The sequence below is a fragment of the Ictidomys tridecemlineatus genome, chromosome 7, assembly GCF_052094955.1.
Source record: "Ictidomys tridecemlineatus isolate mIctTri1 chromosome 7, mIctTri1.hap1, whole genome shotgun sequence".
Lineage (NCBI taxonomy): Eukaryota > Metazoa > Chordata > Mammalia > Rodentia > Sciuridae > Ictidomys > Ictidomys tridecemlineatus.
In genome coordinates, this window is record NC_135483.1 from 73,700,802 (window position 1) to 73,772,890 (window position 72,089).

Sequence of the window (72,089 nt, forward strand, 5' to 3'; positions counted from 1 at the left end):
AAAAAAAAAATCCAAATGTGATGTAAATAGAGAATATAAAGATTGACTTTGTGTCAGAACACAGAACGCAGAACACATTGTTGCCTCCGTTGAGATGATAAAAGTGTTAGAATTGTCCTTAATGGAAAGCTCATTCTGAGGATAGAAGCATTTTCCATATTCTAACTGTTGTACAACGGACAACGGAACTCAGAGGCTGAAGCAGAGTTAAAGTGAGCATTGGTTCCTGAGCTGCACCCCAGAAGCTGGTCAAGTTGGCTGGGGTTCGCCCGACCCCTGCAAGGAAGAGCTTCGGAGGAGGATCACCGCGGGCCAACCGGCGTGGAATGCTGCTGCTGTTGCTGACTGTGATGAAGATAACGATGATGCAGCGACCATCTGGAAATCCCACCTGCAGCTAATGAAACCATGACGCCGTAGTACATGTCCTGGACTCTGGGGGGCGCCAGGAGGCCCAGCATTGCAGAATGCTTGGAGCTTGCAGTTGGAGATGTGCGCATTGCTGTAGCGGCCGGCTATCGTGCAGTCAGTCCTAGGGCAGCTGGACGGTGAAATGACCGGGTTCGTTTAATGCTGTCTGGCCCGGACAGTCGAGTGTGAGTAGCAGTATCGGTGGAGTGGGAGTGCCCTTAGTCCCGGGTGGTTGCAGGACTTGCACCTTCCAAGTGCAGTGGCCCCAGCGGCGGGCGGACAGGGAAGCCCTGCTCTGGGAAGTGAAGGCCCAGGAGATCCATGTGCAAGCGGCCACTAGAGACTGGGGAATGGGTCCTGGTCCTGCAGGACCCCCGCCGAGGGCTGCTTCCCATAGAAGGCAGCCCCTCTGCCCGCGCCCACCTGGCTTCCCAACCCACAGGGCACAGGCATCGCGTTTAAGCCGGCAGGAAGTCTCAAAGCGGCGCCCCTCACACTTACCATCCAAATGCAGGCACTAGAAGTTGATGTTAAGAACCAGGAAACCTGAACAGAGGTACCAGGCACCCTATCAGCCTGCCTTTATGTGGTAGGATCTTGTCACTCAACCGAATCAGATTCTAGGGACGCGACTTCTAGGGATATTAGAGTCCTGGAGTTGCCAACAAGGCATCCTGTAAAGCCAACACCTGTTGGCTTTTAAAACTCCCGTTCTGCAGGAGGTAGTAACGCTCCTGGGGTATTGGACACTGCTTGATTAAACGTACACCCAAGACCAATACAAAAAGAACCGGTCCTACAAAAAATTTGCACTTAGGGTGTGCATAATTTCCATCCCTTTTCGAATGAAAAGTGCTCCCCACCAAGTCCTCTATACTTAAAGTACAGGTAATCTCCGTTCTCCTGCAGGAAGTCCGGTTTTGCAAGTTTATGAGAGGGTCTTGGGGCTCTAGCTGAACATGAAAGGATTAAGTCACAAATAACCAATTTACATCTACGTAGGGTCCTAAGGAGTGTGGCTGACTTCGAGAAAGAGTGGAAAAGGCCACTAACCGGTAAGTAAGGTCCATCTTCTACAAGAACGCTGAATATATTATAGCTAAATGGGGAAAAAACAAAAACAAGTTTCTGTCTGGAAGGAAAATGAGATCCTAGTAGTGAAGAGAGAGTACCATAAGTATGTATGACTGTAAGTACAGAGACAATGTGTGCAAGGAACACGATAGATATGTTAATGAAGTAAGCATTGGGGCAGAGATGACTTTATTTTCTCTTATTATACTGTTTACATTTTTATGAAAAATGAATGTTTATGCAGAACATCAATTTTTTTACGTTGTTTTGATGAAATTAACCCTGGTCATTTTGTTCCTTTTGTAAAAGAAATAAAATTTAAAAATAAAAATAAATAAAACACACAAAAACCTCTCAAATTCAAAAGATTGTGGAAGCTCCAATAGTAGTGACCCTCTCGATTTTTATGAAACAAATTTCAAGAGAGAAAGGAAAAAAAGTCCAAGACTGCAGTCTGACTAGCTTGAAATTGTAAAGCTTTACGTGTTTTGAAAGGTGCTGTTGAATGCATTTCTGACATTAATGAGGAACAGTTTTATCCGTAGCAAATCAGTATCTCCCAATCTCTCAATTCCTCATCTGAAAAACAAAGAAATGCAGCTCTAAAAATAAAAATAAATTTTTGAAATAAAAAATTCAAGTTTTCTTTTTCAGACAAGGTTGACTGATTGGACGGTACCTCAAAACCTACCCCAGGTTCTCCAAATCCCTGGTTCTGTATCATATATACCTGGACTAGGGTTAACAAGTTGGTTTTGAACCTTTTTTAATTCACCTCCAGCCCTCAAAGACGTCTCTGCACCAGTCACTGTTTCCTCAAAATATTTACTATATATGAGAGGTGATGGAAATAGACCCACTAACACACTAGTGCATATTTTCCTGGATCCCGCAGTCTACCCTTGCAGAAGCCCACACTTTCCAAATCTTTAGCTCTTTGCGCCTCCGCCAGAGCTGGGTTCTGCTGGACATCCAACAAGGTTGGGATTCCGGGTTAGCGGCCAGCGCTTTGACCTTAGCCACACCTTGAAGCCTCAGAAACCTTGAAGGCGCCGGATGCGAGTTTCGCCCTTAGCTCTGCCCCCCGGCTGCAGCCAACTCCCAGTTGCTAGCCGGCGCCACGCCCTTCACCTTCAAGTCCCCAAGACCCCTCCGAGACTCAGCTCTGGGGCCGAGGACCAGTCCCACCGTGACTTCAGGTAGCACTCTCAGGGACTGGCTCTGGTCATCCCAGGCGCATCCAGCATCCGGGGTGCTCGGGATGCTCGTTTTGCCCCGCGCGGGCTAACCTTCGCGGAGCCCTCCTCCTCCCCCGGCCTGGGAGCTGGGGCTGGGCAATGAGGTAGCTAGCAAATGCCCAGAAGGCTGCAAGATCCCGAGGCCACCCAGCTGCTGGCGTTTCCGGCTAGCCCCAACCCACCAATCAGCCGGCGCCCAAGGCGACACTGCGGGACATCCTTGCGCGGTGGAGCCTCTTCTGCAACTACGTGGCGGGTGGAGAAGCTGCTCCTCCCGCCACCAGGCTCCACCTGCCTGGCAGAAAACGTCAGCGCAGAGCATCGGGACGCACAGCTACTCGCTCTCTGAAGGGCAGTTGACTGTTACAGGGTTTGGTTTTTCCGCTCAACAGAAACTAACCTGCTTAGACCCAGATCCCCTCCCCTCCTCCAAGGAAAGTCAGTCCCGGATGTCACGTTGGGAACTTCTGAACCTCAGCTCCGCGGGCTGGCCCCTGCAAGGATACACTGGGGGAGCCCTCTTCTAACGTTCGGATTCATTCTAATGCCGGGCGGGTACACCCTGGTGCAAAATTGAGGCTTGTCAAGACGCGGAGCAGGAGCAGATGTCGCGGTCTTTTCATTCCGGCTAAACTGGGTAGCCAGCTGCGCTGGCCCTGTTCTCCTAGACCCACACTCCCGGCCACAGCCCCTACCCCACCCCGTCCTCCATCAGAGCGATCACATTTTACCTTCTTAGTTAAAGTCAATCCAGAGTCTTGTTTAAAGAAAAAGAAAAAAATATATATTAACAGCAGCCAAAATGGGAATTCCCTGCGAGTGGAGTCCACCGCCTCCGGAGCCTCTGGTGCCTGACGGCCCGGCTGCCTGGGACGCTGAAAGTTGGGGGACCGGGCGGTGAAGGGAACTACAGCTGAGTTTAGGGTGGTTTTATTTTTTCACGTGATTTTATTTTTCCTTAGATAAGGCTCTGGGAAAACTCTCCAACTGGGTGTAAGAAGTGAGTGAATGTGAAGGAAATGCCGCGGAGATAAGAGGTCCTGATTTTCTGGGATTGATTGAAATGCTGAATTTTTTTATTTTTCATAAAATGCATGAATCTATATTCTATCTGTTGGTTCCTCCCCCGCCAAAAAAAAAAAAACAACAATAGATGAAAAAATACCCACCTTTTAAGAAGATGGGAGGAAGTACAGCTGGAGATCGGTGAGGGCAAGGACACCCTCACCTTTCCTGGTGGGGAATGGAGATTTCCGCCTTTGTGGTGCTTGTGTAATCCCAGTGCTTTGAAAGGCAGTGGCAATCCATAAAAAGAAATGGAAATAAAGATATGACCATATTTACAGGTCAGACGAGATAGGAAGTTACCATCGCAGAAAGTCAATATCTAAAATTGATAGATCTAGGATTTGTCATGCGGGTATATTAATTAATTAAATGCCAGAATTATTAATGTAGATGATGTCTAGAAGAGAAAAAAGAAATTTGTGCTGACTTGTGAACTGACTCGGGGGAAAGAGCCTTTCCACAACTAGTAGCTTATAGAACAAGCCCATCTATAATGTTGCGAGGTTTGTTTTTTTTTTGCAAGCACTTGCACAATTTAAATTAAGTTATTTTAAAGTGAATAAATAAAGTATATATTTTCCATATCCATAATCTCTTTATTGAAACTACAAATCTGATTTTTTTTCTATTAAAATATCTTATAAACCTAATATCTCAGTAGGTCTTTTCAATTGAATATTTTCCATATATGTGTATGCACCTGCAATCCCCACAATTGTATTCAAACATCCAGATAGATTCTTAATTTTTCTTAATTTTTAGAGAATAACTAAATTGTTTTTCATTTTTCCTGTATCTCTGAATTTTCTCTTCCCATCAGCCCATCCATTGTTACTCTGGGGAAATAATTTTGAGGACTGAATGATTTAGAAATTTATCAGATTTCAGCATTACTTAGAAGTGCTGGAAGCCAGAATCGGTTTCTTAACTTGCTGCCTTCTTTTATCTCACTCTGCTTATTTGCCCTCAAAAATTCTGACTATTCAGTCTTTAAAAAGCAAATGACCTGGAAATACCAGTCAGGACTTTAGAAATCATGACTAGTGGGAGAAGGAGCTGGGTAAGGTAAATGTTGGTATTTACCTTGTATTGCATTCAGTATGTCCCAATTAGCTGTTTGTTTTATAAACACCCTGAGATTTTCATGCAAAATGGGAATCCATAGGTATTGAAGTCTTTTACACAAGTTCTTCAAGTTACAATAATTTCTGTTCTCATTTTAGAATCAAAGAGGCTGAACTGTACAAAATTCAAGAGTAAAACAGATTATCTATGTCTCCAGCAATTATGAACAATCTTACAAGACTATAAAATTCTATTAGGGAAAACACCCAGGAGAGGCAAGTTGTTGGTTCTCTTCCCTAGTGGAAGGGCAAGATTAAGTTGTTTCAAGTCTCTGGAGTAGAGATACATGAAATCAAAAGAGAAAGAAGGGGGACAGAAAGAGATCACCATCCACAGCAAGGACAGGCTAACTTCAGCACGATCTCATTGGATTTGTGCAACAATCCAGTGAGGTTTTATCATTATCCAAAGAGCTTTTGTCATCTGTTTTGTTTTGTTTTGTTTTACAGATGAACAAACTAGCATTCACAAAAGGTTAGTGATTCCTCCAAACTCACAAACCTAAGTGACTAAACCAAGTGAACCTCTGAATCAAAATGCAGAGATTTTTTTTCTTCTATTAGAACACTGCCTCTCCTGGCTTTTATTCAGCTTCTTTGCTTCTTGCCCTTAATAGTTTATTTTCTTGTTAAAATTTTTATGTCCCAACACATTACTTGAAAGAAAGGAATTATAGCCACCGGGTGACTATTTTGAATAGACACATAAAGCAAGGAACCAGTCAATTCCCCCGGAAGCCCTAATGAAAAATATCAACAATCATGCAGGTTGATTAGATTTCTGAGCACTTACCAGGTGCCATGACAGAGATGTAAAACATAAATGCTACAGACCCTGCTGTGGGAGCTCTTCATGTAGCTAGAGGAATGCTCTAACTACTGCATGCATTTCACAGTTCTATTCCTTCCCTAATAAGTTGTCAGGATTATGGGAAAGCAATGATTCTCAGCAAGCCAAGCAAGTATGGGCATGCATACAGGTCTAGTGATCTTTATTCTGACTTGAATCTTCACACACACAGAGTGACTTCACAAAAATCATTTTTTAACATCATCAATTTCGAGAATATCAGTTGTGACATCGGCTTTAGCAAAATGTTTAAGACTTTGATTAAAGTAGAAGATCATCAAACCAAAATTTCTTCAGCAAGAATAATTGGGTTTAATTTTTTCCTTTTATTCAGCCAAATTATTTGAATCTAAGCCATAGGTGGGTTTTTATATTAAGGAACATAATTACTATCACAACAACTCATTTAGTTCCCAATATGTACCAAGTATTCCACTCATAAATTTTAATTTCCAGTGTCCTGAACAAAGTTGGGAGAAATGGCCCGTGGGAGCTCTGTTAGTGTGTTGGAGATGGTGTAAATTGAATTCTTTGGCTAGCTGGCTTGCTTCCCCTCCACACACACTTTTTTAATGATAGGGATCAAATCTAGGGCCTCACACACAATAGCCAACCACTCTACCACTGAACTGTAATGGAATTCTTTATTCTCATAAAGGTGCTTGATAATTCGGAAGAAGCACACAGCAAAACTTCTCATTAGAAGGGAGGTAGGAACAGATGGTACAGTGAAAAATTAAGCAGGAGATATGGCTTGATCCCAGACCAGCATACTTTACGACATACTCAGTTGGACACAGACTTATCATGTGGTGAGGGACTGGAACCGAATGAACATATTACATCCTACTCCAGATGAAGATAGGGTAAAGACTTTTTCATTTTTCTTCACATGAATATTCTGAGCCCAGAAGGAAGCACCTTGTAAGCAGGAAGAACAAAATCTGTGCTGAAATAATGGGTATAAAATCCTTTCTCTGTATACTATTGTCAAAACAAAGAGGAACAGGGGGAGGAAGAGAATATCGAGCATCTATTATGTGACAGGTACAGTTCTTAGTATTAAAAAACAAAACAAAATGAGTTGTGTAAAAATGTTAGACTGAGATGATATATTCTGGTTCATAACACCCACTCCATTTTCTCCCAATTCCTTTTTCCCTGGTATGTGCTCTTCCTAACATCAGTAAAAATTTAAAGAACATGCCAATGTTTTTCTCAGAGTGAATCTACCTAATGGTATAGTAATCTTCTGGGGTAAGAATAACACCTAAATAGTTTCATTGTGATATCATCTCTTAGCCACTTATAAAAGGAATTCACATATTTATCTGAAATTTATCAGACCTACCTGGTAACTTTAACAGCAATTAGTTGGTGTCTTCATGGAGGCAAAAAAAAAAAAAAGCCTTCTTCCTTATTCTCAAAATGCAAAGATTCTGTACTGGCCTCCAGTATGGAGAGCTTAGCCCACAATGGCTAGATGCTTATTTCCTGACACACTTTAGTTGTTGCTGTTACCAGGAATTGAACCTACAGGTGTTTTATGTATGTTTCCAAAATAAATCAAGACAAGTTATATATATATATATTTTTTTTCCAATATATATTATTATTTTTTTTTAAATTACTAACTAGGGTGTGGGGGGATGCAGCTCAGTAGGTAGAGTGCTTACCTAGAATGTTCTAGCTCAGGCTCTGGGTTTAGGGCATCACTAATAAGTACCTGTAAGTTTATTTACATTTGGTGATGTTCTTAAGTCCTCCAACCTGGGTCTAAGTTTACTTTGTCTCCTTTACTAATGATGATGTCTCTGATGGGCTCCAAAGCTTTTTCCTGATTTTGCCCCCAGGCCTATACTTAAAAATGAGAGAGGCTTAAGGATAACAACCATTTCTGTAATCTGTTGCTACATAACAATGTACTCCTAAACTTAGTGGTTTATAACAAGCTCCCTCCTCATTCATTCATTCATTCATTCATTCATTCTTTTAGTTATTTTAACTCTGCCACCTCTGAATTGCCTGGGCACTTCCGAGTTTTGTTGTCTTATGTTTTTTGGCAATCCTGGGGATTGAACCTAAGGCTTTCTACATGCTAGGCAAAGCACTCTACCAATGAGCTATATCCACAGCCCCTTTCTTCCATTTTTTTTGTTTGTTTGTTTGTTTGTTTTTTTTTAAATTCTGGTATCCCTTTAGTTCCAATAAGGTGCTGGAATGTGCTCAAAGAAAAGCCAGAAGTCTCAGGATTCTTCTCTCCATCCATCTCCATGTGGCCTTACCACCTTAGTAACTGGACTTTTCACAGGGTTGCTCAGAACAACAGCCCAAGAAACAAAATCTGCTAAGCCTTCCTGCAAGTTGGTCCAGGAGCTGGCATAGAATCACTTGATTGCCTTCTATTGGGTTAGAGTAGCAAATCCAACCCCAATTGAAATACAGAGAGAGTTATGCAAGGATATTAATACTCAATTATTGTTCAACGGGGTCATTCTTGAAGACTAGCTACCACTACCACAAGTGCACAAAGGAAAAGATCACACCTGCATTCTGACAGGACCTTGTGAGTTTCTTGAAGGACTGACATACTAGTCCCTCATGCTTCTTGAATCACATGTCACAAGAAAGGAGAACTCAATATAGGGAGGGTTCTTGATATGTCACTTGTGTTTTGTTTCAGCTCAAAAATGCCTTTTGGCTTTAATGCTCAGGGATGATACTTCCCAACCAAGCTTCATCATTAGTATTTTTAAATCTGAGGCCATTAGATTCCTACAATTCTTGAATGGTTAGAAGGGATTATGAATTGCCTGAAATTATATCTGATGTATTAAATGTAAACTTGTATGCATGTTCCTGGGGAGGGAATTCTTGTTTTCCTCAGATTACCATCTCCAGGAGAATTCAAATGTGCAAGACATCTAAGGGTGCTTAGAAACCAACCAAAAGGTACCCTGGATTCTTACCTCCTGATATAATCCTATGGTATCTCAGAAGTGTAGGATGAGGGAAGCAATGTATCCTCTATGTATTTGCTTCCTAAATAAGATAATAAAAAATTGAGAATATTAAGGAACAAAGCAATCACTATTGGTACTTGTGAATGCTTGAGAAAGAGAAAGGAACTGGCTTGATGCCCTTACCCCCCCCCCAAAAAAAAAAAAAAATCTGTGATTATGAATGATGCTCCATCCAGATAAACACATTGAAATTACCTTGACGATTTTAGTTGTTATTTTCCCACCAGTACTGGGTGAATAGTTAAGAATGTAACTTAAAAGGTCTTTGGATTCTTGCCCTATACAGTTTACCTCCTTTTCTCCCTTTCTTTTTCCCTATTCATCTTCTAGATTTTGCTAAGAAATAGCATTTGTGAATACAACTGCATCTTCATGGACAGTCACTAAAATACCAAGAATATTCTGAACTAGCCACATGCCCTTGAACTAGGGCAGGTGAAGCCCTGCTGCTCATTTTATCTACAGGCAACTCTTGGGACATCCTGGTAAAGGAACTCAGAATAACCACCTCTCTGAGGCCAGAGGAAGAACAGAACAAAAAAGTAGTAGAGCATTAGATTGAAATTAATTGGGTTAGATGAAAATCCCAGATTTAACTTTGTAATTTTTATATTACTGTTAGCTCTGTTATGTCTAACAAAACAAACATGATCTTTCCATCCCTCACATTCCTAGTATCCAGGAATCCCTTCTTAAAAACATATACTACAGAGAATCCCGTGAAGCATTTCAGCTCAGATCTCTCATATAAGCATTTGAAACTCTTCTCTATAACCCATACCAGAATGGAAAATTATATAGTTTCTCACCATTCAAATGTCAATTCTCCCAGTGCCCATAGATACACCCTGGGAAGAAGGAAAACAGTAAGCAAATGTTATGTAAGAACTGTGGTGGGACTGGAGCAGGGGCAGGGTGCAGGCAGCTCAGTGCACTAAAGCTTTTGCCTGGAATGCACAAGGCTCTGGTTTCATCCCAGCACAGTAAAACAAAATAAGGGATGAATATCAAGCTTGCGTGTATGGGGCACAAGACAGCTTAGTGTATTCTTTTGTTGCTTGCAAAGTGGGGGAAATCACACCTGAACCTGCAATTCAATTCTGCAATCAAATTCTGTGCAGAACAGCACTAAGGAAACATCTGGCACAGGAAATACCCAATACAAGTCATATGTTCTCATTTATGTCCAATCTGTAAAATGTTTGAAAAGTGCCACAGCTATCAGCACTGCAGATTGCAGGGGCTGATCTACTTACAACCCTGTAACTCAATTTCTTCCAATAGGGGTGTAATAGTGATGCACTAGGGCTGTGGTTTTAGTTCACACAAGTAAAGCCTGTGATGCACAAATCACCCATGGATTCACCCCAAAGTTTAGGAACCTCGGATGTCATTAGATGCTAAAGCTCACTGAAAATCACAATGCAAATTTAATTTTGTTTAGTTCCCACGACCCCTTCAAAGTATTAACCCAAAAACACCACTTCCCAAGGTATAAAAATGTGAGAATCGAAGGCAAGTTGTGTTGAAGGAGAGCACAAAATTCTTGGTGGAATATAGAATATACATCTATATCCAAAAAGCCTATTTAGGCAGGTTTCTTCAACAACTAGAAAACCAAAACTATTTGGACATCCCCTCTGGCTAAAGTGATCTACCGAAATTAGAAACATTTGCAATGTTAACAATAACCTTTCATAGATCAAGATCACTTGAAATATGTGAAGTAGGCTTATTCCATGAGGCTTTTTTCCCCTAGCAAGAACAATTACATACAACTTGCATATTCTAATATTCATTTTTAGGACTCCATGAAAGCATTATGGTCTGCTATTGTAGGAAAATGAGAAACTTATAGCGTTATATCTTAATACTTAACATTGATCTAAACAATTGGTTTCTGTTAAGACTATGTGACAGAGGCACTGCTAGAGTGAAATAGCAGATTTTATTTTTTAAAAGATTAAAAAAACACAACGGGCAAAATTTCTTCAATCAATAAACTTTCAAGAAACGGAGCAAATTGTTGTGGGACCCATTCTGGACAGGTTAAACTGAAATTGGAAAGGGGATTTTGACAATGCTATGGGGTGGGGGGGCGGGGGGAAGGCCCTGAATAAATTTTAAACAATACTTCACATACCCACAACTGGTCAAGTGGCAAAGAAAATAAATTACCATAAATTATATGCCAAGGCAACTTAAAAACAAAATAAAACGACATGAGGCTAAGGGATTTCCTTAGCTTTTTTCCAGGAAGAGTGTAACACTGTGCTTCTGCCCTGCAGGCTGGGGAGGATTCAGGACCTGTCAAACATCAGGATAGTTGCAGTAATATACCGCTGAGCTGGCATCGGACACCACGGAGGAAATGGCCCCGTGGCTGTCTGGGAGATTCACACTGGCCTCATGTCCCTGGTAGGGGAGACCCATTTCGGGTTTGCACACGAAGTGCAGATACTGTTCAAATTCCGTGCGGTCCACCTCCCCGAGGAGCTCGGTGGGCTGGTTGGGGTCCGTGCCATCCCGGCAGGACAGAGCCTCAGGAGGGGGTGAAGGTTGCCCGGGGCCCGGCGGGGGATGCTGCGGCGGCGGCGGCGGCGGCTGCTGCTGCTGCGGTGGCTGTAGGTGGAAACCGCGCGCGCCGCCCGCCGCGGGTGAGCCCATGGCGCCGTAGTACATATGAAGGGCGCTGGGGGGCGCCAGGAGGCCTGGCATTGCAGGGCCAGAGGGCTCTGGACCCAGTCGGGGATGCATGGGGCCAGCAGGAGGTTCTGGAGGCACCGTGTAGTCCGAGACTTGCGCGTAGCTGTAGGTGCCGGCAGCTGGGCAGTCCCCTGGCAGAGGTGCAGCGAAGAAGGCCGGGTCTGGCTCCACGCCATCCAGCGGGGACGTGTCGGGCGTGGGCAGCGGATAGCCGTCCAGCGATGGTGCACCCAGCCCTTGGCAGTCACGGTAGTGGCCACCCATGTGCGGGGGCAGCAGTGGCGGGCCAGCCGGGAAGCCCTGCTCTGCGAAGGGCAGGCCCAGGCCGTCCATGGCCACGCGACCGCCCTCGGAACCCAGAGCCGCAGCCTGCGGCTCCGCGAGGCCGTGCAGGAAGCCTCCCTCCACCCGCTTCAGCCGCTTCACCTGCTTGCGCCGCCGCGGCCGGTACTTGTAGTTGGGATGGTCTTGCATGTGCTGCACGCGCAGTCGCTCGGCCTCCTCCACGAAAGGCCTTTTCTCCGCTAGCGTCAGCGCCTTCCACGATTTGCCTGCAGGGAAATGGGAAGGTGGAGAGGGGCGCAGGACTTACCCCACGGCGTTCCCGCCCCCAGGCCTCACCTAGCCCTACCTCTCCCACCCCAATCTCAAATTGTAAAACCAGAGGAGAAACCAAGTCAAGTTGAAGAGGGAAGGTTTGGAACTCAAAAGTCCTCTAAGGGTACTCCTCACTTCTTTTGGGCTCCTAGAACTGACCTCTCCTCTCACCCATCTCCCGGTTTCAAAAAAACTTGAAATATTCCCCGAGCTGGGAAGGGGTTGAGTTCTGACACGACTGACCCAAGTAGAGGTAGGGGTGCCGTATCGCAGCTCGGAGGCACCGGGAAGCCACCTTCTCAGAACCACGGCCCTCGCGCCCTGGCCATGAGGACTAAAAAGACCGAAAGCCCGTTTGGAGAGAAGGGGAGCAGGAGGCGGGAAATGAACAGAGTGTCCTCAGGGATAGACGAGGCTACAACACACACCTGGTCTCGGAAGCAAAGCAAAACAAAATAAACAAAAAAAAAAAATCTCTTTGGGCTCAAGGAAGTGGCTCCGCGATTCGCACCGGAGATGGGTAGCCTGGCCCCGCAGCTTGGACTCACCTAGCATCTTGCTCAACTCAGCATTGTGAAGGTCGGGGTTCTGTTGCGCCAGCCGCTTGCGCTCGTCCTTAGCCCACACCATGAAGGCGTTCATCGGCCGCCGGATGCGAGACTCGCCCTTGGCTCGGCCGGCAGCCCCAGCCGGCGCTCCGGTACTGGCCGCCGCCTCGCCCTTCACCTTCATGTCCCCGAGGGGGCTCAGCGACTCGGCCCAGGGACAAGGGCCCAGCCCGGCCATCACCGCTGGCAGCGCGTTCCGGGGCTGGCTCTGGTCGTCACTGGCGTATCCCGCATCCGGACTGCTCATGGCGCTCCAGCCCTGCCCCGCGCCCCGCTACCCTCCGCAGGACACGCCACCTCCCCCGACCCGGGATTGGGGAGGACGGGGTGGAGAGGGAGGCAAGCGATACCTAGAGAGCTGCGAGAGCCTCCGGGCCCCTAGCCGCCACCTGCGTCCCCAGCCAGTCCCAGCACACTAACTAAAGTCCCCGGTCGGCCCAGTGACACTGCAAGCACCCCTGGCCGTGAGCCCTTTTCTGCACAGCTGTGGCCAATGGAGCGGCGGGGGCGGGCCGGGTCGGCGTTGTTAGGCCCACGCCCCGGCCTGTGGTCCGAGTCCCCAGTCCTAGTTAACCCCATGCCCGCCCCTTTCCCCTCCCCCGGTCCAGCGCCCTGGGCTACACCTGCCCCCCAGGAAAACTGGCTGGAGCCGGGTTCTGGCGCCACGTCCTGTCCTACCGGGGAAGGGAAGCAACTGAAGAACTTTCTCGGGGCGCTGACTACTGCAAGATAGAGGTACTTACCCAAAATAGTTCACATTAGCAGCTAAGCATCGGTTCTATTCTCTCTCAAATCACATCTTTATTATAGAAGGCAAGGATATTTCAGTGCTGGATGAACTTGCTTCCTTCCAAGGGATTGTATGGGTGCCTTCTGCAAATACATATTTTTTCTAAGGCAGAAGATAGTGTTGAAAATAAACGAATACAAACTCTCCCCAAGGACTCACCTTGCTTGCATAGTATTAAAAATGTTATGTCCAAGGTAAATTTTACTATTTAAAACAAGATTTAAATAAGGAATGACGTTCATTCTCCAATGGTCCATCACCCTGAAGAAATTTAAAGTTTTTATTCATGATAAATAAACCCTTGAAAAATTTCAAATTAAAATGTGTAAGATACATTTAACAAAACTGTTTCTCGTGCGTTTCATAAGTTAGATTTCTATAATGAAAAGACTTGCACGGGGCCCTAGGTTTGATTCCCTGTACCACAAAAAAAAAAATTAAATAAAGGTAAAATATAAAGACAACAACAATATTTGTCTTTAAGTGCTCAAATTTATTAAGGGAAAGAGAGCAATACTTTGAGCGGTAAAATAGCTAAATCTCTTAGTATCTAAGATGGCTACCCTGGCAGATAATTTTCCTTAAAAGGAAACGTGAATGATTATTAAACTTGTGTTTAGACCTGAAAAAGGTTTTCTTTGGGATTTTTAAACAAACCTTTATATAGCAATTATATATGACATTCAGTATTCTTATTGCCTCCAAACCTTATCGAACTAGTTTATCTTTCAATGAACTGTATTAGTTAGACACTTATAGCTTAACCAGAAGGGAAACTGAGGTGCAAGCAGGTCTTTTAAAAAGGTGCCTGGAGATCAGAGTGTTGGGATGGTGAAGTTTGCACCTGGCAGTTGACCTTCAGAGCAGGAGCCAAGATACCCCCTCCCACACTTGCCAGTTGTGTTTATGTATTTGTATTGTTTTCCACCAGTAACCAACAGGGCCACCTCTGCATACATTTGGGAAAAAGAAAAATCAATATATCAATCTCCAGAATAGATTTTCACAGTTTGCTATGAAGGGGTGATGAAAGTGGTACCAATTACATCCCGGATCTGAGAGGTAAAATGTTATAGCTTTCTGTGTGATATTTCAGTGACAAAGTCATTTATCATGTCTGGCTCATTAAAGGCATCCATAAAAACACAGGGCTTTTGCTAAATCCTGACCTTTAATTTCTCTGTCATTGCTTTGTATCCAAAAATAAAAACGATATACAACTGTTTAAAACCTTTACCACCGATGTGTGGACTTAATTCCCTTGGCTCACCTTTCCTTTAACACCCAGTCCTCCTATAGGGACTGTAAGACTCTAGTTCTAGTTTACAAGTAGCTATGGTTCAAAAAAGAAAAAATAAATTAATTAATAAATTTGCTCAAAGAAATCATAGTGGAATATTTTTAATTGATAGTTTAAAGCAGTTTATCTTAAATTTCATGGTGAGTTTCCCTTTAAAGTTTTATTTGTTCCAGAAGGAAAAAAATGGCTTGAAAATAAAGCAAAAATGCATTGCAAATGGTTATAAATAAGGAAACTATAGGAGTAGAAACAGCAATGTTAGCCTATATTCCCAGCTACTTAGGAGGCTGAGAAAATATGATGGAAAATTTGAAGACAGGGTCAGGAATTTAGGGAGACTCTTGACTCAAAACAAATAAACAAAAAAAGATCTGGAGTTGTACTCACTGGTGAAGCACCCCTGGGTTTGATCCCCAGTATCATAAATTTAAAAAAAAAAATTTAAAAAAAGAGGGACAGCAAAGTTACCAGTTAATCCCTTAGCACCTTGCTCCTTGCTGGTTTTTAAAACACATTGTCTAACTTTTTTTAGATTGTAATAAATATGTTTTCAAAAATCTCAAAGCAGAATTTTCTCTTAACTGCAAAAGCTTTTATGAACTAAGAGTTTTTTAGAATTGAGACTGAAAAATTAAACAAAAACCAATGCCTGTGCTAGACTCCATCTCTAGATTAATCTATTTGACTAATTTCTCCAAAGATAAATTAGAGTATAGAAAATATAATCCAGGTGTGGTTCCAGAAAAAGTACAAGAGCAGTTTTGTCCTTGTTCACCCTCGTGATCTTAACGTTGGGAAACTGATGGAAGAAGAAAATCTAAAGGTTTCCATCATTATTTGTACCCGATCCTGGAGAGCAACCAGTGATTTTTGACAGATAAGGTTACTGGGAAAGCAAGAGAACACATCCCTAAAATGGAGTTGGAGCTTCAGATTTGGGCGCTTTCTTTATTTCTTAACACACCCTCCTTGGGAGTCATAACATAGCAGTTTACTTAAATTTACCAAAAAAGAATTGTGGTGCCTTTCCAAGACCAGTCGCCTTTTACATACTAGTTACCTAGGTTTGATTTCTTTTCATCATTCTCTTGACATATTTTTTGGGGCGTGCAGGGGAGTACTGGCGACTGCGGCGCCCCAAACTGGTGCGCATTGTGTGCGGACTCGTATTTCAATCTCTTTACTAAACGCAGTGTTAGAAGCCAAGCTCTGGACGTTATCGGAGCCAGCCACAAATGCCACATGTAAAGAAGCAAACATCCGGAGTGGCTTCCTGCAAGCCTTGCTTTTCTCAACCCGAGAGATATACTGGGGCGGGGGTGGGGGCGGGTAGAGGGACAAGTTTCTCGAGTGAGAGCCTGGTACACCACCAGCTCTGGAGCCGGCAGTGAACATTTGCAATGCACAGTGCTGGAATTCTGGGCTCCAGGCTACTGATTGCGCTCATACTCCCCGGCTTCGCAGGCCGGACTCCAGTTCCAAAGGCTGGGCGAGGAAGCAACTAATGTAGCAAGAAGCTGTGCCTGTTACCACTTGGGGTCTTTGGCCAGCGGGCGCAGAAATTAATTCGGGTAGGTGACAAATGGTGGCTCAGACCTAGAGGAATCAGGGCCAAGCTTTTCCTAGGGCCTCTGAATTGAACAGGCAAAGGCTGGGTGATTTCCGGTAGTCTTTTGTGTTTTTGATGCTCGGGAAGCGGGAGCCGGACAAAGGACACTCGAGTCATTCGGGAAGGATCCCTGAGCACCCAGGCAGATCTGAGGTGGCTCTAAAGAGCAAGCTCGTGGGGGAGGGGAGGAGAGTGCTCGCAGCAAACCCAGGAAAAACTCAGGTGCGACCCTCGGATGAATAGACATTGGTGTCCCTAGGAAAAAACAAACAAACAAACAAACAAACAAACAAAAAACATTAAGGCCTTTGCATTTATAAATCGTTCAGGATCGGCTGCCTCCCCGAACCCAGAGGGAGGTGGTCTGCGGCGGCGAAGCACAGACCAGGGCTCAGCCCAACGACGCCGATGGGCACCTTGTGCCTCGGCGCCCAGTGGGGCGGCGGCGCTGCTCCCGCTTGCTACCTTTCGCGTCTCCTCCCTGTCCCTTGGCCAGTACACCGGGGGTCCAGGATGGAGGTCGAAGGTCGCGGGCGGGAGGGGATTGGTGAGGAGGAAGGAGTGGCCGGGAAGATAGCGGTCACCCGTCCAGCCGTGGCCGGCGCCGCGCGCCCCCGGCCCGGGAGGTGCGACCCAGACCTTGCAACCTCTGCTACACCAGCTCTCCTTCCGAAAAGCGAGACTGCGAGAGTGGCTCTGGGACGTTCGTTCTCCGCAACAATGGAACATTAATTTTACTTTCACGCCCCCTGTCTTTCCCTCCGCCGGCATCCCTTCCTGGTGCACAGTACTCCCCTCGTGGCGGTCTCCGAACCCCGCCCTGGTACCCGGCGGCGACTCCTCGTCGGTATCCTCGTTCCCGCTTGGCCCCGCCTGGGGTTTGCACGGGCGAAGCAGGAAATGCGCTGTTCCCGGTCCACTTTCCTGCTCAGAAACTGGTCCGCGGGGGTGTTTCTTAAGATCCCCCACCCCCAACTGTAGTCTCCCGGTTGATGGGTGGGCTCCTTCCCGTTATGGCTTGGCGTTTGGAACCTCAGGTTACCGTGGGGGAAGTGGCATTGGGGTGAAGGAGAGGGCTCATCTGTGGAACGCGGGACAAGTTACACACACACAGCCTTGCTGTCCTGTCCCTTTCATGTCCGCCTACTACTTTAAAGGGAATTTCAAATACAACTTGGTTTCTATGCAAGGCTGAGGCTACCGCTGCTGATCTACTAGCCCTCTGCATCAACCCACACCCTGGAAGAGGCCAGGGATTCCACGGAGGGTTGTATCTTGGAACTGACCAGTCTTATCAGTAGCAGGTTCCCTGCTAGCAGAATACTTCCACTCCCACCTAAAGGAGAATCGATGCGGCCTCTGCCTCGAAGGAATGTACAATACAGTGTCCTCAGGCTTCTTCCCTGATTTATTAATGTCCAGCTGGGTGTTCTGGGTCTGTACCCTGTAATGATTTGTTCCTGGCCTGTGAAGGTGATGCTGATATCAGTACGACAAGTGCTTTGAGGTTTTTTTTGTTTTTTTCTTCCCCCCTCCCCCCCAGTGGAGGTAATAGGTTGCCTTTCCACCCTGAAAACTCTGCCAAGTTTCCCTAGGAAACAGAGCTGGCCTGTGCCAGATGGTTGGTTAGGGCAAGGTGCGCATTCTGTGATCATGGAAGTGATCAAAGTTAAACAGGTCATAAGACAGGCCACTCCTGACAGCACTCATTACCTGCTCTTCTGTGCACTTTAGCCACAGCATATCAGATTTTAAAACAGTACCAGGGTAGCTGAGTTGATTTCCAAAGTTTCTAAACAGGAGGGAAAATACTAGGGATCCTTGCTGGATTCCATTGCTGTTAAGTTTCAGTTGATGTTTGTTATCAAAATTGTATTTTTCTGTCCATTTGCTGGACCTTGCTAACAACTTTGCCTTTGTTTCATTTAACAGTAACACAGGGCCTTTGGATCATTTCATTTTTATGTTCCCAGAGCACATACAATTTATAGTCTCTAACAAATGCTTGTGGATAGATAGTATGATGGCTTTCCTTCCAGATTGAATCATTGGGTGCCCTCCCTTCTAGACAAGGCATGGAGAACCATCTCTGTAGACCTCAGCAAAAGATTCTGTTCTTATTGCAAGCATATCTCTGTAGACCTATGGTCAGATGCCCTCAAGCCAATAATATTATCTCTCACCCTTTCCTTCGCCAGGAGTTCAGTATTTCAGCATCTGAAATCCCACCCCTCCCAAGGATTAACTCAAAGTCTGTTGCTTTTCAGAACTTATTTGACTTGAAAGTATAGCCAAGAATGTACATGGGTAATTTTACCTATGGATATAATGCAAAAGCAACTGTCTATCTTCAGGAGTTTTTTCCAATATTAATTTCTCCATAGTCATGAAGTATAGTTTACAAAGTGGTTTCTCTGGCTCATTTGACTCTCTGAATAGTCCTGTAGGTGAGCTGGACAGCTAGGCTCTGTCTCACTCCTTCTTTTGGTTTTTTTGGTAATGGCACTGACTGGAAGTTGAGCCAGGGGAATTACCAGTGAGTTATACACCAAGCCCTTTTTATTATTTATTTTGAGATGGGGTCTCACTAAATTGTCTATACTGGAACTTATGATCTGTCTGCCTCAGCCTCCCAAGTAGCTGGGAATAAAGATATGGGCCACTTCACTGGGCTAAAGCCTCATATTTTTGAGGAGCCTGAGACTAAGAGGATCAGTGACTCAAGGTCACATGACAAGGTGCTTGGACCATTTATCAGCCCTTGCTGTTAACAAGAGTTGATCTTGTTTTGAATTTCTTCTCTTGCCATGTTTCTAGCTAATAAGGTGGCCCATGGAATTTGTGGGAACTAAATAAAGACAGCAGATAGGTAAAGACTGATCAAGAAACCTTGGCACAGAAACTTCTAATGTTTTCCCTAACCGGGTCATGATAAATTTTTAAGCCAGAGTACTATAAGGAAAAAAAAAAGTCATTTTCATTTATAGTATTTATAATTAGATTATTTTACTGGTACTAGTGATTGGACCCAGGAGCACTTTCCTACGGAGTTACATCCCTAGCTCTTTTTATTTTTGTTTTCTGAATTTTGAGACAGTATCTTGACGAGTTGCTAAGGGCCTTGAGCTTGAGATCCTCCTGCCTCAGCCTCTGGGATTACAGGAGTGAGCCACCATGCTGAGCTATATGTAGATCTTTTAAAATCACATAATCTAAGCCTTGGATGACATCTCATTTATTCTATTTCATAAAACCTTCTAATTTAGCTTTATTTTAATAAAAGGAAAATAATTCAAAGTTAAATGGACATAAAGGTCTAATTTAAGAAAATTAAAGTCTTCAAAGATTTGTCCTTGCACATCATACTCTTTCAGACTGTAAAAAACTTCATTATCCTAAATTGTTGAGCTCTCTTTCATGCTGTTGGCTGCCTTGATACCCATTATGGACCCAGTCTTGAAAACATAAAATAACCGGCAGGATGACACATACCTGTAGTCCCAGTGACTCTGGAGGCTGAGGCTGGAGGATCACATAACCCTGGCAATTTACAAAACCCTGTATCAACATAAAAAAAGGATTGGAGATGGACTGGGGCTGTGGCTCAGTGGCATAGCTAGCGCTTGCCTGCTCAGGTGAAGGACTGGGTTTGATCCTCAACACCACATACAAATAAATAAACAAAATAAAGATATTGTGTTCATGTATAACTAAAAAATATTTTTTAAAAAGGGGAATTGGAGATGTAACTCAGTGGTAAAACGCCCCTGGGTTCAATCCCCAGTACTAAAAAATAAAAATAAAAAATAAAAACATACAGCAGCTAGATAAAGTAAATTCTATTGTTAGGAATAGAAATAAATAGCAAGTATTATAATTCTTTTTTACAAAATGGGAAAATAAGCCACAGAGAAACTGGAAAATTTGCTTAATGCTTTCAAATCATGCTGTGACAAGAGAATAATCTATTCATTTAATCAACAAATAATTAACTGTGAGTGCAAGGCTTAGCACTGCATAGCATGTTGATAAAGAGCACAAACTTGGGAGTTGGAACCGGTAAGTTTGAATTCTAGTCACAGCTTATAAGTGGTATCTTTGGACATGTGACTAAACCTCTTTATACCTCATCTGCAAATTGGAGGATAAGAATAGGAATGACCTAAGAGTTTCATGAGGATTAAATGAGTTAACTATTCATAAACTCCTTAATATAGGGCCAGGCACATAGTTAATGCTACATAGATGTTTGATAAATAAAATAAAATTTAAGTTGATGCATGTTAGCATATGAAAACATGCTTGAAGAAGAAGAAAAAGTTACAGTAGTACTGAGGGTAAATACATTTTAACAACTAAACAAACAATTTCGTGATGGTGTTGATATCTATGCTAGTAATAATTAACATTGTTGTACTTTAATCACAATTGTCTGTTACACTTACAAATTGTGTAGGGAGGTTTCTGTAAACTATTGGGCATTTCTGATTACATCTGAATGTGACCACTTTTACTCTGATAGTTTTAAAAAATTTATTTAGTGCATGTTAACCTGAAGTCTTAAGACTAGAAGGGACAAAAATACATGGAATTGTAAAACATTCGGCATTCTTAGAAAATTTTGGGAATACAAAGACACAACTTCCAAGTTAACTTTTACTTGGGTAGGCTAAATTATTTTCCTAAAGATATATAAGCAAAATTTAACTTCAATAACTGCTTAGTACATTCATATTTCAAAGGAAGAAATACATACACACACACACACACATACACACACACACACACACACACACACACACACACACACACACACCCTCAACTCTAACCATACTTTTCTATGTAGAATAGTAGAAAGTTCCTAAACTCTAGTCTTGAGTCCTCAGTAACTTGTTATCAAGAAAACAGCAAGTCAGTTAAACTGCCTAATATTTAATTTTTTCAAAAAAAGTGGGAGGCAGGTATCTGATCTCTTCCCAACTTTTTCAGATAATTAAATAATTGCTACATTTCTGCAAAGTGAAAGTACTGATAAAATGATACTACTGTGTGTATATGTGACTTTATGTGGCTGTAGGTGTCTGGCATTATATACATTTAGTGCAGATTCTTTGTACATAAAAATAGCCAACTGGGATGAAATGGAATTCAGGGATTATAATGAAGATTTACTGCTTTGGGTTATAATAGAATGTTATTGTATATAGAGGAGAAGCTCTCTCTCTTTTATTTTTATTTATTTAATTTATTTTTTAGTTTTAGGTGGACACAACATCTTTATTTTATTTTTATGTGGTGCTGAGAATCGAACCCAGTGCCTCACGCATGCTAGGTGAGCACTCTACCATTTGAGCCACATCCCCAGCCCCCCCTTTTTATTAGATGGACACAATACCTTTATTTTATTTACTTATTTTTATGTGGTGCTAAGGATCAAACCCAGTGCATGGTACGTGCTAGGCAAGTGCTCTACCACTGAGCTACAACCCCAGTCCCGAGAAGTGTTTTTTTTTTTTTTTTTTTTTTTTTTTTTTTAAAGCTGGGAATTGAGTTGAACCTGAGGGAGAAGGGCTTTACCACTGAGCTATATCCCCAGCCCTTTTTATTTTTTATTTGGAGACAGGGTCTGGCTAAGTGGCTCAGACCACCTCAAACTTGGGATCCTCCTTCCTTAGCCTCCCAGATTTCGAGGACTACACATGTGCATCACAGTGGCTGACCAGTTCTTCTTTTAAAATTACTTATTTTAAAATAATTTAAAACTTGCAGAAAAGTTGCAAGAATAAAACAAAGAACTATGTCACCCTCACAGACTCTCTAGTTAGTTAGCATTTTATTTTTTTGACCCAACTCTCCTTATATATATAAACATAAACACTTCCCCACATTTGTTCCATCTGGTTTTCCTTTTCTTAATATATATAAATGTACAGAACAATATAAATATATATTACATTAGTATATAATACATAGGCTGTCCTATAACATTAGCATATACACATAGATGTATGTAATACAAATACATAGATATATATTGTTATATAGCACAAAATATATTGTTATTATTATTTTATATATTGTTATATATAAGGTTGTATAATTGTTATATAAAATAATATATTGTGATTATAATATATACATAATGTATTGTTATACATTAAGTTGTGTGTATGCTATCAGTCATTTTCTGAACCATATGACAGCAAGCTTTAGTGCAATGTCTCATCACTCACTTGACTTTCTCCAATGTGTATTTACCTAAAATTAGGACTCTGTTCCAATACCCACCAAATAATCATACAAATCAGGAAAGGAAGCATTACCACCTCATATCACTACCCTCTTAGCCAATATCAAAGCCTGCAAACTGCTCTGACAGAGGCTGTCTTCTCTTTCTGCTCCAATACTCAGCCTGGGATCACATGCTACTTTTTGCTATCAAAGCTCCTCAATCATTTTCTGTCTCTCTTACAACTTTCACACCTTTGAAGTGTGCAGGCCTTTCATTCCAAGGATGTCCCCCACAGGGTCAGGCTGGTAGAGCTTATTACACGTTCTTCACAGAAAACCAGCTATGCTCCTACCAGGGAACCAAGGGAGGCAGGAAGTCACCATCTCATCTTCACTAGTGATGTCAATCTGGATCACCTGGTTGGTTGGTGTCTCAGTGTCTCCATCTGTAAGTTACCACTTTCCCCTTAATAACTGAGAAATATTTTCCCATTATACTAATAATCCTGCTTCTCATCAAACCTCCACTCACCTGCCTTGGCATTCACTGGAGGGATGACATGTGACAAGTGCTGACTTTCCATTCCCATAATTTCTTCTGTATTCATGTATTTTATTTATTATATAGCAGTTTCCCCTTCTTTTATGTGTTGTTTGTTTGTTTATATCAGTATGTACTTATGAGTTCTTTCTCTATTCAGTGGTTTATCTTCCTTAGCTGATATTATGAGTTTGGTGCTCCTATTGCTACAAATTTGGCCACCAGGTCACCTTCAAGTGGCTCCTGTAACCTTTTGATATGTCCTTCCATGCACTTTGGCATAACAAGATATTTAGGCTCACCTTATACTCTCCCTATTCTGCCCTGTATCTAGCTATTTCTCTGAGAAGGCAGGAGCATCTTTCAGTGGTGTATGGCATTTAGAAGCAAAGGTTTGGGCTCTCCTGGATTCTGGGGTATCACAGCTTCTAGGCATCTGCAGCAAACAGAGCTAGGAAATATGTACACAGTGTGTAATGTTGTCCCCCTTATCAATGGTTTCACTTTCCAGTTTCAGTTACCCAAGATCAGTCACAGATTGGAAGTATTAAATGGAAATTTCTAGAAGTAAACAATTTACACATTTAAAATTTTATTGTAGTATATTGCTATATTTGTTTTATTTTATTATTAGTTGTGATTGCTAAAATCTCTCACTGTGCCTTCTAATTTATAAATCAAGCTTTATCAAAGGTATGTATCTATAGGAACAATATAGAATATATTATACAGAGTTCAGTACTCTCTTTGGTTTCAGTTGTCCACTGGAGGGTCTTTTAATGTATTCCCTCTAGATAAGGGGATGGTCATATATGTGTTCAAGTCCACATACAACCTCGTCTATCAACTTTTTCTACTTACAACTATTTCTGCATACACACATGTATAGACACATATATGCCTTGAGCTAACTGAAGATACTTCCAATTGCAATTCAATACCTTACAGTACTTCCTAGCCTGCCACCTTTTCTTATATGTAAATCAATTTTCCACGGCAAGAAACATGGCTCCTATTCCCCCCAATATATGTGCATATTTTCTCTGTAATAGATCTTCTAACCACTCTATCTGCCTACTATCACTCTATTTTCTTGGCTTCTAGGTGAAGCCCCTAAGCAAGGGAAAGAAAGAGTTACTGTTTTGAATTTATTTTTCAAAACGTTTTGGTACCAAGGAATAAACCTGGGGGTTCTTAACCACTTAGCAACATCCCCAGCCTAATTTACTTTAAAGTTTGAGACAGGGTCTGGTTACGTTGTTTAAGATCTCAATAAATTGCCAAGGCTGGCTTTGACTTGTTATCCTCCTGCCTCAGCCAAAGGTGTGGAGTCACTGGGATTGCAGGTATTTGCCACCATGCCTGGCTTAAAATTACAGTGTATTACTTTGGGGTATTATTATTATTAGAAAGGGTCACTCATAGTTCTGAAACTGTAATATTGTGCCATTAAAGAACCAAAAAATATTCCTGGGAATTTCAATCATTACTAAAGCAAAACTTGAGATTGGCTTGACCTCATAGAATGCCTTTTAATCAAAACTGTAAAAAAGAAAGAAGAATATATATTAAAAAAGATTTTCCAGATGTGTCAATAAATTGGGGGAAGGCAGCTTTCAGAAAATACTTAATAAATAATTTGCCTTTCCCTGCCAACTACCCCCTGCACATACATCACTCTCCATGATCTTAAATGAAGGAAATAATATGCAACAAGCCCGATTTCATGACTTGCCCCAAGTGCAGAGGTTGGCCAATCTGATTTATACTGCTTCTATGCATGACTGAATTTCCATGAGTCATTGAGGTCTTTACTGTGAGAAAGAAAGTTCAATGCAAAGACATTAAAATTAACTCCAATCACTGTGTCTCCAAAACAGGCTCAACTTCTGTTTGAAATCTGGATCCACTATGAGGTGCTTTCCCTTAGCAGAGCTCCAGAGCTGTGCTTAGGTTGTCCCAGAAGACCTGCCGGTGAAATGGTACAGGTCCAGCTGCCATGGATCACCCAGGGCATGAACGAGGGCTCCTCTTTCCTTGGAGAATCTCTCTCCCTTTCCCAGACCTAAAAGAGGAACATCCAACTGGGTGACGGTTGCAGAAAAACTGATGAGGAAACATAACAGAAGGAGCAGCTTCTGATGAAGCAAAGACTCTAGCATGAAGGTTTTAATAAATGTTAATCTACATGGTGTTGGGGCTGCTGTTGGGATTGAACTCAGGGCCTTGTGCATGCTAGGCAAGTGCTCTACCACTGAGCTACACCCCAGTGAAATTTGAGTACATTGTAATAAAGGTGGCCCTTATGCTGTTCAATACAAGTTTATAACATCACAGTCACCAACCCCAGCTCAATCCTGTGTAAGTATCCTATCCACATGGTGACCTTGGTCCACATGAACTGCTTTTCCCATTCTACTCCTGTGTCTTTGGACCCTCTGTCTCCATTACAACTGGCTTCTGGGGTTCCTAGAACTTGTCAAGCTCTTTCATTCTGAAAGCCTGTGTTTTCTTCCCTCTGCATGGAACTAAGGGCCCAGTATTTTCCTATGGCTGGCTCCTTTCTTCACCTATTCTGAGACTATCCCATTTAAATAGTCAATTTCCATATCTTCCACATATTGGAGACACTCTTTTCTGTCACCTGCTTTATACAATTTCAAAGCACTTATTACTCAAAAGGCATCATACTTCATATTTATTTGTTATCTGTCCCCTGCCATTAGTATATTAGTCCCCTGAGATATTATCTACATTGTTTATGGCTCTGCCTACCCTGTGCCCAGTACTGTGGGTGACTAGCCCATCCTAGGAACTCTGCATAATTTGTTGGGTGAACAATGGATCACTGAGCCTGAGCACAATTAAAGAATTTCTCTATACCCTCAGTTGGCCCAAAGCTGTGGAAATGTTGACTACATATTTTCATGTCTTGTCTTTTTCTTGAAAACACTCATCCTCTGTAGTGCTCTTATTGCTTTTGCTGCAACCTCATTATGTCACTTTAAGAAGAGGAATGTCCTAAAGGGATACCCCCACAGGCATGTATTTCATTAACAGAGTATTATCTCTCAGAGAAACTAAGGACTTCCCAAAGACAGGTGGTGCTTATAAGAGCCTCTAAATAATTTTGACTGATTAAGTATCTTAATCCAGTTGCCAGTTAATTGTGTTTGTTTGTGATTAAGAATATGATTTTCACCTCCCCCCGCCCCCCCCCCCAGCTCCCTGTGTTTGGAGAAAGCCAATCTCCCTGCCCACTTCATATCTGCAGTGCACTCTTTGAAGGTGTTTGCTGAGGGGATGAGACCTTAGCTATCACCTGGAGCCAGGAGCTGGGAAGAAGGAATCCCTGTCAAGCCACCTGCAGGTTGGCTAAGAAAGATTCCTACGCCCATGGCAAACAAGATCTGAGGACAGGCGCTCCCTCTCCACCCCTTGCCCTGTCCCAGGTCACTATTCCTAGGGAGGAAAATGACTCCGTTGTTGAAATGCCGAGATGAAATGTTCTTTGAAGCTGGGCTTCTCAGAGACCATCAATGTATCGGGTTTTCCCTCCATTTTCCATCTAGTACACAGTGATAACTTTTGTTGCTTTTTTTACAATGGTTTTTAGTTGTAGATGGACACAATACCTTTATTTTATTTTTATTTATTTTTATGTGGTGCTGAGGATCGAACCCAGAGCCTCACACATACTAGGTTAGGCTGAGCCATATCACCCAGCCCCAGTGATACTTTTAAAAAACAGCAAAAATAAATCGCTACTAAAGCAAAACAAAGGTGTGCACAATCCAACTTCACAAGAGCCTCTAAATTCTGGGTTGCACGTTTCCGCAGGCATCAAGTTACCCACAAAAGACTCCCAAGTTCCCTGGTGCTTGCTTGTGGTTTCTGTCTTCCTGCAGGTGGGATAAAGACAATTTGAGAACCTCTCATGGAAAGACCAAGGATCCTAAAACAGTAGCCCTCTTTTTATTTTGTAATTTCGTTATAAATCCTAATTTTAAAAGCGAAAAATAAAAAGAGACACTGAACTGATGAAAACTTTTATCACTCATAAGCACTGATTCAACAATAATGTCATCAGATGCATTGAGCCCCATGTGTATACATTCAGTTTCTCTGCTGGGATAGCTTAGGGGTGGATGGAGGGAGAGGGCTGGGAAGCAAACTCTGAGGTAAAGAGAAAAGGAACTTCAGGTTAACTTAACCTTCCAATGACCCGCTTCTCAACCACAGATTGGAATTCTTTATTCCACTGCCAAATATGTAGACCTCTTTTACTAACCATAGCGACTCCTACACACTAGCCATTTCTCTTTTTTGAAGGAAAGTTTGTAATACTGAGTCGGTTTGGGAAATCTGGTAGCAGAAGCTAAAGGAAAGGGTAGAGTCTTTTACCTGCAGTGTTCACAGCTGTGACAGCGCCTTCTTTGCAGTCTGGGGGTGGGGGAGGGTCGGCTTGCCCTCTCCTTCCAAAGTTCTGCTTATTGTTCTAAAGGGATCCAGCTTTTTGATCAAACTCTCTTTTCCTAGAAACTTCAAGGCGTGGCTTCTATCCCATCTTCCAAATGATTGTCACTTCTAACTTTTTAAGTACATTTGGGATCCTGGCTATGGAGAAGCCCCAGGGTTCCCACCTTCCTTTGATTCTCACCACAGCCAAAGAGCTATTGTTGCAAGTTTCCACATACGTAAAATTATAATATAGAAAATGCAGATTTTTTTTTGGTACCACTATTGCCATACCAAGGGCTTTTTATTCAGACAGAGGGTTTTAAATTATCTTACAAAGCATTGTATTTTCCAAGCAGAATCTGCCATTCCTTTTATTTTAAATTGCAACTAGCTGTAGTCACAAAGAAGCTTCAACTATGTAGCCATATTCCCTCCATTTTAGATTTCTTTGTAAGTACCTTTCATGAATTCAGATGATCTGTAAATTATATTATTTACATTATATTATGTACCTTTTCTCTAAGCCAGATATCCAATAAGCATTCTTAAGTTGAAGTGAGAACTTTCTCTGAAGAGGAGGTGGAAAATTGTGATACTATCAAAATTGCTACTGCAGGGAGATATACACAAAGAAGATAGTGGTTTCTTTTGAAGACTTATTTTCAGGTCAAATGGACTTGGCAAAATGCAGTTTAAATGGTATATTGCTTTGTGAAAAAAAAGTTGTTATAATAGTTGGTATAGCTTTGTAATGGACACAAATTTGGAGAAATGGTTTATTGTTTTTAAAAAATACAATAATATTTATGTAATAACTGAAGAGTATTTTTGTACACATACTGGATTTACTCTCAAAATAATCCGAACAAGTTAGATGTCTCTACTGCTTCCATTTTTTTTTTGCAAGAGAAAAAAGGAAATGGAGTTCAGAGAGATGAAATGACTCATCCAGCATCATAAACAAGAAGGATTTACTAGTTCCATTCCACAGTTTGTGTTCCACACTGTTAATGGGGTTTTACACATGCAAAATGGACAGTTCCACAATCCTCCTGTGAGCCACTGTATTTTATCTCTGCTACTTGATGGCTTGAGTTCATTACCATGGACACCCTGGCCAGAGTTGAAGACACATGCCTCCTATTAAATATTTTTGCAAATAATAATCTGTGTCCATAGACTAAGAGTCAATAACAAATATGGTAAAACAGAATGTCCTAAATTTAGCTTATAGACTCTATGGGGAGCATATTTTAAATAGTTTTCCAATCTTCTGACAGAGGTCCTCTCAGTGGATCTGCTGAGGGTCCTGGGAATTTGTATTACAAGCACCCTAGGGGTCCTGTTCCCCAGCCAGGCTGGGACACATTTAACATATTAAAAGTATTAAGCCAAGGGCTAGGGAGGTAGCTCAGTGGCAGAACCCTTGGCTAGCTTTCATGAAGCTCAGTATTTGATTCACAGCACTATTAAAAAAAAAAAAAGGTATTAAGCCATTAATGATACATCTAACAATACATCTGTGCAATATAGATGGAGACTGTAATGTACGCCAGGTTTAAATTCAGGGTAACCTGAGTACTGTTATTTATATTTAAAAAAAAAAAAAAAAGCTACCTTAGGGGACTGGGTATATGGCTCAGTGGCAAAATGCTTGCCTAGCATGTGTGAGGCGCTTGGGTTTAAAACCCAGCACCATAAAAAAAATAAATAAATAAAAAATAAATAAAATTTTTAAGGGTTAAAGTTTCCTAGCTTTCTGATTATTTGTAAAATAATAAAAATTCTAGTAAAGGAGCATCTTCACTTGGTTTTGTCACTTTTCCCATAAAACATATGTAGTCAGAGTCTTTTGTGATTAAAGAAGTGTATTTTTCACCGAAATAATTATTTATATCTTTCATAGCTATGTGTTGTAGTTTTGCTAGCAGAAATTGCTAGCAGCATATGGCAGTTGGCTGTTTTTGTAAAAACTGACCACCTTTGCATTTTCCTCTTTATGTTCCTTTATTTTCATGTATTCCTTTTATTTTCTTGTATTGTTGAATATTGCTGGGTTCCTCGGAAAAAATCATTCTGCCTTTATCAAGTATACATCTCCCTTGCATTTCCACAGTCCCTGGATTCAAGTCATCTTCAGAAAGTTTCAAAATGGCAATTCAAATTATTTATAAGCATTTGAAGTTCCTTCATTACATAAAGTTAACCATTTTTGGTATCTCATTGCTACAGCAATAAATTAAAAACCCTTAGACATTTGATTAATAAGAGATGAATCTAGATAAGGAATGTATGAGGGGTTTTATACAATTTTTATTCTAGAATAGTTATTCTGTAAGTTTGAATCTATTCCCAAATAAAAAGGATTTTTTTTTTTTTTTAACAAATGCCGAATGTTTTCTCTGATATAAGGAGGCTGACTCATAGTGGGGTAGGGAGGAGGAGCATGGCAGGATTAGATGAGTTCTAGATAGGGAAGAGGGGTGTGAGAGAAAGGGAGGGGGCAGGGGATTAGCAAGGACCCTGGAATGTGATGGACATCATTATCCAAAGTACATGTATAAAGACTAGATTTGGGTGTTAACATACTTTATATATAAACAGAGATATGAAAAATTGTGGTATATATATGTAATAAGAATTGTAATGCAAAAAAAAGTACATGTATAAAGGCATGAATTGGTGTGAACACACCCTATATACAAAGATGAAAAATTGTACTCTATATGTGTAATAAGAATTGTAATGCATTCCACTGTAATGCATTCGTGTATTAAAAAAAATAAAATCAATAAAACTATTAATAAATAAATAATTCTAAAAAAAACCTTTTGAATTAAACATCAAACCTGGAAAACACGAGTAAAAGAAGCCCATTCACAAAGGACAAATTACATGATTTTATTTATATGAAATGTTCAGAACAAACAGATTTATTGGCAGAAAATAGTGTATGGGTTTCTTGGGGCTGGGGATTACAAAAGGATTAGCATTTATTTGGGAATGATTAAAAATTTTATAAAAATTGTGGTCATGGTGACAAAACTCCAAATCTACTATAAACTACGGAATTGAACACTTTAAATGAATGAATTTTACAGTATGTGAATTACATATCAATAATGCAGGTTAAAAAAACTGCAAGTCAGAGACAACATGGGAAAGACACAGATATTAAAAGTCTTATTTGAAATTGAAAACGAGTTGAAAGGAACAGCCCCTTTTGATAACACCAATGAGGACCTTATCCCTTCCCACTCCTCCTCCACCCAGAACATTCCACACCAGCAATAAATGCATTATCTCCTCCCCCCAACAAAGTATTTATTTAATAGAAAAAATGTTCTGAAACCTGAACTTTTAAGCTAGTACATTAAAATTTTAAACTTTACTCTATTTTGTCTTATTTTTAACCCAAATGCATAGATACTTGTGAAAGAACTTTTTTTTGCTTAAAGCGTTATACAATTCTGTTTCAAAATCCTAAATGCCCCCTCTCCTATCTTCCTGCCTAAATGGTTAAAATGAGTTTTCACCCTCTCATCTTCTTTCTCTGTCTTATTAAGTGGCAATTAAGGTTTGTGCAGGGATTCTGATCAATTTAAAAAAAATAAAATAAATTTACCTTAAGTTAACCAAGTTAAAATGACATGTGGGTAATTGCAAGAATGGAAGAAAATCTATTTAACATCTAGCTCTTCTTTGTTCTCTTGATATGTATGGGTACTAACCCATTATTATTTTTAATCAAGCATTATCTCCCTTGTTCATTTAGGAACTTAAGGAAATAACTCAGAAGAATTGAACCCGATGTCAGTGATTTTATGTAAGCAAGAGGTTGGATAAGCTTGAAAAATATTTGTGTAGGAGAAAATTTTCATTGGTAGTCAATATTTTGTTTTTCTCCATAAAAAATGAAATTATTTTACAAATGAACGTAAAGGCACATATCCATAATCTGTGTGAAGATGCTTTCTTCGGGTGCCTGAGAAGTTTGTATTACAGAGATTCATTTTTTTCCCTACATGCTGAGCTCTATATTAACAAGATTGCTTTCATTTAAGCATGAGTGTCTGTGATAGTATGTGAAAATCAGGGTTGGGGATGTAGTGGTACAGTGCCTGCCTAGCATGAGCAGGTCCTGGGTTCAATCCCTAGCACTGCCAGAATTAAAGGAAAAAAACAATGGAAATTACTAGAGGTTTTACCTGGGTGCAAAAAAAAAAAAAAAAAAACCGGTCGTTTTGTTGCAAATAAAGGCGTGCAGGATGTCATTCTACCACGGAGGGTTAGCAAATGACTTCGTAGCTGCTGCTTAAACTTATTATCCTTCCTGCCTCAAAGGAAAATATTTTATAAATTTGATTGTAGCAGTTTTTCTGTTTGGAAACATCTGTCAAAAGAGAAAGCAAGAGTTCCTGTAATGTTGAGTGATAAACTGAAGACTTACTATTCTGTTTTGAATTCTGTAGATATCTTTTCCTACAAAACAGATAGTATGATGTAGTCAGAATGAAGAGTTTTACTAATTTTTGGTTCTTTTAGTACTCTAAGTTTTAGAGAAATTAATCATTTTTATTTTGGCCAGAAAAAAAAAATCAAGAACTGTAGCCTTATAAAAGAATCAGATTTCTTGACAGTTAAAAAAAAAATCATGATATACATTTACCCACTCTAACCTACTTTTCCAAAATGGAATCCTCTGTTTTATTAAACTGGATAATTTCTAGTATAAACAGAAAATCATTATGAACAAAATTTAAGATTCAAAGAAAAACAGAGTCCTTACATGGTCTCCAAACATATAAAACCAACAAAAATGACACTGAAAGTTTAAGCTGAAAATTTTGTTGATGCTGTTTTAATTATTTATATGTGCTTATGTAAATGCCTCTCCATTTCTGAGTTTGGAAAATTAATCCATGAAGGGCAGCATAATAATTATATTCTCTATTGCATTATTATTCAGATATTTTTAAAAAGCTCATCCATAATTTCGGAAAACAGATTCATAATGCTGTCTGATATCATACTTAATGCAAATGGGGTGAAAGCCAGTAGATGTTGGCTCTGCAATATTGACTATTCTAAATATTTCCATGTTCTTTTTTATAACTCCAGTTTGAACTTTGTTTCATTGAAGGCAAGAGAATTTTATCTAAGAGCCACGTCATTGAGTTTTACTTAGAATAACTTCTGAACTTGGTTCTGAACACTTACCTATCTCACAAATCTACCTCAAAGTATTAGTAGAAAGTACCCACAAATATTATATAACAAAATATTATCTTTTACCTAATCTATGATCACCAATTCCATTTGAAAAAAAATGCCATTTCTTTCAGTGCTAAAAAAAAGAATCTTGAATTTTAAAATGTAATCATTTTGGCCTAATCTTTTTTTTAAAACATTTTTCGTTGTAAATGGACACAATCCCTTTGTTTTATTTATTTATTTTTATGTGATGCTGAGGATCAAACCCAGTGCCTCACACATACTAGGCAAGTACACTACAGCTGAGCTACAGCCCCAGCCCTTGGTCTACTCTTTACACAGGAATTACTTTATTAAGTAAGATCAAACACGGGCTCTTTGCCTCAACTAAATGGACATGCTAAACTGGCTCCAAAGCTGATTTGTGGAACTTATTATGGACTTCACAAAGTGGTCAAGGTTACTTTTTCAATTTGTGTCAGCCAGAATCAATAAATCTCTCACCTGGTCTCTTTGCTGTACGTATTGTGCTGGTTAATCATGTATATACACAGCCTAGCACATTAGGCTTGGAGAAAGAGTTTTCTGATGGGAGCCAATTTTTAACTACCATACTGTTGGAAATTGAAAACAAAGGAAAACTGCTTCTGTTTATTATTAAGGTGTGATGTGAACCAAAAGCCATAAAAAATCCTGCTGGCCAATTACCAGGACCAGAAGAAGTAAGGAAAGGGGTAGGGGAAGAAGCTCTCTTCTAAAATTGTTTTGTTGAGGAATCGCAACTTTAGAAAATCCTTAATAGGGAGACACAGTGCTTAACTTAGTCAACTCTTCAAATAGAAAAGTAAACTTTCTTTCTTGCACACATATATTGAAATGCTTTTATTTTAAATTTTTTTTCTTAACTTATTTTTTTTCCCATTTTTTTTGATTGGTGCGTTGTGGTTGTACATAATGGTGGAATTTGTTGTTACATATTTGTACGTGCACACAATATAACAATATAATTTGGCCATATCATTCCCCAGTATTTCCCCTTTCCTCTTCTCCTCCCATCCCCTGATCCCTTTTCTCTGTTCTACTGATCTTCCTTCAATTTTCACGAGATCCTCCTCCTTCACCACCTTCCTTTTCCTTTTTCCTCTCTATCTTCCACATATGACAGAACACATATGATCGTTGACTTTCTAAGTTCATCTTATTTTGCTTAACATAATGCTGTCAATTTCCATTCATTTTCCTGCAGTGACATAATTTCATTCTTCTTTATGACTGAATAAAACTCAAGTGTGTATAAATATCACATTTTCTTTATCCACTGATGAACACCTAGGCTGGTTCCGTAGTTTAGCTATTGTGAATTGTGCTGCTGTATGTGGACATGCATGTATCACTATACTATGTTGACTTTAATTCTTTAGGAAAAATACTGAGGGTGGAATTGGTTAGATCAGATGGTGGTTCCATTCCCAGTATATTGAAATGCTTTAGAGACCAAGTATAAAACCCCAAGTTTATATGCATATGTGGAGAAGAGCTGTGGCAGAAAAATTTTCAAAAATTAATCTCTATGGTAATCCCTCTCTCATTCTAGCTCACCTTTCCCTGTTACGCTCTTTATATTTGCAACTAAAATTGGAGGTTCCATCTAAGGGTGGGTGAATGGCGTAGCATGTACTTCAGTAGTGTCCAGTCAGCCTAATCCTGCCCCAGTTGATCTGAGGACAGCTCAGTGTATCAAAATACCTAAGCTGCATCTTGTCCAGCTACATCCTGTCCAGTTCCATCTTGTGCTGGTTGCTTAGCTACCCACATGTGGGCAAAACGTCTTGTTTCTTTCTTCACAAAGCAGGGGCTTGCACCAGATGACTCTCAAGTGTTTTTCAGTTTTTACGTTCTAGGTTCTCATCCACTATATGGCAATGAGATTTCTCAACTCCCATCTTTTTGGTGAGGTAGGGAAGTGTCACATCCTTAAATTTACCACATTCTGGTATGCATAAAAAAATCATTTGGGGGATGTGGTAGGTTTGAGGTTACTTCTCTGAATCTGCCCTTTTCCCTAGCATACAAGGAATTCCAACCCAGATGACACATAAGATCAGATTTGGGGAAGCCTAGCCTTAGGCTTTCAATGAAGAAAAAGGCTGTGAAAGCAATACTTTTTATTTTTACAAATTTTATCTATCTATCTATCTATCTATCTATCTATCTATCTATCTATCTATCTATCTATCTATCTCTGTGGTGCTGGGAGAAACTCAGGGCTTTGTGCATGGGAAGCTGGTGCTCTACCACAGAACTATATCCCCAGCCCAAGAATATTTAAATGAGTTGACCTAAGGGTATCTTTACATTCTGAATGAAAATAACAGCTTTTACATTCAGGAAATTAACAAATATAAAAGGCAATTCCAGAAAGAGAAGCAAGAGTCATAGTTTGGAGACAACTTCTAAAACTGAGTCTTTTCATGCAATTTGCTAAAAATCTTTATCAGGAGATAAAGAGTAAACAATGTGTCTATCTTTAATTTTAGCAGAACCTATTTACTGTAACAAAATAAATATTTAAATGTTCTATTATGAATAAATATTTTCAAATTTAAATTCTTATAAGGGCCCTGTTCATTTAATCTAAACATTAATAATTTTATATGTTGTAATAACCATTGAGAATGTTTAGCATTGCCTCTTTTCTAGTCTTTCCCGGTCTAAAATGATTTTTTAATTAATGTCACAAGTGAATGACAGTGAATCTCTTGTTGACTCATTCGCTCTTTCAAATAACAGGGTTTTTTTGAGATTTAATTCACATATCAGACAATTTTTGTTTCTCCCTGCCCCCCCCCCCCCCTCAAACTCCTAGGCTCAAGCCTTTTTTCCGACTCAGCCTGCTGAGAACCCAGGACTACAGGCTTGCACTAACTTACCAGCTTAATTGATTCTTTTTCAGGATACAGTTCAGCAGCTTTGTTTTGTTTTGTTTTTTATATTCACAGATTTCTACAACCATTGCCATAATCGATTTTAAGGTTTTTTTCCTCATCCTTCCAGAAAGCTTCAGCAGTCATTCTCATCCCCCCAGATCTGGCCCTAAAAAAGCACTATCTTACTTTCTGTCTGTATAATTTTGTCTGTCTTGAATGTATCCTATGAATGGAGTCATATAAAATAATGTGAGGTCCTATAATATGTGGTCTTTTGTGGCTGGCCAGTTTTATCAGTGCCCCTCTGTGTTGTAGCATGTATCAGTTCTCCGTCTTCTTCTATGGCTGAACAATATTCCTTTGTGTGAGTATGCCACATTTTATTTGCCCCTCTATCAGCTGAGACATTTGGGTTGTTTTTACTTTTTGGCTATTATGAATAATGCTGCTAGGACCATATGCATACTTTTTTGTTGTTGTTGTTGATTTATGTTTTCAATTCCCTTAGGGTAGAATTACTGGGCCATGGGATAGCACTATGTTTAATCATTTGAGGAACTGCTAGGCTGTTTTCCAAAGTGGCTGTACCATTTTAAAATCTCACCAGCAGTGCATCAGGATTCTAGTTTCCTCTATATCTTCACCAGTACTTAATGCTACCCTTTATTTCATTGTTGTTTTGTTTACTATGACTATTCTAGTGGGTATGAGCTGGTATCTTGTTCTGATTTTTTTTTAAATCCCAAGCAGCACTATTTTTAAAAAAACATTTATTTTTTTAGTTGTAGATGGACACAATACCTTTATTTTATTTTTATGAGGTGCTGAGTATCAAACCCAGTGCCTCATACATGCTAGGCAAGCACTTTACCTCTGAGCCACAACTTCAGCCCCCATCGTTCTGGTTTTGATTTGCATTTTTCTAATGACCAATGGTATTGAGCATCTTTGCAGGTACTTATTGGCCATTTGGATATGTTCTCTGGAGAAATGTTGACTCATGTTTTCTCATTTTAAATTGGGTTATCTTTTCATTATTGAATCGCAAGAATTCTTTATAGTCTACATACAAGTCTCTTACACAAGGGTTTGGTTTTCAAATGGTTTCTCTCTGGTTGTCTTTTTACTATCTTAGTAATGTCATTGAAAGCACAAAATATTAATTTTGATCAAGTTAATTTTGTCTTTTTTTTTCCTTTGGTTGCTTCGATTTTGGGTGTCAAATCTGAGAAACAATTGCCCAATTCAAGATTATGAAGATATATGCCTATGTTTTTCTCTATGAATTTTATAATTTTAGCTCTTACATTTAGGGTTTTGATCCATTTTTAAATTTTTGATTTACTATTTATTTATTTTGGAACCAGAGATAGAACCCAGGTGTGCTTAACACTGAGCTATGTCCCCAGCTCTTTTTTTATTTTATTTTTTTAGAGAGAGAGAGAGAGAGAGAGAAAGAGAGAGAGAGAGAGAGAGAGAGAGAGAGAGAGAGAATATTTTTCAATATTTATTTTTTAGTTCTCGGCAGACACAACATCTTTATTTTAATTTTATGTGGTGCTGAGGATCGAACCCTGTGCCCTGTGCATGCTAGGCGAGCAGGCTACCGCTTGAGAAACATCCCCAGCCCATCCCCAGCTCTTTTTGATTTTTAATTTTGAAACTGGGTCTCACTAGGTTGCTTAGGGCCTCACTAAGTTACTGAGGCTGGCTTTGAACTTACAATCCTCCTGCCACAGCCTCCTGAGCCACTGGGATTACAGGTGTGCATCACTGCACCTCACTTAATTTACTTTTTGATTGTGGCAAAATATACATAATATAAAATTAACTATCTTTTCCATTTTTAAGTGCACAGTTCAATAGTGTTAATTATATTTACATTATTGTGCAACCATTACCACTGTCTACCTCCAGAATTATTTCATCTTTCCCAACTTAAACTCTGCAAAAATTAAACAGCAATATCCCAATTCCTCCCTCTTCCCCTGACAACCAGCATTCTACTTTCTCTCTCTCTCTGAATTTGGATACTTTATACAAGTGTGATCACACAGTATTTGTCCTATTGTGAACGGCTAATTTCACTTAGCATAATGCCCCCCTCAGGTCCGTGCATAGTGTAGCATGTGTCAGAATTTCCTTCCTTTATAAGGCTGAATAATATTCCTTTGTATAGACAGACCATATTTTGTTTAAGTGGTTGATTTGTTTTGATTTGTGTCGTTTATGATGTAAGGTAGGGGTCCAGTTTTATTCTTTTGCATGTGGAAATCCAGTTGTCTCAGCATAATTTGTGCCCATTCATTCTTAGCACAGATAAGTAACTTAATTTAAATTACTTTATTATGTCAACCTCTTAAGTGTCAAGGGAAAAAAAATCCAAAGCTGTTTCAAAAGATACAGAGCATTATTAGGACACTTTGTATTGTAGGTAACAACATGTACTCAGGACAAGTGTAAAAAACATCATGTGATGTTATATTGTTGTTTCTCCCTGTACTTTTCTTTTTATAATTGAAAAGGAGACTGTCATTGCATATACCACTTCAAAGATATTGTGAACCAATACAAACCATAATGTAGAAGAATTTTATTATTCTTATTTCCAACATTTAAGTATAATAATCTTCATAAAGTGTGTAAATGCACATAAAAATTGGAAGAAAAATAATTATGAAAATCACTAGTTTCCTCTTTAGGAGGAATGTCAGTCACCAAGAATCCATATATACTTGACTACCAATAGGTGGCGCTAGACATTTAGTCAGGATTACATTCATTTTTACATGGTCTATAATATACATAATAACAAAAATCTGTTAACTGAAAAAATAAGATAACCTCTGGAAAGATACAGAATGACTGGGTGAAAATGGTCTCTTTTCCTCATCCTAATGTAGTCATATACAAATTATCAACAAATGAAGGTGGATAAACACACCAACAGGGACCTGTTTACAGATTTGAGATACCCCAACCTCCAAAAACAAAAGGGCTTCTTACCGATGTTCAGGGGGCCCTTGAAGTCAAGGACACAATCAGACTCTCTTGGATCCACTAAGAAGTATCTAGAAAAACTAGAGGATTTTTTAAAAATTATTTTAATTCTTGAGATAAAACAAATGAAATCATAGTAGAGAAAGATCCGCTACTGTCTCCAGATGGATTGTTACATAACCAAGTATAAAATGGTTGATAACAGGATTGAACAAAATTTTTTCTATGTATTTTCTGTGTTATTATTACAGTTGCCAATCTTATTTCCTCATAGATTAAATATATAACATATAAATGCCTATGTCTACGTAGACATAGTCACATACATACACTATTGATTGTTGTTATATTAATATTGAAAAACTGGAATAATTTGAAACTAGTCCTCTATAATAGAAACCTATACCTGAGAACAATATTACATATTGGACATAGTGCTTTGAATCTAATTTTTATTTATGGTGTCTTTTACCATGGAGGGATTGATTATTGGTAACACCTTGCAAAACTACCACTTGCCCACCAAAGAATATTAGAAGCTCTCAACCCTCAATGATACTGGGAAGACAACTGAATACCTGCCCTGTGACTAAGTTTTCTATAGGAATTTTATTAAAGGTTGTTTAATTTTGTTTTCCTTTGGTTGGTTTTTGTTGCTGGTAGTGGTTGGGGTGTGGAGAGTTGTTTTCTTTTGTGATGCTGAGGATCAAACCCAGGACCTTGTGCTTGCTAGGCAAGTGCTCTGCCACTCAGCTACATCCCCAGCCCCTTTGCTGTCCTTCTTCTTAAAGTTTTCATTCAATTAAAAAGATGAACTGGTTTGGGCTGTTAATATCTGCAAAAGAACATGTATTCCCCAACCCTTTGCTAGAATGTGTTCAACTCTTTATAACTTTGGATAAACTTAAGATGATCTAGGAATTGTCTCAGAGTCTTGAACCAAATGTTGACCCTGAAGAGTCTCTGAAACTTCACCTAAGATCTAGATTCACTTTTGTGGATGTGAACGACAACACTAAAACTTTTCCAGATTTCTCTGAAACAGAGAACTTTACTCAAGTTAAAAAAAAAAAAAAAAGCAAACCAATAACAGAACAATAACAAAAACAGGAGCTTTTGCTTTGTTTTGTTTTTTCCTTTTTGGTCTTTCCTGAAGTGCAATTTGCTACCAAACTAGATCACCTTTGGAATAACGTCAGGCCTAGCCTCCTACAAGAGATAGGAGCAATATATTTATTCTTACTAAATGGAATATATGTGGATAGGATAAACAAAATATTTTTCGTAGATCCAAAAATGCAATATATGAAGTTTATTCATGAATTTCCCTAGGCATTTCAAAAGAACTCAGTTCCAATTAAAATACATTTATTGATTTATTGAAAATGTTTATTGGATCATTTTAATTCACTTCCAGTCATCTTTAGCAATTTAAGTTTAGTATTTTATTTAGCCTTTATACATTTTTTATCACACCCCAAGGAACCCCTTGTAGGAAGGGAAGCTAAGTAAGTTCATTCATATGCTTATAGAGCTTTGGGAAGATACTGTGTTCTGGGATTAGCTTGACGCACTTCAATTCTCCTCTTGGATTTCACATGTAAAAACAGAATTCTCAAGTATTTTTCAGAGTAGTTTGCATATCCCAAATATGCAGACCTCAAACTTTGTTAGGAATCTACACAATTGTTAGGATTTTCTACACAATTTTAAAGTTTGGGGGTTTTTAGTTGGTTAAAAAAATTAACATAGATATATTCAAATGCAGATAACCACCTCCTAGCCGTACAGTTTGAGTCTTCTGCTTGACTTTGTGTTTGCATACAATGGCTCTTTAACAGCTGGGAGTCAGTGAAAAAGAAACTGGGGGAGGGGAAGAGGTTTAATAATGCTATATGGCGGTGGAAATCACACTCCTGTTGGTTTGTTTTGTTTTGTTTGCAGTGTTGGGGATCAAAATTCAGGGCCTCACTAGTGCTGCAGCAAGGATTCTATGGCTGAGTTACATCCCAGCCCTCAAAACAATTTTTTGTTGGTGAAAGTTATATTTAAGACATTTGATATTGAAGTATTACATGGGCCCTTTGCCCCTGCATAAACAAGTTACAGGATCTTCAATATTTCTTCAAAGATTTGACTTATGTCATTTATTAATTGATAACCCAGATGGGCCTGAGATAGTACCCTGTAAGCAAACATATTAAAACTTTGGCACAAAACATGAATATTCACTCTTATTAGATAAATGAAATTATAAAGAGCCCTCAACATCAGGCTTTCTTCGGCCTAATAAGTTGCAAAAATCACTTTGGTTTTCAGTGTTAGATTTGTTGTTGGTTTGTTTATTTTAGAATCATGATTTTCTTTTTCTTTTTTTAGAGAGAGAGAGAATTTTAATATTTATTTTTTAGTTTTTGGCAGACACAACATCTTTGTTTTGTATGTGGTGCTGAGGATCGAACCCGGGCGGCACGAATGGCAGGCAAGCGTGCTACGGCTTGAGCCACATCCCCAGCCCTTGAGCCATATCCCCAGCCCCTAGAATCATGATTTTCATGTTGGATTTGCTATTGCTATTGTTACTAGTATGTTGGTTTTAGAATTTCAGATGAAGGACTGATGACCTGCAAAACAAAAAAAGGATTTATCTAGCCCTCATGGTGCTCACAACAGAACACTGGGCATCCATTGCAGAATGAGCTGGCCATCTTTTGGGTGCTCTTTGGAGTACAGAGGGGGAGGGCTTCTCAGAGGATAGAAGACCAGACAGTATGAACTTTTTAATTCCCTTGCTTAATGTTTATGCACTTGGGCAGGAATGGCCCCAATACTTGCAAGTTTCCCTGAGAGAAACTATGTAGCCCCTACCTACTGCCAATCACTGGGAACTATTGATAGATATAAAAAAGAACATCAAATGGTAGATGACCATATGAATGGCAGGTCAATAGACACATGGCAAATGGGTGAAGCCTTCAAACCCATTACTGTGGGGAAGAATATGGGATTGTGAGTCTATTGCATTGAATTTTATAGAAGTAACATACAGACTTAAGTAACTGCAGATCAGCCCAGGCCAGGTTTTTGCTTGTAGTTTATAGAGCTTCCCGGACCTCAGAATAATGGATAAGGAATGATGGACAGGTTCTACCATGCATCAGTCACATGATTTTTGAGAAAGTTACTTCTCGATGCCTCGGGATGTAGTCACTTATAAATTGAGAAATGATCTATCTTGAGGTCAAAAGCAGTTGCTGTCACATACAATGTACCAAATTTTTAATTATCCCAAATATGCATTCTTTCAGCCTAGCTATAGCAATCAAAACTGGCTAATTTATGCAAGAAGGGAATTGATTGGGGTAATGTGGGGCAAGTTGAATTAGGAGGAAAAAGTGGAATCCAGAAAAGAGAAAGTGGGGTTAATATGGAGAATTTGCTTCCATTTTTCCATTGTACATTGTGGCAGCAAACATTGGGAGCATGGTGGAGCCCTGTTGGCAAAGCTAACTCAGATGTGAGCCACTAGCCCCAGGGGAAGGGGGGTGCCGCTGTTTGACTGCACTTGGGAACAGGGCGATTCCATCCCCTCTACTCAGACAACTGTGTCCTACAAGAACCCATTCACTTCCTGTGCTTTCCATTCTCAATAAGTAATACATCATAAACTCATGGGGGAAAGAAGCCAGAGAGGAATAAGTATCATTTTTGTAGCACAATGGAGCTTAATATTTAAAAGTCTGGTTTCACATCATGGCCCTGCCACTTACTTACAACTTTGGGCAAATCACTTCTAACCTTCCAACTTTAAAGCAGATGAAGTGCTGGCATCCTGGAGTCACTGTGAGATTCGGTGTGGTGGTGGATACCAAGCACTTGGACTGCAGTAAAGCCCCGTAGTTTCACCAGTACTGGTATGAAGGTGTGCACCTCTGCACCTGGGCTGATCCAGACATTCATCTATTCCTTGGCAGATTTCAAACCCAATATCTAACTAAACATGGTGAATCTTCAGGACCTTCTGTCGTATCTCTAGCTACACTTTGGAGGGAACACAGTTCACGGAGGTAAATACAACATCCTGAAGAATGACTAACTCCACGTGGAAGCCACTCCCAAGGAGTAGGTTCACCACAGGTGCTAGGTAGAGTGCACAGAGAGGCTGGCCCAGGGCACATTCTCCCTTTCCTCTCATCTTCTCCCTTCCTTCTTTCAGTTCAGACCATCCTCAAGGACTGGGCAGGCTCACCCATGCTGGGAATGCTGGGGGCTTGGAAGTATAATTCAAATACTTTTTTTTTGGTCTGTTTTTAAATTTTTATTTATTTATTTATTTTTTACTTGGCTGTACTGGGGTTGAGCCCAGGGGTGCTCTCCTACTGATCTGCACCCCCATCCCTTTTTATTTTTTTTATTTTTTATTTTGAGTCAAGGACTTGCTAAATTGTGCAGGCTGGTCTTGAACTTGGGATCTTCCTGCCTCAGCCTCCCTCAAAGCTGAGGTTTATAGGCATGCACCACCAAGCCCGGCTTCAAATATTTTTAAGATGATTCCAGTGGAATCTCTCACTTTAAGTATCAGTTACTTCATTACAATAACCCAGAAAATGAGACATACATTTAAATATCTGCTCCTATTATTAAAAAATTTAAAAATACTACACCACAAGACAGAAAAGGGCATGTTCTAAAAACATTCAAATCATGTCTGGTGTATTTGAGCTGATAAGGATAACTGATAGGGAAGCTCACTCCCACTTGTTCCCTGCAGCCTTATTTCTGAAAAGACAATGCAAGTCAGGAGTTAGAGACAATCAAACTAGATAAATTTGGGGATAAAGGAGTCTGGAAAGAGAAAGGAAGAAAATATGGCCACAAAATGGCAGAGTGATTCTCAGAGAGAAAAATCCTTTCCTTTCTGCATGTCCCCAGTGCCTACCTGGATTTAGCAGATGCACAGACAGTCTGGGACTGTGTCTGGGTGCCCAGCTCTGCAGTGGGGAGAGTAGATACAGGGAGGGGGATGCTAGCCATCACCCTGGAGGGTTGGCAGGAAAGTGACAGTGCAAAATGTGACTCCTGAGCCAGGTTTGAAATTAAAGCACAGAATCCAGATCCAAAGTGGAAGACTATCCCGGGAAGGAGCTGCTCTACAATGAAAGAATGCTGGCAACCCCATCATGTGTGTGTCCTTTTGGGGGTTAAGGTTTTAACCCCCCCCCTTGAGAAACCTAGCCGAGGAGTCTGAGCATCTTAACTTCCCCCCACAGGAATGCTTTCTCCACTATTATGCCATTTACTTTCTCTCAAATAAACCATCAGAGAGGATCACCAACCTCACCCAGCAAAATTACACTATTCAGTTTCCTGGCTGATGAGGTATCAGGTAAGAGAGACTTTTCTGAACAAAGTAAAATTAAGGACCATTTAAGTGGCCAGGAGGCGTAAGCTGTGGCACTTCGGCTCAGATGGTGACAACAGCAAAGGTTAAGAGATGACAAGCCTCAGGACCCATAGGAGTGTGGTAGGTCCCCAAAGCAAGAAATGGGAGGACAGTGAATGGAGGTGGGCAGTCTGCCATTCCTTGGGAAAGGGACACTCCTCAGAGGCGAGAGGCTGCTCTTCGTCCCACAGTCGAGAGGTTCCTGTTGGGTGGAAAGGGTCAAAGCTAGACCTACACTCTGCCCTCTCTTAGGATGAGAATAGCTGAGAAGGGAATAGGGAAATCTGGAGAGCCTATTGGGAGAGGAAGGGTGCTGAGAAGAGTCCACTATCATGACAAGGAGGTAGAGTCCAGTACTGAGCATCAGTAATTTGCTGTCTCTGCTGATCTGTTCTAAAGGCAGGCCAGATAGAAATAGTCCTATTCACGATCATTGATCACCCAAAAAAAAATCAGAAGTATGGAAGTATGGCCTGCCTCTTGCAGAAGCATGTCCCAAACATCTCATAAAAGATTACAAAGAGCACCACCTTTTCTTCCAACTATTCTATTACCTTTTACTCTAGCATATGACCTTTGATTTGACCTGTACACACTGTAAGCATGTTGATACCCTGTCCTTTAGAGTTTTAGTCTCCACAATTCACACATGAGTAGACTCACTTTGACTCAATATCCAAAGAGAAGAGACCAGTTCCGTTGTTTTCTCAGAACTTCGGGTCATGGCCTCTGAAATTAGGCTTTGAGATGCATTCCGTTTTTCATATGTATTATTACTAATGTGACACTTTTTATATTTATTATTACTAATGTGAGACTTTTTATTATTACTAATGTGAGGCTTTGGTTATATTTATGAAAGGAAAGCCAAACCGATTGTCATTGAACTATGCAACAAAAATAATTCCTGATGTGAAAGGGGGGGCGTTTATTGGTTCTTGATCTAGCTCAAAAGGGATGGTCAACTTAGAGCATGGGAAAAAATGCTTAAATTTCCACATTAGTTTGCTACAAAAACCATTTTTAGTTTTAACAATACACCAAATATCCTTTCCTACTTTGGAAAGATCTTCTTTAATAACTTTGAGAATGAAAAATGATAGAACCTACAACTTAAATTAAGAATTTGTGATAAGTAAGCTTCATTTAGAGATAATCCACAGACTTTTTTATATGAATAAGTAGTTAAGTACATAAAATATACAATTCTTATTAATATAAATAAGGCTTTTAATAATTTACTTTTCTGATGAATAGAGGATTTCTGTCTGTCTGTCTGTTGGGAGGGGGTACTAGGGATTGAATCCAGGAGCACTTTACCACTGAGCTACATCTCCATCCATTTTTAAAATTTTTTATTTTGAGACAGGGTCTTGCTAATTGCTAAGGCTGTTCTCAAACTTGCAATTATCCTGCTTCAACCTTCCAGGTAACTGAAATTACAGGCATGCACCACTGTGAATTTTTTCTTTCAAGATGATTGGCTAATAGACATAAATAAATTGGCTGGACACCAAGATGGTTATGTCCAATACAAAAAAAAATCTAAATATCATGCTTTGCATTATGTGCTTAAAAGTAGCTGGGGATATTTAAGCTTAAAATTCTTGGTACATTATCTTACCAAAAATTTAGTAAGAAATTAAGAAAAAAGGGTGACCCTGTGCTATACCTGTTTCCTACTAAAAACAATTCTTAGATATTGATGGAGACCAAAATTTTGAATCAAAATGTTTGATCTGGTTTCCATGGAGACACTGACAATGTGTATCCTACAACACACACTGCTTGGAACTCAGGCGTGGAAGTGTGATGAACTGTGGGGACGTTCTCTGGTGGAGAATTCCCTGGCAAGGTGGCCCAAAGCATCTTCTGGAAAACTGGTCCTATGAGGAGATAAGCCTTTTCAGGCAAACATGTCTTTATCCAGCACTGGAATGCCTCCAAAGAAAACAAGAAAGGCTCTGACATCAGAAAACACCTGTTGACTTTGGAGCATCCATATCGATAACAGCAAAACATGTGGCAGATGGGCTGGTGTGGAGCCTCCTCTGCAGGAGCAAAAGGAATGTTAACTATGAAAAAAATCAAAAGGAAATGGAGACAGGAACTTCCAAATTCTTCTACCCATTTGTCTGTATGCCATTAAAAAATTTGTCCTCAAAAACAATTTTCAGATGACAGTCTCAGCTTTCCAGTCCCTTAAACAAAATATGATTTTAGATATTTAAAAAGATCAATAGTTATAAGACCTCCAAACCCATTCAAGACACTTTTCTTGAACTGTTTGTGTTCAATGACATGCTAGATGTCTAAAATTTAATATTTCAACAACAGAACTAATATACCCTCAAAATCTACAGAGCTAATAAATAAATTTAGCAGGTTGCAGGATATAAAATCAGCTTTTGATAGTTTTTCTTCCTTATTTATTTATTTATTTATTTATTTATTTATTTATTACTGAGAGTTGATCCCAGGGTCTTACACCTGTATAGCAAGTGCTCTAAATTTTATTTTGAGACAAGGCCTCACTAAATTGCCAAGGCTGGCCTCAAATTCATGATTGTCCTACCTCAGCCTCCTGAGTAGCTGAGATTACAGGCATGTGCCATCAGGCCCCTCATGAGATCAGTTTTTTAAGAATCAATTGTATGTCTACACAATAACAATGAATAATCCTGAAAGGAAATTATCTATTTAGAATATCCCCTCCATAACAATAAGAAATTTGAGTCAATTTAACAAAAGAAGTGCAAGTACAGTGAAAACATTATTGAATAAAATTAATTAAGTAATGGGAAGATAACTCATATTCATGAATCAAAAGACCATATTGTTAAGAATGGCAATATCCCCAAAACGGATTCAACACAACCCCTCTCAAAATCTCAGCTCACTTATTGGTACAAGCTGATCCTAAAATTCATGGGAAATCCACAGGATCCAGATTAGCCAAAACAATCTTTTTTAAAAAATTAATAAAGTTGGAGAACTCACACATCTGAATTTTAAAACTTACTAGAAAGCTTTAGTAATCAAGACCAGATAGTACTGGCACTAGTATAGACATACAGCTAAATGGAGTAAAATAGAGAATCCAAAATCAATTGATTTGGGGCAACAGTGTCAGGACAATTCAATGGGGGAAAGAATAATTATTTCCAACAAAATGATACCAATATACACATGCCAAAGAATGGAGTTATACTCTTCTTTACATTATATATAGAAATTAGTCCAGAATGAATTAGAAACCTAAAATCAAGATTTAAATCTGCAACACTTCTGGAAAAAAACATAGACTTAGAAATTCATGATCTTTGATTTGGCAGTAATTTCCTAGAAGTGATACCAAAAGCACAAGCAACAGAAGAAAAATAGAAATATTGAATTTCATTGAGATTTTCTTTGAAAATTTTATGCTGTGAAGGACACAAAAAAGAAAATAAAAAGATAATTCACAAAGTTGGAAGGTATTTGCAAATTATATATCTGATAAGGGTCCAGTATTCAGAATTTATAAAGAATTTTTACAGCTCAATAACAAAAATAATTCCATTTGAAAATAGGCCCATATATAAATTTGTTTGCTTTGCTTGGGAATGCATTTACTTAACAATAAAAGCAATCCAGGTATTAAAAGACACTTTTACTTGAAGATAAAAGCAATCTAAAAATTAGATAGAAGCTATCTATCCTATGACTTTAAAGTTTCTTTGGCTATTTCACACAGTGAGTAATTCAAATATTGATAAATGAGAGTTAGCAGCACATTACTGTGATAATTTCATATTTTTCAGAAAAATAATAGAGCAAATTCCTGTTATTTATTTTCCCCTTTTGTATTATCATGATTGCCTTTTGGTATTTTATTGTTACTGAAGTTCTATTTTTAGAATAAAATTTTGCTCTCTAAAAAAATCATAGAATCTGGTTAGACATGGTTTTTTTTCTTTTTTTTTTTTAGCTACACATGACAATGATCTTGGCAATTCATACATTTGAATAAGACATATTTTTTAAAGAAGATACACAAATAGCACAAAATTCATGAGAGTATGCTGAGCATCATCAGTTTAGGGAAATTCAAATCAAAACCACAATGAGATAACCAGCTGACATTTGCTAGAATGGCTGTCACCAAAACAAAAGAACATAACAAGTGTTGATTTGGATTTTTGAAACTTTGTAAATTGTTAATAGGAATGTAGGGAGATGCAGCCAATTTGGAAAATGATCTGTCAGTTTTTCCAAAAGTTAAAAATGGAGATCTGGGGATATAGTTCATTGATAGAACATTTGCCTATCATATACAAGGCCCTGGGTTCAATCCTCAGTACTATAGGGGAACCAAAGTTAAACGTAGAGATATTTATATAACCTAGAAAATCTACACCTAGGCATTTGTCCAAGAGAATTGAAAATACATGTCTACAAAAAATCTTGCACATAAAATGTTCATAAAAGTATTATTCATAATAGTCAAAGGATGGAAACAACCAAGTGTTCATCAACTACTGAATGAATGAATGAATGAATTGTGGTATATCTATACAATGTAAATAATTTTAGCCACAAAAATACACAAAGTACAAATATAGGGATAATACTTAGAGTCATACTAAGTGAAGGAGTCTGGACACAAATAGACACATATTGTATGATTCTATTTGCATGAAATGTCCAGAAGAAGCAAATATATGCAGACATAAAACAGATCAGTTATAATCAGAGGCTGGGGGAGATGGTACCATGGGAAGTGCTTGCTAATATGGGCTTGGGATTTTTTTTGAGAAATGTTTTGGAATTATATAATGGTTGTGGTTATCTTGTGAATATATTACAAGTCCCTTGAATTGTATATTTTAAAAGGGTGAACATTATTGTATAAAAACCACACTTCAACTTTAACTTAGGAAAAAAAAAAAAAGCAAAACTTTCCCTAACTTCAAAATTCTTTCTTCTGTGTTTCCTGCCTCCTGAAACCTTAAGTCACTGGACTTCTCTCTTCTCTTTACCCTACATTGTCTCAATATCTGATGCTTATTATCTTGACTATCTCAAATCTATTGCCTCCTCTCCATCCTCACACTCACAGTACTATGGTTCATTCATCATGCCAGAATTCCTTGCCTACATGACTTAAACAGTCTTCATGTTTCCAAACCTGTCTTTGCCTCAGACCTTTGTGATTTACCCAAAGGAAGTGATCTTTCTAAATATGTGAATCATGTTTTCTATTAAACTGAGAAAATCACTTCTCTTTTCTCTTTCTTTGAGGCTTTAATCATTGTTGCAGACATATGTGTGAATACATGTGGTTCTGGAGATACATCCATGAACAGACGTGGCCGCTCTAGGGGTTCCCAGAGAGAGTGCCCAGAAAGCAAACAAGCAATCAGGAAGGAATATGATAAGTGTTACGACAGAGCTTTGAGCAGAGAGCCTGGAGCAGTCAGGAGAAGCTTATTGGAAGTAGCAAAATTTTAGCTGGTTCTTGAAGAATGAATAGGAACTACTTAGTGCAAAAGTCTCAAGGGAAAAAGAAAAAGACAGGGAGAAGCCTAATCCTTAAGGATCTTACATGGCCATAAATAGAAATCAAGTCTCTTTTGTTCTCAAGTTAAAAAAAAATCAACTCAAATTGATTTAAAGAAAAAAGGGTCTGAATAACTGAAATAAACTAGAGGTGAAGTGGTTTGAGCAAGCCCAGTCCCACAGACTGACATGTCAGAGCCTGTGTGACACATCTCCTCTGTCAGCCTATCTCCAGCAAGGCCCGGTGCCCACCATGTCCAGATGGCGACCAGCAGCCAGGCTTGAAGTCCACTGGTTTGTAAACCCCACAGAAGCTGTTCCTCACCAGTGGTTCTTAAGACTGTTTTTTCCACTGGGCTGACAAAGACAAATGACCAAGCCTGAATCAATCATTGGGCCAAAGGTACAACATTTCCTCATCTCCAGTCTCTGGAGCTGGACAAGTCAGAGAGGGTAGAGAAGGATGGCAGAGATCAAAGAAAAATGAAAGAGGGTGCCAATTTCCCTGTAGAAAATCCGGCACTGTGCCCAGAGGTGGGAGAAATGGTTGATAGCCATGGTGAACTAGCAGCAGCCATCTGTGGAGACACCCTAAGACTGCCAGGCTCCTTCACACAGCGACAAGTGAAGGATATGCAAGATATGAACCCTCACGGAGACCATGATGCAGGGCCCCTGAGGACAAGGATACTGATCTGGAAGCTGTTATATTAATTTAGTAACATATTATCCTTGCTGAAATTAAGGTAATGTCAGTACACATCAAGAATACTTGATAAATTTGAATACGTTCTTAGGTCTTAGGTTTCTAAATAAAGGTGGATGCTATGTGGATGGGGCGGGGGGAGGGCTCTAGTGAGGTGGAAACTGAGAATGACCCTGGGTTTAAGGCTTGGGCGACCAAATGAATAGGAGCTTGTTGACCAGAGAGCAGGGAGCTGGAGTAGCTGGGGACAGGGGCAGGAGAGCTAGGTGATTTTAATGTGCCCGTTGAACATCTGTTATCCAAAATGCTTGGGACAAGAAGTGTTTCAGATTTCAGACTTTGGAATATATGAATATCTATAATAAGATATCTTTGGGATGGGAACCAAGTCTAAATGCAAAATTCATTTGTTTCATGTAGACCTTATTATAGACACTGCCTGAAAATAACCTTATATCTTATTTTTAGTGCACCTGCATTTTGACTGCCACTCATCCCCATGAGGTCAGAGGTCGAACTTCCCATTTGCAGCCTCATGTTAGTGCTGATTGAATTTTGAATTTGGGATCATTTTGGATTTTTGAGTTTTAAGGTAAGAATACTCAACCTGGATTTGTGTGATATCCAAGTGCTGCTAGTTAGTTAGTAGGTAGCCAGGGTTCTTAGTCTGAACTTAGGGAAGGACCCAGTTGTATGTCCTGCTCCTGGGCACACATTCCTTTCCGAAGGAGACCTACTAAGTGATGGAATGGGGAAAATCATGTATTTCTCACTCTCAAGACTCATAAGTCACAAGGGACGAAGGCCGTGTGTACAAATGTCAGACCGCGTCTAAAACGTGGATGAACTCCAGACCCCCTCCTACACAACTTTGGACTCACCTCTGAAACCAGGACAGACTCTTCTCAGGGTGAAACCCTGAAGTAGAGTCTTATAGAATAAGACAGAAGCAAAACACTTCAGGAAACTCTGAGAATAAATTAACTTGCTAAATGTAACAGTACCTTGAAAAATCTTTCTTTTCCTTTTGAAATTGGTCTACCTATACAACTAAGTATAGGTAGCAGCAGATCCCTGTCACAGGAGGTAGGAACCAGCACCAGCCAGGCAGGACTGTGTCTCTACCAGGTGACCAAGGGACAGTACTGGACACCACACGAGGCAGCTACATCTGACAGTCTGGGCTTCAGGAGTGCCATATCCTTATCCATTCTACATGAAAAGCCAGAAAATATTCTAACAGGCTTGAGTCTTATTAGACAAAAGGGCTCATTTCATCAGAGACCCTGAAAAGCAAGTTGCCCCCAAAACTCACCCCTAAATTAAGCCTACTTTTTTTCTTTCAGATTTTCACAGAAGATTAAAACTATCAGAGTGATTGTGAAAGCTGGTCCGTGGATGGCAGTAGAAATGATGTGGCAGGTCTTTGTCATGTGACTCTGCATGAAGCCCATTGGCCAAAAGGATCTGGGTGAATCAAAAGGCAAAGCACTTTAACACACTGCAGCCACGTGTAGCTTGATCTCGTTCCTGAGCTCCACAGTAATCTTTTTTTCTTTTCCTTCTACAAAAAAAAGTGTCAGGCTAGGGCTTATTAGATATGTCTTCACATAACCTAGGAAGAAATTTTTAAAACAACACTTATTTCAGGACTGAAAGCTATCCGGAAAACTGGAGAAACGCTGACTGTCACTGTAAGGAAATGAAAAACAGGAGGTGACATATTTGTGTTGGGCAGATGGGAAGTGGCTTTCTGTATTTCCATAGGTAATTATGACATCATCAAGGAAATGTGAGAAAGCCATTAGCGTTGCACAAATGCCTGCTGCTGTTTCTGAACGTTGTTCAGTTGAACTCAACCACAGTTGTACGTCTACTTTTTCAAAGTATGTGTGATGTTTTAGTTTTGTTAATTTGTTTTGAGTTAAAATATGTGATCCCTCTTAAATATTCCATTTCTAAATCACTTCTAAAATTAAGACTAAAGTCATGAATTCATGTAACGCTGACATTTCAGAAAATAGCTATCCTATTGTTAATAGTGGAATTACGAGAAATAAGTCCTTCTGTAATAAGCAGTACCTATTGTCAATATTCATTTGAATAGCTAACTGACTATCTGAAGGATGTGTTTTCTTGCAAGCCTAGGATGCTAGAAATATAAGGAAGCGTTATGCTTCCTTTCTCTGGCAAGAGCAGTATATTTGCTCTCTGTGGGGACCTGTTGGTCACTGAGCAAATCACTGTTCTACGTATAACCTTGATGATTTACACGATTCTCTAAAAAGCACACACTCAGGGTTTTGTTCCAAAATCATAATATTAGCAAACAACCTGTCTAATAAACTTGAAATGTTGTCCCAGAAAATGCAGCGAAAGGGAAGATATATGGATAATTTAGGTAGTTTTTCTCCTTGAATTTGGAGTCCTTCTGTTTCAACTCTGCTTGAAGGTTAGAATCTTGTTCTTAGGTTCAATTAATGAATGCATGAATGGGAATGAGGTCATTCCTCCCCCTAGCTTTTTAGAGACATAGGTGAATTACTCTTGAGATAGTCTGTGTGGGTTAAATGAGTTTGCTCCTTTAGCCCTAAAAAAAAAAAAAAAAAAAAAAACTTAGGTTCTATTTCCATATGGATCTCTAAGGGTCACATTAAAAAATGCAATTTAATGGTACCTGCATAACCTGGCTGGGTGGCATAGAGAATACTCCAAGAGAAAGAGATGATGAAAAGACCACAGAACTTTACTAGTGAGTGACTTCACATGACACCTTTACGTGCCACCAAATTGTATACAGGGCTCTTTCTACAATAGCTAGCATGTATGTGCTTACCAAGTGCCAGGTCCAGTTATAAATACTTTAGCTCATCAAGTCATCACAGAAAACCCACAACAGAGGCTAGAGAGGTCAAGTCACTGGCCCCACATCACACAGTAGTTGGCATAAGGTACAGCTGGAGGAGGAAGCCAGGCAGTATAAAGCCAAGTCCTTGCTCATAAAAATGCTAAATTTGGGATGGGCTTGTGACTCAATGGTAGAGCACTAGCCCAGCACTTGTGAGGCCCTGGGTTCAAACAAATAAATAAAGGTATTGTTTCCAACTACAACTAAAAAAATAAATGTTTAAAAAATAATGCTAAACTCAGTTGCTTCTATGCCAGACCACCTTACTCTTGTTCATCTACTCCTTCTCTCTCCTTTATTACTTGTACACATAGACAAATGATTGTTGAGTAGTTCATTCTATCGCAGGGAACCAGCACCAGGTCTCATAAACCATATTGGTTCCTGCATCTGAACATGCGTATCCCAGATTTTGGAGAATGTCAGTCATACAATCTTTGCATTGGACAGTGAGTCCTGGGACAAAGTGATGGGATGGGATGTGACAGAGGTGGCCAGAGCTGGAAGCCTGGGTTCCAACCTGGACTCTTCTCCAGGTGAGTTGGTGAGCATAGGCAATTAAGGAGCTGACACATCTCTCTGTTCCCTTCAGTCTCAAACACTCTATAATCCCATGGTACAAGGTTTGAGAGACTTGCACACAGTATTAAAAAAAAAAAAAAGCAGGTGGCAGATAAGGAAGAATAAGCACTATATTTGACAGCAAAGTTATGTTTCCGCCTGTTTCCTGACTACAAATCCATCTCCCCCCATGGATGATCATTGGGCCGAACTGGTGAAATCTTATTTGAGTGATAGAACTTGGGAAACTCTTATTAAATGCTTGGTGATTATTTTGGTATTTGAAGAACACTAAGAAGAAAGATAAAAATTAATAAGTCTGACTTGAGGATTTATACATGAAAGACTTTCTTATAGGCCTTAATAATAGATGGATCAGTACTTTGAAAATAAAGGTTTTAGCTGGTTGTTGTAGCTCACATCTGTAATCCCAGCATTTTGGGAGGCCGAGGCAGGAGGATCTCAAGTATGAGACCAACCTATGCAACTTGTTAAGACCCTGTCTCAAAATAAAAAATAAAAATAAAGTAAAAAAAAATTGAAAAATAAAAGGTGTGGGTGTGTAGCTCAGTGATAGAGTATCCCAGGGTTCAATCCACAGTACTGATTAAAAAAGAAAAGAAAGAAAGAAAATGTGGTTGTTAAACCATATCTTTGTAAACTATTTAGCTTCTGTAATTCTTCTGATTTTAAAATGATTAAATGTGACATTATCTTTCAATACCAGGCAAATATTACAGTAGTTTCAATAAGAGAACATATTTTACCTTTAAACATTACCACATGACACTCTTCTTATTCATCTATTTATTTTTTGGGGGGGATAGTGGGAATTGAACCCAGGGGTGCTTAACCATAGATCCACATCCCCAGCTCTTTTAATATATATATATATATATATATATATATATATATATTTTTTTTTTTTTTTTTTTTTGAGACAGGGTCTTGCTAAGTTGCTTAGGGCCCCACTAAATTGATGAGACTGGCTTTGAACTCACAATCCTCTTTTCTGGGCTTCCCAAGCCGCTGGGATTACAGGTTTGTGCCACCATGCCCAGCTCTTCTTAAGTTTTGAGTCTACTTCATTCAGTATGCAACTTATTACTAAACCAATAAGTTCCAATTCTGGAGAAAGCAATCATTAAAAAAAATGAGGGAACTATACATTCAATCCTTACATTCTGGTGCAGTTCTAAAGATATGATTAAATTTATAGTTCTATTACTCTTTAACTCACAAGCTTACCAGCTATAGCCATGGTCTCTTATTGTTCTTCAAATAAAAATTACTTACGATTTTAACATCAAAGAGTATTAAATTTACAAATGAGAATAACTTTTAAAACGAGTATTGAATTTTGGTATAGAATCTTATTAAAATCCTACTCAAAAGCACCAGATGGAAGAATTTGAATATAACAGTTGGGGTCTCTGGGCGTCTCATCAATATCTGAAACTGCACTCATCATTATTGGGACAGTTTCATCAAATGATTGGGGTGTTAGCTGGTTTTATTCCTAAGATGGTACCTATATCCTGAAAAGACAAGTTTCTTCTTCTAATGTAGAGGCTCTGGCCTTTTGACCCAAAAATTCCTTTCAGAGAAAGCATACATGGATCTGAGTGTCAGGGTGAACACATAGTTTGGAGACAATGTCCAGGAGCCTGCCTGAGCTTGAACTCTGAAAAGAATTGTGAAGCTGCATCCTGTCAGAGCTTCCTCTCATTCCTGTATTTCTTTTTCCCCGTTGCGCCTTATTGGCAGCAAATGGACTATTCTTTGGTACTGTTTCTCTATGTTCTTTCCCACAATCTTTTTTTTTTCTTCTTATTCTATCTCCCTCATCTACTTTGGTACCTTTTTTTCCAAGGCACTCACCTGACTTTTCATTCTCCCCATGAGTCTGTTCATCCCAACACCTCTTTTGTTCCTAATCTATGAAAAGAAGCAAATAACAAGACTGCAAGAAATAATTCCTGGTCCTTCTGTGAGAGGGAAGCTTTGCTTCATCTGTATCATCGGATGGTTATTGGATGTGCACTTTTCTGCGTGGTGAAGCAAGTCAGTATTCACATCTGATTTAAATATGGAGAGAAATCATGTCTCTGCAGCTGATTCAGAGAGAAAGGAAAGGAGCGTCTTTTCCACCCAACTAATCCACTGGCACACACACACAGTGGACTTGGACACTGGTTAGGCACAGAGGAGACAGCCCTACAGCCAGTCTAGTGGGGAATTAGAGATGCAAACAAATATCAACAGTTCAATGAGATATGATAAGGGCTGATGAGCATTGATTTGAGAATTTGCAAAAGAAAGCAAGCAAATATGTTTCTTTGCTGAGAGGAGATGATTTCAGAAAAGAGATGACCTTTAAGAAGAGACTTGGAAAAAACAACAAAGAAGAAACCCGTAGAAGGAGCTCTGCTGACAGAAAGATATGGACACCTAGAAACTATATGGGTAACCAGATGCAGTGGTGCATGCCTTAATCCCAGCTACTTGGGAGACTGAGACAGGAGGATTGCAAGTTCAAGGCCAACCTATGAAACGTAAGCCTTTCCTCAAAAATAAAAGGGAAAGGGCTGGGATATACCCCATCAGTAGAGGGTCCGTGGGTTGAATGCCTCAAGGGCACAAGTCATGGCTGGGAGATAGGGTATAATTTGGGGTGGCAAGAGACAAGGCTGAAAAACATGGCAAACAGGACTTCATATGTTTTTTGCCTACTGATGTGTATATTATCCTATAGGTGGGGAGAAAGCACGGGAGAATTTTAAACACTCAAAATACAATGGACAAACTTATGTATGCTTGGAAAAAGAAAACTCTGTCAAGCCATTGGGAGGAAAATTAGAGATACACTGATCTCCTGTGAAGGTAAAAGATGGTGTGAGCATAAATAAAAGGATCAAAAACAAGGAATAAATATGAGAGGTGGTTTGAAACTAGAATGGTTTTGGAGATCTAACGCATATTGGAGGAGGGGCCTCAGAAGAGAAAGTGTCAAAGATAACCTCACAAGTTATTTTTTTAAATGATTGTCTTGAGTTTCCAAATAAATGGATAATAATATTACAAAAATATGCATACAAGTTAAAAAAAAAGTGAGTTTGGCAAGGGAAAGTTATATATGAGTTTCAGTTATACATCTTCCCTTAGGGATGTCTATCTGGACATGGGTATGCACGCAGAAATAATTGATATCAAGTTCAGGGAAGAAATGGAGATTTTGGAATCACTGGATAGAAGCAGCAAGGAAAGTTACAAATTTGAAGAAGACACCCCAGGGAAAATACCTAGAGCAGAGAGAAACGAAAACCTAAGTTGAAACCTTGAGAAATGGCCAATATGTCAGGGCAAGGATCAAGCAAAGGGGATTAGAAAGACAGAAAGATAGGAAGAGACATTGAGGTGGGGTGGTGTTGCAACATCAAAGGGAGAAAGATTTTTGGGAAGGGAGTGGACAACAATGTTAGAGGCTTAAGGGCGGTCAAATAAGATAAGGAATGCAAATGTCAAGTGGATTTCAAAATTGGGAATTTATAGGTAACTTTACCACGATGAGCTCCAGAAAAGTTGGTGGAGAGAAATATCAGAGGGCTGAAGAAAGTGTGGGACTTGAAGTCAAGGTGATTCTGATGTATTCCTTTTGAGAATTCCCTTGAGAACCCCTACACTCTACAAATTACTGAGAACCCCAAGAAGATTTTGTTTATGTGGATTACATCTGTTAACGTTAACTATAGAATTAAAACCGAGAACTTACTATTTTATCCATTTAAAATAAATCTATTATACTCAACATAAATACCATTGTTTTTTGTGTGGGTGAAAATACCTGTTTTCCAACACAAAATTGGTATTTGCAATGCTACAGGCTCAGTTTATAAAGCATGTTGCTAATGTATAGGTAATTGTGCATCGACCCTTTTCATGATATGAAATCTAAACAATCCGCTCACGGATCTCAATCCATCTTCTGCCCAGTTGTGCTAGGGCAATGGTTAGGCTGCAGAAAAGCCAAAGAAAGTGCCCAGAGACAGCATGGGAGACTTATGGTTTAATGGGGAAAGCTACCAGAGATCAGAGACTGCCCCAAGAGGAGTTCAGTGGTAACAGGCAGCAGACAGCGCCTCTGTCTCTCATGGTGCTTTGCTGAACAGCACCTCTTCTCCCTCCCTGTGTTTTATCCAGTGAGAACCCAAAGGACGAGTGACACATATGCTTTCCACGGTGCCCCCATTTCCACGTGCATCCCCACTCAAAGAGGGGCTGTACATGGCAGGCTGCAGAAGCAGTGACTTCATCAACGTCAGCTTGATTAGCGTCCCAAGGAGCAACTGTCCTGGTGTGCATGCAAGGAAGTAGCTTTCTACAGATAACACTACCTTGCCCTAGTGCCGTGTGCACAAGAGAAAGCCATTGTCTTTTAAGATAAAACATATCTGGACTTTCCAGCTCAGACTTGCTCTCATTGTTCCTTTAACTTAGGTAGGTTTGGGGGGAATAGAAAGGAGATATTCAGGTATCTTACTGTCCCTCTTTGCTGTAGGGATGATACAAGGCTGGTGCAGGAATTGACTGCAAATAGTCACCAGGAAACACTTTGGGTGATGCAAATGTTTTGCAGCTGAATGGTGGTGATATTTGGATAACCATGCACATTTACAAAAAAGTTATTGAATAATACTCTTCAAATGGATGTACTTTATGACATAAAAATAATAATGCAATTAACTTGTTTTTGTTTTGTTTTTTTAAGGGAAGGAAGCCTGGAGACTGAGCAGTAGAGCACTTGCCTCACATGTGCAAAACCCTGGGTTCAGTCTTCAGTACTGCAAAAAAGAAAGAGGTGGGGAGGGAGAGAGAGAGAGAGGAGAGAAAGAAAGGATAATAAAATTATATGCTACTATTTTTTCCCACAGAGAAAAAAATGGCAACTCTTGATTTCAAGAAAAAATAGCCTCAATTTTTAAACTTATATTCACAAATATGAGAGAAGAGAGAGCAAACAATTAAGTATAATCGCTTGATAAGCATTTACAACTTGGTACTTTCATCATCTCATGAACATATCTCAAGCACCCCATGCTTATTATTTTTAAAATTATTTAAAATTTTACAGACCACACAGTTCATCTATTTGAAGAATACAATTCAGTGTTCTTTAGTGTATTTGGAATTGTGTAGCCATCACTGCAGTCTATAACTGGATCCGTTACTGGATTATTTGGGAACTCTATGTTTAACTGTTGAGGAGCTTCTTAGACCATTTTCTGAAATGATCCCACCCTTTTATATTCCCATCAGAAGTACAGGATGGTTACAATTTCTTCATATCCCTCTCAACATGTTATCTGTCTTCTTGATTAAAACCATCTTAGGGGGCTGGGCCTGTGGCTCAAGCTGTAGCCGCTTGCCTGGCATGTGTGCTGCCTGGGTTCGAGCCTCAGCACCACATACAAAGATGTTGTTTCCTCTGAAAACTAAAAACAAATAAATATTTATTTTTAAAAAAAAACATCTTAAGGGCTGGGGATGTGGCTCAACTGGTAGTGCACTCGCCTGGAGTGCGTGCGGCCTGGGTTCGATCCCCAGCACCACATACCAACAAAGATGTTGTGTCCGCCGAGAACTAAAAAATAAATATTAAAAAAAATAAAATTCTCTTCTCTCTCTTTCTCTCTCTCTCTATCTTTAAAAAAAAAAAAAAAAAAAAAAAAAAACATCTTAAGGGCTGGGCCTGTGGCTCAGTAGTAGAGCACTCACCTAGTCTCCATGAGGCCCTGGGTTCGATCCTCAGCACCACATAAAAATAAATAAAATAAAGGTATAGTGTCCATCTACAATTAAAAGATAAAATAAAATATTTAAAATAAACATCTTAGTGGGTGTGAACAGGTATCTTGTGATGGTTTTGATGTTCATTTCCCCAGTGACTAATGATTATGAACATCATTCATGTACTTGTTGGCCATTTGTGTGTGTGTGTGTGTGTGTGTGTGTGTGTGTGTGTGCGCATGTGTATACTGGGGATGGAACCCAAGGGTGCTTTGCCACTACTTACATCCCCAGAATTCCCCTTTTCCCCCCATTTTTAATTTTGAGACAGAGTTTTACTAAGTTGCTTGGGGCTTCCCTAAATTGCTGAGGCTGACCTCAAACTTGCAATCCTCCTGTTTCAGCCTCCTTAGTCCTTGGGATTCCAGGTGTATGTCACTGCACCTGGCTTTATAATTTCCTTAGCGAAATACATATTCATATCTTCTGCCTGATTTTTAGTCGGGTTCTTTGTCTTTTTATTATGTTTTAATTCATTCTTTCATTGTGTCAAATGTGTATGTATATATATATAATGTGTATATTATACAGGTTTATATATAATAAAAATTTAGCATTTTTATTATCTTTTAAAGTATGCAGTTCTGTGAAATTAAGGGCATTCACAATGTTACTTAAATAATAGCCATCTTAAGAAATTTTTCATCTTTCCCAACTGAAATTCTGTATTCATTAAATACTAATTCCCCTTAATCCCTCTACCCAGTTCCTGGCAACCAACATTGCACTTTCTGTTTCTCTGCATGTGATTACTCTATGTACCACATATAAGCAGAATTTTATATATTTGCCCTTTTGTGACTGTTTATTTCACTTAGTATAATGTCCTAAAAGTTCAACCATGTGTACCATGTGTCCACATTTCCTTTCTTTATAAGGTTGAATAATATTTCATTCTATGGAAATAGAGAGACACATTTTGAGTATCCATTCATCCATCAACAGACATTTGGGTTACTTCCACCTTTTTGGCTATTATGAATAATGCTGCTATGCAGATCAGTGTACAAATATCTGTTTAAATCCCTGCTTTCACTTTTTTTTAGTATGCCTAGAAGTGAAGCTACTGGATTAGGCTGTAATCTTATGATTAATTTTTTGAGAAATCATCATACCATTCTCCATAGTGCCTGCACCATTTTACCTTCCCATCACTGGGGCACAAGGGTTTCAGTTTCTCTGCATCCTGATGAATGTATGTTACTATCTGGCTTTTGGTTTTTGTTTTTTATAATACTAATCCAAATAAATGTGAATTGGCATCTCATTATGATTTGTGTTTGCATTTCCCTAATTATCAGTGTTGTTAAGCATTTGTGTGTGGAGGAGGTGGCTACTGAGGATAGAACCCAGGGACTCAGGCATGCTGAAGATGTACTTGATCACTGAGCTAGACCTCCAGCCCTTTAAGCATTTCTTCATGTACGTATTGACCATTTCTGCATCTTTTTTGGAGAAATATTTGTTCTAATAATTTGTCCATTTTTAAATTGGGTTTTTGGAGTTTTTTCTTGTTGAATCATCTTTTTATTATGTAATTGTAAGCATTCTTTATATATTCTAGATGCCAGTATCTTGTCAGTTATTTGATTTGCAAAAATATTTCTTCTATTTTGTGGGTTTACTCCCTTTATCACGACCTTTGAAATACAATTTTTTTGTAATACAATTTTTAAAAAAAATTTTGATGTGACCCAATTTGTGATTTTCATTGGTTGCTTGTGCTTTTGATATCATCTTTAAGAACTATTGCCTCATCCAAGGTCATGAAGATTTACACCTATGCTTTCTCTTAAATATTTTTATAATTTAGCTCTTACATTTAGGACTGTGAGTTAATTTGGAGTGTACTGGAGATTGAACCCAGAGGCACTTTGCCACTGAGTTACATCCCCAGTCCTTTTTATTTTATTTTGAAATGGCCTCACTAAGTTGCTGAGGCTGGTCCCAAACTTGCTTTCCTCCCAGCCTCCCAAGTCTGGGATTGTAGGCATGCGCTACTGCACCTGACTTGAATTAATTTTGTGTGTGACATGATGTAAGAGTCCAAAATAATTTTTTTGCAGGTAGACATGAAGTTCTCTCACCACTGTTTATTGACAATACTATTTAATGCCCAAGACAAAATAAGTTGAAGAATAAAAATAAAGGATAATCTTATAATTTCCCCCAATGAAGTATCCTGGCACTTTTGTCCCAAACCAATTGACCATAAATATGAAGACTTATTTCTGAACTTTCAATTATATTCTTTGACATAAATGTCTAGCCTTATGCCCTCATCATACCATCCTGATAACCATTGCTTTGTAATAAGTTTGAAAATTTGGAAGCGTGAGGTCTCTAATTTTATTCCTACTTTCAAGAATGTTTTCCCGTTCTCAGTCCCTTAAATTTCTACTTGAATTTTAGAATCAGCTTTGTAAATTTCTGCAAATAACTCAGCTGGAGATCTGAAAAGAGAATGAGTTGGAGCTACAGACCAATCAGAAGAGTGTTCCTATTCTCACACTACTTAGTCTTCTGATCCATGAACATAAAACCATGAACATAAAACTAGTCAGCTTTTTTGCTATTGTGACCAAAAGATCTGACAAGAGCATTTTAGAAAAGGAAAAGCTTATTTGGAGCTCACAGTTTCAGAGGTCTTAGTCCACACATTGATCTGGGCCCAGCTGACGCAGGACATCATGGTGGAAGAGTGTGGGAGAGAAAGCAGCTCAGGACATGGTCAAAAGAAGCACAAAGAGAGCCCTGTGCTCACCAGGTACAAGATATATGCGCCCAAGGCCCTCCCTCAGTGACCTATCTTCTCCAGCTGCATCCTGGTCGCCTACATTACCACCCAATGAATTTAAGCGGATAAATGTACTGATTGGGTTAAGGATCTTGTAACCCAATTATTTGACCTCCAAACTTTATTGCTTTGTCTTACACATGAGCTTTCAGGGGACATTTCATATAATAAACCATAACAGATGTCTTTTTGTTTATTTAGAACTTTAAAATTTTCTTTCAACTGTTTTATAGTTTTCAGGATACAAATTTTGCACTTCTTACATTATACTTAAAAAAAAATTATGCTACACTAAGTGGAACCATTTTCTGAGTTCAGTTACACACTCCATAACAGCCATCTCCATATTATATGGGTTTAACTTCTGGCTTAAGAAAGAAAGTTTCAGATGAGTAAATCTCCATTCATTCTGAGGTTCTTATGTCTGACTAAAAAATAAAACTACAAATTGATTCAATCTCTTCTAAAAATCTCAGATGATAAGTCTAGAACACATTTGGTTGCATTTTTTTAAGTACATGCATCTAATACTAGAAGAAGAAATAGGAACACACTACTATTATGGTATGACTTCCTAAAAGTTCTGTGGAAAAGCTACAGAAATCAACAAGGTCATGAGGTCACAGGGTGGGCCCAGCGGCCAACACCCTGCCCCACAGGAATAAGCTTGGGGAAGGGCCTCATCTCTGATCATTCTCAAACCGGAAAAAATAACCGTTTGTGCAGTGTTTGCAGACTGGTCCTCAAACTCAGGTGTCCATATCCCAGTAATAGACAGTCTACTGTCACATGAGAGAAGAAAGTACAAGAATTTCTGAGCTGGGATGTAGCTCCATTGTAGAAATTTTTTTGCAAGTCAAATATCTGACAAGGTACTTGCATGCACAAGGCCCTAGATTTGATCCTTAACCCCCAAAACAGAATCAAAAAGAAAAAGGGAGAAGGAAAAAGATTAAGAACTTCTATTTATATGTATGTCACTCCTTTCATTTTCATTTTTGCTTATATTAATACAATAATATGATGGCATATTTTATATTAAATTAGCAAACGCGACTTGTTGGTTCTCATTCAAATAATTTTATACTGATGAAGACCTGGCTTAACTCACTGCTTGACACATGGAAAGTACTCAGTAAATGTTAGCTATTATCAAAATAATATTTATGGGGCTGAGGGTGCAGCTCACTGGTAGAGCATGTACTTAGTAGCATACTTAAGGTCCTGGGTTCAATCTTCATCACATAAACCAAAAATTGTAATTGCCATGGAATCATTATGACTACATCCAAAAGTATTAATAATACCTTTTTGGTGTTTTTGTTTTGTTTTGTTTTGTTTTTGTTTTGCTACTACTGATGAGATTATGAAGCACACAGAAGTCAAAGATCAAAATTATCAAAGTGTCTGGCACATCAACTCAACCACAAAAGGAGTCCTTTATGTTATTATCATTCAAAAGCATGGGAAAATTTTAAGGTCTGAAAGAAAAGAGAATATTTTAATTTCTATGTCCTTAGTGTATGAACCCTAAGTGCCCTGAAAATATTTGCTATCAGACTGGAATTAATTTGTGCAGAATCAATTTGCTTTTCTTCTGTTTTTAATTATTTTATTATTATTATTAATTTTTTAAATAGTGCTACGGATGGATCCCAGGGCCTCACACATGCTAGGCAAGTGTTCTACCACTGAGCTACACCCTTAACCCTTCTTCTGTTTTTAAAACCCTGCTCATTGGATGTACGAGATCCCTGAATTGTGGGAATTCCAGCCATCTCTGGGTTCCTCCAAGCAGCTATGTCCAGGATTGAGGCATCTGATCTGGGAATGGTCCTTCAAGCCCGGCCAGCTTCCCTGCCATTCTTTGCAAGGACTGTGTGTATGGCACTGGACTTACTTTCCCAGAAGTGCTTCTGGGACCAAAGCCTGCACAAAGGAGCCGTTAAATGTGTTTCCCTCCCTTCTGGCTCAGCTGGCTCCTGAGCCTCAGGTCACATACAGCTCATAGTTCCTATCAACTTTTCCCAGAGGACCCCTGGGCTCCTGCAGGAGCCAGTACTTCCCTGGAACAGGAAGCTCTATTTACACTGTCTTGGAGCCTGGTGCTCATCCATAAAAGGGAAAAGAGTCCTTTAGGAAAAGGGCAGGGTGCTTGGAAACTCTTTAAAAGTGAAAGCTTCCCAACTGGTTTCTGTTGTTTTATTCTGTTGCTTGATACAGTTTTTCAGAACATAAAAACACATGCTGTTTGGACTAGCTGAGCAGCATATCTGAAAGCTGACATCCAATAAACAAAACAAAACAAAAAAATATGGAGAAAATGTCATGGGAACCTTCCAGATTGCACACCTAGGACAAATTTTCTTTCGTTAGCCTTTTACAACATAATTCCAGACAGCCATGTTGGTTTGTATTAAATAACCCAACTGAACTTTCAATAAGGAAGCAGAGCTATCTAGATTTTGGAATATCGTGATTTAGGTCTGTGGGTGGTGCATGCACTTTCCCATACTGGCATCTGTCATGTAAATTCTGTTTCATCAGCTAACAGACCCACTTGATGGAGCAATGTATGTCCCAAAGAAGCAAAAGGTAAGCCTTCAAATGAATGCAATTTGGGGTATAAAAAAGGGCATTAGGAATCAGAGCTCTTGGGGGAATTGGGTCATAATGGTCAGTAATTATTTTATCATAATTTAAATTACTAGTAATAGTGTTCATCATTTGTTAATGGTAATTATGAACAATTACTGTGAATTATTACAAGGCCTTGGCCTAGCTAGGTACCTGGTACATATAAAGTCATTTTACCCTCCTGGTAATCTTTCGAGTTCGTTACCATCAGAATTCCCACTGTCCAGATGACACAAAGAGGTTTAAGAAATGTGTACAAAGTCATAGTAAATAGTGACTGGGATAGGAACCTGGGTATCCGTCTGGGATAGGAACCTGGGTATCCGTCTCCCTAGAGTGATGTCCTAACCATTTTGCTTCACTGCCTCTTACATTCTCTGCCTGTGTTCTAAGCACTTTAATTGCATTTGCACTTTTAATTTAAATAACATAAATAATGTGGTAGAGTTTAATAAGCTAAAATAATCATTCATCTACTCTTCATTTGCTTAGCACCCAGGACTATACCTTGGTTAAACATAGATATTCTGGTTTCCCTGGGACTGGATAAGTAGGTCAGAGGCCAGGATTCTAGCACTGTGCCTTCTAGCAGAGGGACTTATGGTTGAAGGATGGCTTTTGTTATTGTCTGTCCAAATGTTGCTGCAATTGTTAAGATGATGGATACATGAAATAGTTAAGTAAAAGGCAGAGAATATTAAGGAATGGGTAGAGAGGAAGAGGAGAAAGACAAAGGGAATAATTGAGAGCTTCAGATTTTAGAGATAGGAGTAAGTCATTTCCTCTATTCATTATCAAATTTATCAAACACCATGTCTGAAACTGTTTTGTTCCTTCACTTTCTAGTTCCTTCTCATCTCATTTTGGTGTGACTTTTTTTTTTTGAGGGGGGTACTGGAGATTGAACCTAGGGCTGCTCTAACACTGAGTCTTTTAAATTTTATTTTCACACAGGGTCTCTCTAAGTTTTGCAACTGGCCTTCAACTTGTGATCCCTCTGCCTCAGTCTCCCAAGTAGCTGGAATTACAGACCTGCACCACCATGCCTGGTTCAGTATGACTTTCATTAAGATCACCAATGGAGGGGCTGGGGATACGGCTCAAGTGGTAGTGTGCTTGCCTAGCATGCGTGAGGCACTGGGTTCGATTCTCAGCACCACATAAAAATAAAGATATTATGTCCACTTAAAATTTAAAAATAAATATTTTTAAAAAAAGATCACCAATGGAGCTGGAAATGTGGCTCATTGGTAGAGCAATTGTCTAACATGCACAAGGTCCTGAGTTCTGTCCCCAATATTGGAGGCAAAAAAAAAAAAAAAAAAACACACTAATGACTTCTATTTTTCTGGAATCATAAAACCACTTCTGAGTATGTTAGATCCAAGCAGGATGGAAGATGAGTCTTATCTTAGAGGGGGAGCAGGCACCCTGTGTTAACAAAAGGATTTGAGAAGAAATCTGAGGCAGATGCAGATTGTGCTGTAGATTTGGGAGCACAAAGTTGAGGGATGTCTGGGATTTCTATTTTTTATAACACAAGAAATCAAGTCAAGAGGGGAAGTGAGACATTAGAAACTAAAGTAGATAGAAAATGTAAGCATAGAGTAAGGGAATCAGGATTGTGGTGAGATAGTCAACAGAACTGAATACACCAGGTACCTGGTAATCAAGCTTGTAGTGATCTCCATCCGCCTGGTGACTGCCACTCCACAGCAGTTCTCAGCTGCCTAATGCAAGACTAGATAATGAGTGTAATTGGTTCATTCAGATTTCAAGTTTTCCAGGCATGTGCCCCAGAAACAGGGCACAGGAGCTTGGAGTGCTTGCAAGAAAGTGGTTGATGCCATGGGCCACAGAATCCAACCTGAACATCAAGACAGTTCATAGAGGGTCCACAAATGTGGAAAGGTAAAGGTGGAGAAAGTAGAAGTAACCCAGAGGTAGGAGAATGGCTAGGTGGTGGGGATACCTGAAAGAGAAGCTGCAAAAAGGGTCATCCAAAAAGATGTTTGAATCAGCAGTTATAGAGGTGGAACAACATGGTTTGGATTTCAGATTCCATCATGACAATGGAAAACTATGGCTGAGCAAAGAAAAAGGTCCTTGGTTAAGGAGCTAAGAGGTCACAGAGCCACATGTACTTAAAATGAAGGCAAACATGAGGATGGAAAGAAGAATGAGGTTCTGAGGTTCCATGAACCAGCAGCGAGTGTCAAGGGGACATCTTAGCAAAGCTCCCCATCCTTCTCACTTTTAAAGCCTCACTGTTAGTGAGGGAGCTGTGATGGAGCAGGTCAGGCTTGAACAGCCTACGTCATCGATTTCCCAATTAAGGTACATACACCTGGAAAAATTATCAGCTAAACATGTGCTGTTTATTGGTGCCACAAAAAGATGGAAAACTCTAGTGTAAACAGTGGATTCTTGGTGATAATAACACAGTAGTGTAAGATCATCACAAGTAGACCAGTCTCTGGGGGATGTTCATGGCAGGGAGCCACACATCTGTAGGGGATGGGAGGATAAAGGAAGCATCTGTACCCTCAACTTTTCTGTGAACCTAAAACTGCTCTAATAATAAAAGATTTAAGACAAAAGATGTTAGGAAAGCACCAAAGAAGTTGGTAGGAAATTAGACTAAGATGAAATGTATTCATTTCACAATCCCAAGAGGATCCAGCTTCAAAGAGGTGGGAGAAAAGGTACACTCCTGCATTATTGGCGGGACTGAAAATTAGTAGGACCACTTTGGAAAGCACTAAGAAGGTGGCTAAAAAAAATAGGAAGAGATGACCCAGCTATCCCACTTCTCAGTATTTATCCCCAAAACTAAAATCATCAAACTATAGTGATCATTATTTATAGCTGTACAATTCGCCCAAATTCTGGAACCAGCCCAGGTGCCTGTTAGCCAAAGAATGGATAAATAAAATGTGGTATATATACACAGTGGAGTTTTACTCTGCCATAAGGAGGAGTGAAATTTTGGCATTTGCCAGTAAATGGATGGAACTGGAAAACATCATGCTAAATGAAATTTACCAGGCTCAGAAAATCAAGGGTTGGATGTTTTTTATCATATGCAGAAGCTAGATGGAAATAAGAGGGCAAAAGAGAGGGTCAGATCTTATAAGGGTAGAGGGAGGATTAAGGAGAAAGGACAGGAAAGGGAGGGAAATGTGGAATGGATTTGGTAAAATTATGCTATCTATATGTATAAATATACCACAGTAAATTTCAACTTTGGTATATCTATAAAGCACCAATTAAAAATAAATAGAAGGCAGATCGGAAGGGAATAGTGGAAAGTAGGAGGGGAAGAAATGAGCAAACACTGGGAACTGAAACAGAGCAAATTAAATTCCACACGTATGATCATGTCAGAACCAACCCAGCTATTACATATGATGCACTAATAAGACATTTTTTAAAAAGAAATGTCACTCTCTGTTTTCTCCTTACTTTTTTTCTGCATAGAGCTAACCATAAAAGAATTCTGACCTACATTTCCTAAAGGTAGGTTCTAAGACCCCCTTATGATGGGTATCCTGCCCTATGCTCAGAGGAGAAATGAAGGCACAGATATATAAAGAAGAATTTGAACAAATAGGCCTTGTCTTCATCTGTTTTCTGTTAACATAAAAGAATACCTGAAACTGAATAATTTATAAAGGAAAGAAGTTTCTTTCTTAGGCTGAAAGTCTAAGATCAGGCAACTGAGCTAATCCTTACAATCCTACAAAGTTACTCTTAACGTTTCCATGATGCAAAGAAACTGAAGTTCATAGAGGTAAGTATCTAAGGCTATAACAAATAACAAAATGTAGCAAAACCAGGATTGGACACTTGCCTTGGAAACCTGTGCTCTGTTTTTACTATCTTAATTTATTTCTTGTAATTCTCTTAACTGTGAGAAATGGATGTTCCATTTTTTTTTTTTTTAAGCCAATGGGGCAGGGTTTTGGTGTGTTTTTTTTTTTTTCCTGTTTAAAACCACAAAACACACCACTATAAAACTAGATCAGTGAAAGAGAAACTGAGAGTGGATTTAGTGCTGGGATGAAGGTGATTTGGGTAGCATAGAGAGAGAGGAGAGACTTTCTAGCTCCAGTGACTCAGCTCCAAGGGGAGCCCGGTACAGAGAGGCTGCTCTTTCCTGAGCACGCTCTGTCTCGGAAAACTAGCTTGAGTGATAGATGCTCAGTGGTGACTACCATTTTTTAGCCAGCATCAAATTAAGAATTAAGCCAGTTTTGTTTTGTTTTTTATGGTCCAACTAGGAGATTAAAGAAAAATCTTCAATTTGATTTTATATCACTTCAGAGTCACTCAATTCCCAGATTTCTTACACGATGAAATAGGTGTTTCCCCACAACTTTTTTTATCTGAAAAAGTCACAATTTCTTAGTAAAGATTACTCAGCTGGTCCTTACCATAACCTCTGAAGACAGTCTGTATTTTTAGTTTCATCTTCACAGCAAGGAAATACACTCATGGTTGGAAAATGATTTTCCTAAAATCATGAGTCAGTCGCAGGACCCTATTGGACAAATTAGGCATCCAGGTCTCAGTTACTAAGCTTCAAGTACCTACTAATAATCTGAGACAAAGAAAAGCAATCTTATAGTATCTTCTGAAAATAATTTGAATGTCAAGTTCTGTTGTATGTCGATGTTAAGCAACATTCTTTCTAACTGAAAAACTCCACTCAGTATTGCCATAGCTATCACATGAGGTGATAGATATAAAGTGCTGAGAATAACACCTAAGATATAGTAACTTCTCAGTAAAAACATCCCTTGTGCATCTGTAGGAAATCTGTGTCATTTTCCTCTTGTTCTGAATTTGAAGAAATAAGAGCTATGCCTACTAATTCCCCAACATCTGTGTTTGTAAATTATTTGTATATCTACTTGCAATATTATATACCTTTTTTAAATAATTAAATTGTGAGGTCTTTTGCATCTACATCAGGAAATGTGATTTGAATAAAGCTAGAAATTTAAAAGATTAATGTCGGGTACAAATAGAATCATGCTCAGCCAGCTAACTCCACTGGTTAACTTCAGTTTCACAAACACAAACAAACTGAATTGAGTTTATTAGTTATCATCATATTCTCAAATAGGGCTGGGAAGTTGTAAAAATGGCTTCTATTTAATATTCTTAAACATATGACAAACACAAATGAAAAAATTAAAAATTGTCATTTAAAATTTTTAAATAATTTGTGATTTCATAGTCCCCAAATCAACATCTTAAATATTTTATTCAAATTTGAATTTCTTCCATTTTATTTTTGCTGTAAATACAGTTATGAGTAGTCTGTTTAATATTTTTGCCTGTTATTACAAATTTCTATCTTTTCTGTTGATCCTTAATTTAAGTTAAAGAAAACATAGATTTAGGGTCTTAAATTAGTTCTCATGGCTGTGTAGCTCTTTACATGACCAGTTATAGGATGCTTTATTAGATTTGAGGAGACCATCACAGAATAACCCACTTTAGATATTTTGGAAATTGGCACAGAGGGTCCTCTGAGTTCTTTTACAGCTGGCTCCTGCATTTTGAACTTTTTTGCAGTTTACACTAAATGAATGTGTGTTTAATCCTCAAAATTTAGATTGTGGCATCCAAATAAAAATCACAAATATTGGAATAAGAAAAATACACTTTTACCTATTAGTACCTAGCCGTGTTTTTAAAAGAAGAAAAACTTTGCTTGTTTACTTGTATATCTACTCGCAATATTATAATTTTTTTCCTAATTAAATGGTGAGGTCTTTTGCATCTAGACCAGGAAATGTGATTTGAGTAAAGTTAGAAATTTAAAAATAATTTCACCTGAAATCCCAGCTGCTCAGGAAGCTGAGGCAGGAGGATTGCAAGTTCAAGGCCAGCCTGGGCAACTTAGCAAGACCCTGTCTGAGAATAAAAAATAAAAAGGGTAGCGCACCCCTGGGTCTAATCCCCAGTATTGGGAGGAAAAAAAAAAACAGAGAAAAGAAACTTTCTGGCAGGTTGATATTGTGACACTTCCCTCATTTTCCAAAGTCTCAGACAGAGAAGTTAAATGACTTGTTCAAGGGTAAACAGCTTGCAAGGCAGAAAGCTCAACTTTTAAAACAGACTTCCATTTATAAATATCTTCAGAGCGCTAATTCAGCTCCACTCATTTGAACAAGAATGTATGGTAATGGACAGTTGCTGGGCATTGTGCTGGGTTTCAAGGTTATTCAGATGCCCAGGGGCCTGTCCCCAGGGGTAATGTCTTGTCAACAAATAATTTTTCTGGACCGTGGAACACACAGGTGCAAACGCACCAAGCACATGGAAGGAAGGCTTCTTGTGAAAAAGGTTGCCCCACCAGTCACAAAAATGGGAGTCAGTTGAATAAAGGCAGGCTAAATTAAGACATTTATCCAGATAATTGAAGAGTAAAATGAAGGAGTGAATAATACTCTAAGCGATTGAAATGAATCTGCAAGCTATTTCTGTGTCCCTAGACTTGTCCCAGAACATAGAAAACGATTGAAGTGCATAAGACCGTCTACCAAAGCTCCGTTTTCATAAGACATGTAGTTACTATTGTCCTTTATTTTTAAACTCAGTTTGACCAATGCATTGAAGTAGAACTACATTGAGTCTACATCCAACTGAATGCACCAAAATGGTCTGCGAACTTTTCTTTGGCACCTAGGCTAAAGCCTAATATGTAAGATAGATAAAACCTGATATGTAAGATAGATAAAATGCACAGTGTCTCCAACTGGGAAAGAGGTAGAAGTCTTCCCTCCCCTCCTTGGCTAAGGACGCCATTACTCCAGATCATACTAGCATACTGGATACTGGTTGGAAGTAGGGGATATGAGGT

The 72,089-nt window shown here is 39.3% G+C and overlaps 1 protein-coding gene and 1 long non-coding RNA gene across 2 annotated transcripts; one reads left to right on the forward strand and one right to left on the reverse strand.

Moving 5' to 3' along the window:
- Positions 1 to 10,717: 10,717 nt before the first annotated feature.
- Positions 10,718 to 14,893, reverse strand: Sox17 (SRY-box transcription factor 17). The gene is made up of 2 exons (XM_005322915.5): positions 12,640 to 14,893; positions 10,718 to 12,045 (listed from the first exon to the last, which is right to left on the reverse strand). The coding sequence occupies exons 1-2, from the start codon at positions 12,944 to 12,946 to the stop codon at positions 11,099 to 11,101; spliced, it is 1,254 nt and encodes a 417-aa protein (XP_005322972.2). The 5' UTR covers positions 12,947 to 14,893; the 3' UTR covers positions 10,718 to 11,098.
- Positions 14,894 to 16,142: 1,249 nt separating this feature from the next.
- Positions 16,143 to 54,798, forward strand: LOC144365492 (uncharacterized). Its single transcript, XR_013423994.1, has 3 exons — positions 16,143 to 16,360; positions 50,931 to 51,054; positions 51,809 to 54,798. It is a non-coding gene; the product is annotated as an uncharacterized LOC144365492 (long non-coding RNA).
- Positions 54,799 to 72,089: the final 17,291 nt, after the last annotated feature.

What these genes read in the sequence shown, in the direction of transcription:
- Sox17 (XM_005322915.5), bottom strand. Translation starts at nt 12,946, where the DNA reads ATGAGCAGTCCGGATGCGGGATACGCCAGTGACGACCAGAGCCAGCCC. An exon ending in TGAGTTGAGCAAGATGCTAG is followed by an intron (nt 12,046 to 12,639) that starts GTGAGTCCAAGC and finishes ATTTCCCTGCAG; the next exon opens with GCAAATCGTGGAAGGCGCTG.